The sequence below is a fragment of the Bufo gargarizans genome, chromosome 3 (genome assembly GCF_014858855.1).
Source record: "Bufo gargarizans isolate SCDJY-AF-19 chromosome 3, ASM1485885v1, whole genome shotgun sequence".
Taxonomy (NCBI): Eukaryota; Metazoa; Chordata; class Amphibia; order Anura; family Bufonidae; genus Bufo; species Bufo gargarizans.
In genome coordinates, this window is record NC_058082.1 from 303,145,219 (window position 1) to 303,209,149 (window position 63,931).

Here is a 63,931-nt window from a genome sequence, read left to right on the forward strand (position 1 = left end):
CAAAATATCTGTGTATGCTGCTTACTTATGACATTTTTATGTCTATGGCCAGCTCTAGTCCAGTCCACACTCTTGTCTACAGATAATCTGTCATGCTTCAGTGCATCCAACCTATTGCATGAAGACCCTGTGAAAGTGATATGTCCTTGTATCGTCAAAATGGGTCAGTGTCCGGTTGTGTCTGTGGGTTTCACTTACAACAGAGTAAAGATATGCAGTAACACTAATCTCACTACTATGTGATTGACTCTATGTAGCTTTATGTACTTAGCGGGAGATTTATTAAGGAGTGGCATTTTACACCAGTCCATGATATCCCTGCGCAGCCGGAGGATCCGCTTAATTCATGACGAGGCCCGTGTTTCATCATAAATTAGGCTTATCCTCCATCAATCCATGCGCCAGAATGAAATCCCCAGCAGCTCAGAGCTACTGTAGATGTCTTCATTTGTGCCAAAAAACTAGTGCAAATGGAAATAAATGTGACGGGCCAGCTACCCCACCCTCTCCCTGCCCCCTTTTTAGGAAAGTGGTGAGGGTAGGCACTTGTGAGAGAATTTGTTACAAGTGGCATTTAAAAAGTTGGCATTAAAGGGAACCTGTCACCTGGATTTTGGGTATAGAGCTGAGGACATGGGTTGCTAGATGGCCGCTAGCACATCCGCAATACCCAGTCCCGATAGCTCTGTGTGCTTTTATTGTGTAAAAAAAAAAAAAGATTTGATACATATGCAAATTAACATAAAAGAGTCATATCTTGCTTGTGTGACCAGAGAAGAGTCATATTTTCAAGCTCTGATTCATCTCAGGTTAATTTGCATATGTATCAAATCGTTTTTTTTTACACAATAAAAGCACAAAGAGCTATGGGGACTGGGTATTGTGGATGTGCTAGTGGCCATCTTGCAACCCATGTCCTCAGCTCTATACCCAAAATCCCGGTGACAGGTTCCCTTTAAAAGGTGGTGTGGTGGGTGGAGGGATAATAAATTCCGCCCTTAAAGGGAACCCGTCAGTTGCACTATGCTGCCCTTACTGTAATGACAGACCCACCGATTTCAGCGCTTCTGTGATGGCAGTCAGTACCTTTAGAGTACTTCGATATCAAAGCCCTCCGCACACACCAGCGCTGTGAGTGAGAGGAGTTCGATGAGGCTCGCTGCCCCCGCCAACCCCCGCCCCAGAACAATGATAATGACAACATAGTGTAGATTATGATGTGGGACCGAGCTACTGGTGAAATCATTATGAATTGGCAGGAGCATTTATTAATGTGGACTGTACTTAAATGTATGAGATGAAAGATAATTGGTTGGTTGGATGGTAGGGTTACAACAAGTGTGCACTTTAATACTAAATAGTCCTCTTCATGTTATAAAGCTGGACATGGAAATAGTAACGAGCAAAAAATAGACTATTACTCATATAGGCAAAAAACATGTATTTATAACATCAGTAAAGACTTTACCTACTGTACACAGTTATAAATACCGTAACTCCATTTTTTATGCACATATGCATTATTCTGTGTATCGGATCTAAACATTATATATTCACCCCAATGTAATATAATGTGCCACACAGGCCTTGCATATTCCCAGGGTCAAAGGTTGATTCATTTTTCATTACGTCATTAGCTACTGTATGCACTATTAGAATGGTTATAGTAGATGTATTACTTAAGGTACTATGCTTTTTAATACAGAGTCCCCCAAGTGTAGGCACCATTACTGGGGTTGACTGGGAACTTGAAGTGGCCCTGGAAAAAAAGCTAAAAGTGACCCCATATTGTAGGCAGATCCAAATTGAAAGAAGGTGTGTCAATAGAAGTAGGCGGGACCAGCAATACCATAATGCAGAACAAAATACCGCCCTAGCAGAACCAAATAACACAGTGCAGCACAAGATACCACCCTAGCAGAACCATATACCACAGTGCAGCACAAAATACTGCCGCCCATGACACACTATGAAAATATATATAACATTGTCCCAAGGATGGCATTCCAGGTGAATTCAGGAGGGCACCTGCGTCCGCTGGCCAGGTGCAAAAGTGCCAAATGCTCCTACATTAATGCTGAGAGCATCAGATCTTTATTTACCTGGCTGACGGCAAAGAGAAGGGCTTGGGAGGCCCTCTGGGCATCGGTCCACCGGGAAATTTCCCTGTAGGGTCTATGGCCAGTCCGCCCATGCACCATTGTAAATGAACATACACATGCTGCATGCAGCAGTCCTTGAGAGCTGCTACTCCAAAAAAGCTTTATTAGTTACTTATGAGTAGAGATGAGCGAATCGACTTCGGATGAAATATCCAAAGTCGATTCGCAAAAAACTTTGTTTTAATACTGTACGGAGCAGGGGCTTCGTACAGTATTAGAATGTATTGGCTCTGATGAGCCGAAGTTATTACTTTGCGAAGTCTCGCGAGATTTCGTATAATAACTTCAAAAATGTATTTATACTGTAAAAAAACATTTCCCGAACTCAGTTTCGGTTCCAAGTGGTACCTTGAAACCAAACCCGAGTTCGGGAAATGTTTTTTTACCAGTATAAATTCAATTCAGAAGTTATTACGCAAAGTCTCGGGTGACTTTGTGAAGTAATAACTTCGGCTCATCAGAGCCAATACATTCTAATACTGTACGAAGCTCCTGCTCCCTACAGTATTAGAACTAAGTTTTATGCAAATCAACTTCGGATGTTTCATCCGAAGTCGATTCGCTCATCTCTACTTATGAGCTTAGAACCTCTTCAGGCTGGAATCACACCATCAGTTTTTTGTCAATTGCTGATGCCGTGTGGATCCAAATTGAAAGGAAGTGTATAAAGAAAAGACTCTCTTATGTATACACTTCTGTATTTGGCTCAAAAACTACCAAAAACTGCACACCTCATTCCAGCCTTAGATTGCACAGCATTTTGTAGCATTTCTATTTCACTATAGAGTTTAAAGAAAAAAACTAATAACAAAAAGAAAAAAAATGACAATAAAAACATTATAAAACACCATATTTATCAAAACTGTTGTTAAGGAAAACTGCCTTAGTTACCCATAGCAACCAGGCAAGCTAGTTTTCCTTCATCTCCTTTAACTGTGTAAAATGCCATAAATTCTTAATTCCTATGACGCGTGGTTATTGTGTCAGAACTCAAAGGCAGATCATTTACAAAAGCAGATCTACTCCTGTGTTTAGCTTAAAAGAAAAAAAAATCAGATAAAAACACTGATCGAATACTGATGTGTGAATAAGGCGTAAATGTTGTAACAGTTTACAGAAAAATAGGCTTTATAAAAATGCAATATTGCATCTTTACCGAATTTACACGAACAGAAACTACATAAAAAATAGTCTAACAAGAAAACTGTAACATAGCAACTAATCAGAGCTCATATTTCATTTTCTAATGGGCTCTGAAAAAATGAAAACGAGCTCTGATTGGTTGCTATAGGCAATTAAGACGGTTTTGATAAATGAGGCCCAATGAGTTTTCAGTTGTGTTAGTACATGACCAGAAGCTAGCATTAAATGGGTTATCCAACCCCTGGAACCCATGTAGCTTCTGATCCCGCTGCTGACGCAATCATGCTGACAAGAATAGGCATTTCTATCATAGGGCCGGCCATGTGCGGTTTCCGGTTGTCTGAATATAGCCTAATTCATAATTTATGCTTTCTGTTTCATAGACAGACATAAATATCTCAAAATCAAAAAAAGTTTAATTAGTAATACTTTCTTAAATAGTAAAACAGAAAACTGAGGGGCACTCTGTAACAAGAAACACATGGACCTTTGCAAATATTGGCAATGTAAAACCCTTTAAAGATTTTACTATTTACGGCTTGTTTACGGTATTGGGGGTACCGTGAGGTGTGCACCAGTCTACTTTAGGTAGAGCTGCCGTTCTTTTAATATTTTGTCTATTAATACCTTCTTGTAGCTCTGTTGTAGCTGATGAGTCTGACTCCTTGTAATTGTGCTGTCTGTATTAAGGTGTCCATTCACCTTCAATAGTTGCTGACTTGACGCTTGTTCAGAAAAGAGTTATCTCTCCCGATTCCTTTATAGACATACTATACATGCTTGGCCAGGTGTTTTCAGTGGGGATAGAGGTGAAAGGCGCTGTCAAACACCTCTGGTGGTAGCTTATCTCCTAGGTGAACAAAAGGATCGGGTGTTGAAATTCAGTGTGTCCAATAATTCTCTCCCCCAACATCACCTGTCGGGGCTCCCAATACAATTAGTTAGTCATCTGGTCTTACCAAAATCGGCTGCTGTTTTGGCCAATAATAGTCTTATGTGAATAAGGGCCTTTAGACCATGCTCACACATGGTTGATAATGAAATATAAATATGCAACAAAAACACATAATGAGATTAAATGGAGTATTAGAAAACCAAATTCACACAGTACAGAAAAAAATGGACAACAAACCTATTACAGTATAGAGATGTCATAGAGGGTTACCCCTGCTCAGAACCTCTTCTAATATTAGCCAGGTTCATAGAATCCATGAATTTTACACTTGCCCATTCGTTTAAACCCCACATTCCTCTCAGTAAAAAAAAAAAACATATCAAACTTCATAACTTGCAAGTAAATGGGTAGACCAAAGCAACACTAATGAGAAACCAACTCGCTAGTTCACCTGCACCTAGTCACCTTAGGTAGGCTTGAGATATCTTGTGCCTCAGGTCTCAAAACATCAATCCCTAATGTTGTTTCTAGGCAATAACTACATAAACTGTTTGTATTAATAATTTAGCCTCATTAGTCATTCCTCCTCACAGTTCCTTTGCCTATTCAAGTCTTAACTGATTGGAGGCACATCAGGTCCCACCATATTTACGTCGCTACAGCCTTATATGACCTTTTTTAAGAGTCAAAGCCCACTAATCTTAATGTCCTTTGCCGTCAGTTGTAGTGGGACCACCTCCAGCTAAATTAAGGTATTACAGGTGCGTCTAAGAAGGTCGGTCACTATAACAGCAGGAGCCCAGCTGAATTTACAAGCACATATTGTTTTAGATCCTCATTAAAGTCTCCATATGGAATTTAAAACTTATGTTTTGAAACTAAATTGAATCCGGGGAATAGAAAAAGTAACAAAGACCATCACTTTTCACAGGTGCCTAGTAAAATCTCTGTTATTCAGCAAAAAAGGCTACTTAAACAGTATGTTTTTTCACTTTGTCAGCAAAAGATGTAGACGTTGCATGAAAATTTGGAGGGGGTAGATGCTATAGAGGAATGAGAGAGATCTGAAATCCGGCATAATTTACTAGAACAGGTAGCAAGCTCAACATATAATAGAAGTTTTGTAAGAAATTTCTTTCCACTGATTTCCTTCCTTAAAACAGACAAGACCAGTCATTACAGAATGTAAAATTATTAAAACGTCTAGTTAAGAGTTTACATACAGTGAGGAACAGAAGTATTTGAACACCCTGCGATTTTGCAAGTTCTCCGACTTAGAAATCATGGAGGGGTCTGAAATTCACATTGTAGGTGCATTGCCACTCTGAGACAGAATAAAATAAAATAAAAATCAGGAAATCACATTGTATGATTTTTTTTAATAATTTATTTGTCTTGCACTGCTAAACATAAGTATTTGAACACCTAAGAAAATCAGTGTTAATATTTGGTACAGAAGCCTTTGTTTGCAATTACAGAGGTCAAAACGTTTCCTGTAGTTCTTGACCAGGTTTGCACATACTGCAACAGGGATTTTGGCCCACTCCTCCACACAGATCTCCTCTAGATCTGTCAGGTTTCGGGGCTGTAGCTGAGCAACACGGAGTTTCAGCTCACTCCAAAGATGTTCTATTGGATTTAGGCCTGGAGACTGGCTAGGCCACTCCAGAAGCCTGATATGCTTCTTACGGAGCCACTCCGTGGTTATCCTGGCTGTGTTTTTCGGGTCGTTGTCGTGTTGGAAGACCCAGCCATGACCCATCTTCAATGCTCTGACTGAGGGAAGGAGGTTGTTCCTCAAAATCTCACAATAAATGGCCCCATTCATCCTCTCCTTAATACAGTGCAGTCGTCCTGTCCCCTTCGCAGAAAAGCACCCCCAAAGCATGATGTTACCACCCCCCATACTTCACAGTAGGGATGGTGTTCTTGGGATGCAACTCAACCTTCTTTTTACTCTAAACACAACAAGTGAAGTTTAGACCAAAAAGTTCTACTTTGGTCTCATCTGACCTCATGACTTTCTTCCATGCCTCCTCTGGATCATCCAGATGGTCATTGGCAAACTTTAGATGTTCCTGGACATGTGATGACTTGAGCAGAGGAATCTTCTGTGTAATGCATGATTTGAAACCATGATGGCGTAGTGTTCTACCGACAGTGGCCTTTGAAATTGTGGTCCCAACTCTCTTCATGTCATTGACCAGCTCCTCCCTTGTAGTTCTGGGCTGATTTCTCACCTTTCTTATCATCAGTGATACCCCACGAGGTGAGATCTTTCATGGAGCCCCAGTCCGAGGGAGACTGACAGTCGTCTTTAGCCTTTTCCATTTTCTAACAATTGCCCCAACAGTTGATCTATTTTCACCAAGCTGCTTGGAAATTGCCCCGTAGCCCTTTCTAGCCTTGGGGAGGTCCACAATTTTGTCTCTGGTGTCTTTTGACAGCTCTTTGGTCTTGCCCATGGTAGCAGTTCACGTCTGACTGACTGTGGGGTAGACAGGTGTCTTTAAAGAGTTCAGACAGGTTCTACTAAGTTAGATTAATGAATGGAGTAGTGGTGGACTTTTTAAAGGCACAGTAACAGGTCTTGGAGAGCCAGAATTCTTGCTGTTTCTCAGGTGTTCAAATACTTATGTTCAGCAGTGCTAGACAAATACATTTTAAAAAAATCATACAATGTGATTTCCTGATTTTTTATTTTTATTCTTTCTCTCAGAGTGGGAATGCACCTACAATATGAATTTCAGACCCCTCCATTAATTAAAGTGGGAGAACTTTGCAGGGTGTTCAAATACTTCTGTTCCTCACTCTATTTACAGATTGTTGTATTTATTCCTTCTCTAGTATATAAGATTTCCTCCTAAAATCAAATAATTACTAGGAAATCGAAGTCCCTGATTTATTCTCTTGTGTGAAATCTTAAAGGGGCTGTCTTATCATGAAAACTGCATTTTATACTGATTCGAGGCCTGGTAAGCAACTTTAGGCATAATGAGATTTCAGGGACTATACTTCCAGCTGGGCAGAAACATTTACTGTTAGTAACTGGAGCACAGACATGACTATCATTACCAGACACACCCTGCTGCCTTACAAAATTGACAATGTATAAACCATTTAATATATAAAAAAAAACCACAGCTTTAGAAAAAAAAATGTTATTGTTGCCAAAAACACAACTTAGTACAGCAACTTTGGGGTAAGACTATGGTACAAAACTTATTTTCATACAGTGCACCAGCAGTTTGTAAGAGCAGTATATAGGGTAGACAGCACAAGCAGTCCTGGCTGCCAAACAGACAAAAAGTGGTCTCACCAATTCCATAGACCAGCACCTTAACAGCAGGAATAGCCATGAAGCAGCAGGAATTTGGCTAGCTGATTAATCCCGTCAATGAGGCCATGTGACAATCCTGGTATCAGAATAGAGAACTGTTCACATAGCTCTGGCTAAAACAGACTGCCTCTTCTTCGCACAGAAGTGCCCTCCTTTCTGGCTCACTGTTGAATGTTTGTAACGCTTTAATGCTCTGAATGTGGTGTCACATAGTTTGATACCTGCTTTTATTTGTAAAGCTTTGTGTATGGCAAAATAAAAAAAAATACAGAAAAAAAATACAAATATTATAGAAATATATATATATACTCAAACTAAAGGCCAAGTACGTGATGGATAATGTTTGTAATACAGCAAATGAGAAATATGATAAAAAGGGAAACCTGCATTTTCTACCTGTGCTCTGTAATGTTTTATAGACGTGGTCTTTACTGTCAAATCCTAGTATTTTTGTGGTTTTCATGCAGCAGGACTGATGACTAATAAAAACAAAATGCACGATTCTTCTTTTTTTAAAATATTCTTGGCAATTTTTGAAAAAGGAGATAAAAATGTGAGCACATTTGGATGGTCAGCTTGTAACGCATGTATTCTGGCAACCAGAGATTAATAAATCCAATTAAAAATGTGTACTGCAGCATCTTTCTTTTGTAAGATTTGGTGTCCTCTTGGTCAAAAAGCTTTAAAGGGGTTTTCTGGGATTACTGTGGTTTTTAATTGATATGCATGTAGTTGCTTACCTCATGTACATCTTCTGCGTGTTCTTAAATTTGGACTCTCCTGACTCGTTTTTCCATATAAATACATCACCCTGGATTGTTTCCATCCTGTATGTAGCACTTCCTCCTGCTATATCCAACCAAACCCATGATGAACTTCTCCTTATTTTGCCACAGATTTAGAACAGCCCCCTAACAGCGCCCTGCTAGTTAATAGCACCTACCACCCACCGAGTTATATACACTCTACTATCTCTGTCCCTAAAAACACCCAGCTAGTTACAGTGGATATAAAAAGTCTACACACCCCTGTTAAAATGTCAGGTTTCTGTGATGTAAAAAAAATGAGACAAAGATAAATCATTTCAGAACTTGTTCCACCTTTAATGGGACCTATAAACTGTACACCTCAATTGAAAAACAAACTGAAATCTTTTAGGTAGAGGGAAGAAAAAATAAAAAAAATAAAAAAATATGGTTACATAAGTGTGCACACTCTTAAACTAATACTTTGTTGCAGCCCTTTTGATTTTATTACAGCACTCAGTCTTTTTGGGTATGAGTCTATCAGCATGGCACATTTTGACTTGGCAAGATTTGCCCACTCTTCTTTGCAGAAACACTCCATATCTGTCAGATTGCGAGGGCATCTCCTGTACACAGCCCTCTTCAGATCACCCCACAAATTTTCAATCGCATTCAGGTCTGGGCTCTGGCTGGGCCATTCCAAAACTTTAATCTTCTTCTGGTGAAGCCATTCATTTGTTGATTTGGATGTATGCTTTGGGTCGTTGTCATGCTGAAAGATGAAGTTCCTCTTCATGTTCAGCATTCTAGCAGAAGCCTGAAGGTTTTGTGCCAATATTGACTGGTATTTGGAACAGTTCATAATTCCCTCTAGCTTAACTAAGGCCCCAGTTCCAGCTGAATAAAAACAGCCCCACAGCATGATGCTGCCTCCACCATGCTTCACTGTTGGTATGGTGTTGTTCTTGGGCCAAACATATCTTTTGGAATTATGGCCAAAAGGTTCAACCTTGGTTTCATCAGACCATAATATCGGTATTTAACTGAATGTGTCTAGTAGGCTAACAACCCAAAAATTCAATATGGCCAGGTATAGTTATAGAATATATTAATGTACTGTCAGTGTACGTCATCGTGACTAAACACTCATTATAGCTAAATTCTTATAAAACGAAATGAGTGTTTATGAGCTGTCAGGAATTCAGAGATAAAAGGTTTTACATCCAGCCATCAGAGCAGCAACATGGCGGTTCAGTATAAAATTGAAACTAGGAAACACTGCAGCAAGGGTGAAGTTTAATCACGCAGGACATAAACTGTCGAACTTTTTTAACTAGGATATATATATATATATATATATACACAAACTGGATTCCAAAAAAGTTGGGACACTATACAAATCGTGAATAAAAACTGAATGCAATGATGTGGAGGTGCCAACTTCTAATATTTTATTCAGAATAGAACATAAATCACGGAACAAAAGTTTAAACTGAGAAAATGTACCATTTTAAGGGAAAAATATGTTAAATCAGAATTTCATGGTGTCAACAAATTCCCAAAAAGTTGGGACAATGCCATTTTCACCACTGTGTGGCATCTCCCCATCTTCTTACAACACTCAACAGACGTCTGGGGACCGAGGAGACCAGTTTCTCAAGTTTAGAAATAGGAATGCTCTCCCATTCTTGTCTAATACAGGCCTCTAACTGTTCAATCGTCTTGGGCCTTGTTTGCTGCACCTTCCTCTTTATGATGCGCCAAATGTTCTCTATAGGTGAAAGATCTGGACTGCAGACTGGCCATTTCAGTACCCGGATCCTTCTCCTACGCAGCCATGATGTTGTGATTGATGCAGAATGTGATTGATGCAGAATGTGGTCTGGCATTATCTTGTTGAAAAATGCAGGGTCTTCCCTGAAAGAGATGACGTCTGGATGGGAGCATATGTTGTTCTAGAACCTGAATATTTTTTTCTGCATTGATGGTGCCTTTCCAGACATGCAAGCTGCCCATGCCACACGCACTCATGCAACCCTATACCATCAGAGATGCAGGCTTCTGAACTGAGCGTTGATAACAACTTGGGTTGTCCTTGTCCTCTTTGGTCCGGATGACATGGCGTCCCAGATTTCCAAAAAGAACTTTGAATCGTGACTCGTCTGACCACAGAACAGTCTTCCATTTTGCCACACTCCATTTTAAATGATCCCTGGCCCAGTGAAAACGCCTGAGCTTGTGGATCTTGCTTAGAAATGGCTTCTTCTTTGCACTGTAGAGTTTCAGCTGGCAACGACGGATGGCACGGTGGATTATGTTCACTGACAATGGATTCTGGAAGTATTCCTGAGCCCATTCTGTGATTTCCTTTACAGTAGCATTCCTGTTTATGCTGCAGTGTCGTTTAAGGGCCCGGAGATCACGGGCATCCAGTATGGTTTTACGGCCTTGACCCTTACGCACAGAGATTGTTCCAGATTCTCTGAATCTTCGGATGATGTTATGCACAGTTGATGATGATAGATGCAAAGTCTTTGCAATTTTTCGCTGGGTAACACCTTTCTGATATTGCTCCACTATCTTTCTGCGCAACATTGTGGGAATTGGTGATCCTCTACCCATCTTGGCTTCTGAGAGACACTGCCACTCTGAGAAGCTCTTTTTATACCCAATCATGTTGCCAATTGACCTAATTAGTTCGTTATGCTCAAATTTACTTTTTCCAGCCTCTTATTGCTACTTGCCCCAATTTTTGGGGGATTTGTTGACACCGTGAAAATTTAAATCAACGTATTTTTCCTTTAAAATGATACATTTACTCAAATTAAACGTTTGATCTGTCATCTACGTTCTATTACAAATAAAATATTGGCATTTGCCATCTCCACACAGCATTGCATTCAGTTTTTATTCACAATTTGTTTAGTGTCCCAACTTTTGGGGAATCCGGTTTGTATATTCTTAGCCCAAAAGTAGTAAAATGCGATTACTGGGGCTACAGCGCTTTCACAGTTATCCCTGCACACTGGTGCTTCCAAGTCACCTGGCCACTTTAGGCTTGTTTCACACTTCTGTTCGTAGTTCCAGCAGAGAACCTCCTGCCGAAGCTCTCTGGATTTGGCATTGCCGGCTGTTATTGAAATGCTCCCAGGCACCATTGACCATAATGGGGTCTGGCAGAGATCTGGCCACTACCCAGCAAGTATGCCAGGATTCAGCAATACGAAAACCGCTGCAATATTACCTACATTCCCTTGATTTCTGTCATGTCCCCAGCAGCATCCTCCTGCACTGGACAACAGCTGAACCAGTCACGTAACGGCGCAGAAGAGGATGTGACCAGATTTTACACTGTAGTAAATGGAGTTTTGCAAATTCTTAATACAGTCCAATTAAAAACAGTGCTGTTTTAAGGGCATCTTATGGCTAAGATATTCCATTACCTTATGATGGGTGGGGGTCCGACATCTGGGGCCCGCACCAATCCTGAGAATGAAGTGGCCACAGTGCTAGTTTAACACTGCATCCCTTTCACACAGATGCACCCCACCTGTGCTGAAAGTAACTTAAGCACACCCTAATTTATGTAGGGCCGTGCTACCTGTCCCTGCAGACCTTGACCCTGCTTGTCCCGCAGCTTGCCATTGTGCAGCATAAAGGTATTGTCCAGGATTTCAAAAACAAAGTTTCTTCCTTCCAAATACAGGACCATCGCTGTCCATGGGTTGTGTCTGGTATTGCAGCAGAAAAGCTGTGGACATGAGTAATGCCATTTTTGGATCAAAGCAGCCATGTTTTTCCAATTCTCAACAACCCGTGTCCCCTTAATTCTTGGGATTGGTATGTGTCCCAGAGGTTGGACCGCCACTGATCATAAAATGATGGCATATCCTCGCGTTATGCCATCAATAAGTCAATAAATTATGAAAAATAACCCTCTAAAATATAACCAAATATATAAAAAAAAAATGTTAGGGAAGAAATACCCCCAAAGACACAAAATGATGAAACAAAAATAAAGTATAAATGCCCACAAAAATGTATGACTGATATAATTAAGATACTGGAGCCTTCCCCAGGTATACATATACAATAACATGCAGAAAGACAATGGGCAATGTCCCATTTACTCAAGATTCCTGTAGTTTCTCGGGAAAGATGCCCACAGGGCTTGTCACCGTAAGGTATGGTGTCAGGAGATTGTCCCTGGGTCTCCCTTTGGCTGTCTATCCCTGCCTAAAAGCGGAGAACCCGCCCCGACCCCACTTATCGGTGGCCAGACCCAGGCGTATTCCCTGGAAGGCCCCAGATTTTTTTCCAGAAGCTTGAAGTAATAGGTCCCTATGGGCAAGCCCGTGGGCATCTTTTCCGAGAAACTACAAGAATCGTGAGTAAATGAGTATTACACTCACCGGTAATCCGGTTTCCTGGAAGTCTCCATGACACCAAGTCCTGAGATTGACTTCCTTCTGATTGGACAGGAAAAACACAGAGAGGTTAAAAACCCCACCCCCTCCCTACAGTGTATTTTAACGAAGAACCTCAGGATGAAAGGATATATAGCTAATAGCAGGAAAAAAAAAGGGTGGGATGTATGTGGTGTCATGGAGACTTCCAGGAAACTGGATTACCGGTGAGTGTAATACTCATTTCCCCAGTCGTCTCCATGACACCAAGTCCTGAGAAAATATAAAAAGATACTATTAGGGGACGACGACAGCAGAAAGGACTTACGTCCAAATCTTAGGTCATCATTGGCAAATATATCTAATCTGTAGTGTTTAGTAAAGGTATGCACTCTTTTCCAGGTTGCTCCTCATTTGATGTAAAGAGGCTGAAGCTTTTTCCGCCCAGGAGGCTGCCATGCCTCTTGTTGAATGTGCTCTTAATGAAGCAGGGGTATCTTTTAGTAACATAGTACATAAGGCCGAAAAAAGACATTTGTCCATCCAGTTCAGCCTGTTATCCTGCAAGTTGATCCAGAGGAAGGCAAAAAAAAACAAAAAAAAAACTTTTCCTTGGACTTTATATGCTTCGGAGATAGCCAGTCTTATCCATCTAGAGATGGAACTTTTTGCCGCTTTTTTCCCCTTATCGGGACCTGAAAACTGGACAAAAAGATTTTTGTCTACTCTCGATTGTCTGGTAGCTTCCAGGTATTTTAGGACCGCTCTCCGACCATCTAATGTGTGGTAGGGTAGGAGATTTCTTGTTCATTTTTTGGATTGTCACAAAACGAAGGAAGAACAATGTCTTGTGACCTATGGAAGGTCGAAACCACCTTTGGGAGAAACGTTGGATCTAATTGGAGAACTAATTTGTCCTGGAACACTGAATAAAACGGCTCTTGGATGGACAAGGCCTGTAGCTCACAGACTCTTCTGGCAGATGTTATTGCCACCAGGAAAATAAATTGTTTCGACAGTAAGCCATTTGATGTGGATAGTGTCCATAGGTTCAAACAGATCAGAGGTTAGGCCCGCCAGTACCGTATTGAGATTCAATGGAGCTACCATGTTTTTAATCGTAGGTCTGATCCTATCCGCTGCCTTAAGGAATCTAGTTATCCAAGGATGTTCTGTTAGCTTGGTATTATATAGGGCCCCTAGAGCTAATACCTGAACCCTAAGGGTATTAGGGGATAGTCCTAAAACTAGGTCTTCCTGAAGGAAATCCAGGATTAGTGGGATATTGGCCCTGAACCGGTCGAAGGAGTTTCCTGACCATTCCGCAAATTTCCCCCATCTTTTTAAGTATTTGTCATTCGTGGTTTGTTTCCTACTCAGGAGTAAGGTGTTCACTACTTTCCTGGATAACCCTAACTTTAATAAATTGCATTCTTCAGAATCCAGGCTGTTAACTTTAGCATTTTTAGCTCTGGGTGAGTAATAGGTCCCTGACTTAGAAGGTCCGGCCTCAGAGGTAGAAGGAGAGGGGCTTCTATGCTGAGGGCTTTTAACAGCGAGAACCAACTTCTCTTGGGCCAAAAGGGAGTTATTAGAATTAGCGTACAATTCTCCTTCAGAAATTTCTGCAGCACTCTGGGGATAAGTGGAAACGGAGGGAATGCGTAAACTAAATTTGTTGTCCAATTTTGGATGAAGGCGTCTACTGCCAGTGGATTTAACTGATGATTCTTCCTGGATGCAAACAGGTCCACTGTCGGTCTGCCCCATTTCTTTGTGATTAGATGGAAGGTTTCCAGGGATAACATCCATTCTCCAGGGTCTAACGTGTGGCCTGAATGTGTGGCGTAATCGGCCTGAATGTTTAAAGATCCTTTCAGGTGTACCGCTGAAAGAGACTGTATGTTCTCCTCTGCCCATGAGAAAATTTTGTTTGCTAGGCCCTGTAGTAGATGATGTCTTTTGCCTCCCCGGTGTTGGATGAAGGCCACTGCTGTAGCATTGTCCGAATATATTAGGACGTGACGTCCCGCTGACAACCGACTTGTGTGTTTTAGTGCTTCCCAAATTGCCCTGAATTCTTTGAAATTTGAGGATTGACGTTTTACATAATTCTTCCATCTTCCTTGGTAGGAGTTTCCGTGGACTAATGCTCCCCAACCTTGGAGGCTCGCGTCCGTTGTGATTACTAGGGGTAGTTCTTGTGTCCAAAATATCCCATTCTTTAGGTTGGTTTCATTGAGCCACCAATTCAGTGACTTTTTCACTTTTGGATCTAAGAATATTCATTTCTCTAGAGTCAATTGTGATCTATTCCACTTGGCTAGGATGAATTTTTGGAGTGGCCTTAGATGAAACTGTGCCCAGGCCACTGCTGGGATGCATGCTGAAAGACTTCCTAACACTTTCATGGGCTGCCGGATGGAACTGAATTTTTCTTTCTTGAAATTTCTTAAAGTTGTTTGAAGTTTCTTTATTTTTTGAGGTGGAACAAAAAGGATCTTTGGGAAACTGTGTTTAAAGTTATACCCAAAAATATCTTCTGTCTGTCCGGGATTAAATCAGATTTTTCCCAATTGATTATCCAACCTAGGCTCTGTAGATGGTCCAGGACTAACCGGAGATGGATTTCTAGGGTAGCTATGTTGTCTGCAACTACTAACAGGTCGTCCAGATAAGGAATCACACAGATTGCCTTTTCTCTCAGGATTGCTATGGCTTCCACTATTACCTTTGTAAAAACTCTTGGGGCTGAAGAGATTCCAAAGGGAAGACACTTGAACTGAAAGTGTTGAATGCGTCCCTTTAATTCTATCGCAAACCTTAGGAACTTTCTTGATGACGTGTATTGGGACATGATAGTAGGCATCCCTTAAGTCTATTGTGGCCATCACTGCATCCTTTTTTATAAGCTTCACTGCCGACTTTAGAGTTTCCATTTAGAATTTTTGGTATCTCACATATTTGTTTAGGTATTTTAAATTTATTATCACTCTGGATTTCCCGTTTATTATTAAAAAAAACTAAGACGGGAATAGAATCCCACTCCTATCTGATTTTCTGGGACGGGTTCTATTGCGGCCAAGGTTAACAAGTTTTTTATGTTGTTTTTTAAGGTACCAACTTGACATGGGGGAAGGGTAGGGACTACAAATTTCTGTGGAGGGGGAGAGAGTAGTTCTATTATGTAGCCCTCTTCTATAATATTTAGTACCCATGCACTGGTTGTTATGTGCTCCCAAGATTTTTGGAAGGAGCTGAGCCTTCCCCCCCACTGGTATGGCGTCATTGCTTAGTATTGGAGGTTTCTGCTCGATTTGGGTTGAAGAGGAAATTTCTTCCCCTGCCTCCCTTCGCACAGCTCCACCTACCGGTCTTTCCTTTATCTTTCTTATTTTCAGGCTGAAAATGTCGGTCACGAAAGGGCTACCTTTTTTGTTTGTACAATTCCTCTGGGAAACCCCTTTTTTTATTGGTCGCATTTTCTAGGATTTTATATCTAGGTCTTCTCCAAAGACATACTGACCGTGGAAAGGATTAATTTATTTTTAGAAGTGATGTCTCCGGACCACGCTTTAAGCCATAACGCCCGTCTCGCTGTATTGGATAGAACAGCCGTTCGGGCAGACAGTTTAACTGATTCTGCTGCTGCGTCTGCTAGAAAAGAGGTTGCCATCTTTAACAGGGGCAAGCTCTCCAATATTTGATCACGAGGTGTCTTATTGACAAGATGTATCTCCAATTGTTCCAGCCATAAATTTAGTGTTCTGGCTACACAAGTTGAGGCGACACCTGGTTTGAGAAGGGCCGCCGTCGTCTCCCGGGTCTTTATTATGAGACTCACCGCTTTCCTGTCTAGAGGATCTTTCAGCTGTGCTGAGTCCTCGAAAGGAAGAGCCGTATGTTTCGCCACCTTAGCTACTGGTGCGTCTACTTTGGGTATAGTCTCCCAGTCAGTGCAGTCCTCTGGACTAAATGGGTAGAGTCTTTTAATTCCCCTTGGAAGAAAGGATCCCTTGTCTGGCTTCTCCCACTCAGAGCGTATCAATTTCTGGACACTATCTGGTACTGGAAAAACCGCTTTTTTCATTTCTCCTAGACCTCCAAAAATTTCTTGTTGGGTTGATTTAGGTGTCTTTGGCATTTCCATCTGAATGGTAGCCCTAATAGCCCTGATAAGCTCGTCGATGTCTTCTGAATTAAACAAAAAACGTTTGTATTTACCCTCTTCGTCTGAGGATGTGGGGTGTTTTTGTACCGACTCGGAGTCCGAAAGCGCCAGACCCTTAGAATCCAAGTTAATTGACCGATTACTGCAGGTGTCCTGAGGAGGAGTAATTTTTTTTTTTGAAGGGGGGGGTTGGTTCCTTTGCCGTTAAGGGCAGCTGAACTTCCTCTTTAACTACTTTCCTAATATCTTCAAGCAGGCTGGAAGATTCGGATTTAACAACACTGGATGTACATTATTTACACAGGGGTTTAGATCCTGTGTTAGACAGTCGTTTACAGCAGATACCACATTTCCTAGTTTTTTTTGTAATAGTAGCCAAATCCTTTTCTCCCTGAAAAGGTAAGGGAGGAACGGATGAGCAGACCAAACCAGCAATACATAACATGTGCCTGAGAGCAGGCTACTCACAGTCCCTGGGTTTGATGCAGGCTCGGTTTCAGAGCCCGGCCTGAGGGGGGTACTCAGCTTGACCCCCGACTGCTTCCAGGGGCGCACCTCGAAAAGAGGAAGTCGCGCTATGCAGGGTGCCATTCTACAGGACCTGTGGCACATGTTTATGATGTCAGGACGCTTGCTCCGCCTCCGGCATCTGACGTCACCAGCCTGCCGGAAGGAACGTGTCTTCTTTTCCCCTCTGCATTAAGCCCTCCTAGGTCGCCGCAGAGGGAATCTTCGCAGGGGGGCATACCGCTTATGCGCCCGAGCCCAGGCCTAACCGGAGGGAGAGCTGCCCTGCAGATCCAACCTCGGCCTGAAGGAAGAAGATCCAGGTGAGCCCGTTAGAGCTCCATGTACCTCTCCAGCTTCCTATCCTGATGGGACAGGAAAAACACTGGCGATGTAGGGAGGGGGTGGGGTTTTTAACCTCTGTTTTTCCTGTCCAATCAGAAGAAAGTCAATCTCAGGACTTGGTGTCATGGAGACGACAGGGGAAATGGGACATACATTGCCCATTGTCTTTCGGCATATTATTGTATATGTATACTTACCTGGGGAAGGCTCCAGTACCTTAATTATATCATAGAACATCCTGCCGAAGCGCTCTGGATTTGGCATTGCCGGTTATTTAAATGCTCCCCGGCAGCATTGACTATGATGGGGTCTGGCAGAGATCTGGCCACTACCAAGCAAATATGCCAGGATTCGGCAATACGATAACCGCTGCAATATTACCTACATTCCCTTGATTTCTGTCATGTCCCCAGCGGCATCCTCCTGCACTGGACAACAGCTGAACCAGTCACGTAACGGCGCAGAAGACGATGTGACCAGATTTTACACTGTAGTAAATGTCACACATTTTTGTGGGCATTTATAATTTATTTTTGTTTTAAGCACAGAAAAAGCAGAGGTTAATGAATAGATGGCACATTTTACAGAATCTTTTTCCATGTTCAGCTCCTTCTGCTCTATAACATGCTACCTGCAGATTGCACTGCATTTTCATGTTGACAGGTTCTCTCTAAAGTGAATTTGTCTCCGGATTCATGCTACCCTAAGGGCGGCATAAACTGGTGACAAATACCCTCAGCAAAATGCTGAGCCACTTGTATGAACGCTCCAACCACTTTGAAAAAAAAATCTGCATTGAATAGCTGCAGCACAAGCTGAGCACTGGAGCTGTTCAAATACAGAATCCTCATATTCATGAGCTCCCAGCTCCCTCTGGAGATATTCAATACAGATTGGTCAATTTACGTAAGTGACCCAGCATATGCTGTCCTTATTCAGGGCACCATAAACCTGGTCACAGATTCCCTCTGAAATTAATGCAAAAACAAAAAAAAACATAAAAAACAAAAAACACACAACCGCCATTTCAATGTTTAATGACCATTTTTTTTATTTGGAATGTACATATACACAGATGTGTAGCTGCCTCTGTATATGATATCCTCCTTCAAATGAACAAGAATCAAATACACAAGAAACAAATTTCCTTTACAATCAGTTACAAAAAAAAAAATTATAATAGAAACATTTGTAAAGTATAAATTCAGACTGATAGAAAATAATGTTCTATACCTTCAAGACTATCTGCATTAGATATGTTTATAACTTAAATGCTCATTGTAAGATAGGTTAAATTAAAATTTCCTTTAACTCATTGCCAGAAGAAAACAACTCTGACAAGTTACACACACAAACAAAACAAAAAAAAAAAAAAACACAAAGTTAGCAAAATATAAACATGTTAAAGCTACAGAAAAAAAACAATATAAACATATGTTAAAGCTACAGAAAGTGCAAATATTTCACATTCGTAATATGGAATTTTTTTCCCAGCACATATGGTAAATGGAGACCTTTTGTTTGAAGAATTTGGTTCAGCTGATTAGCGAAAAATACACTACAAAAACGGTAATCATCTAGAGGCCTGACATGCTAAAAACCCTGCTTTTCCTGGGAAACCAACATGCAAACAGCCAACTATCAGTCTATCCTACAAGGACATAACGCCTGCAAGTCTTGTAGTCCGCTTCAAAAAAGAAAAGAAAAAAAAAAAAGTCACATATGCACCATGTGGTTTTGGAACAAGTTACAGGACAAGGTGTGCCAGGGACCTTTGGGCCACGTAATGGCTCATACAAATCGACCCTAGGTGTGTCTAGCCCCAGTTACATTCACTGCTAGTTTTGTTCAAGACGACCAGTTCTGCACATAGGGGTTCACTAAAAAATATAAAAACCTTGTATTTCTAACAACCTACGCAGGTACTCAAGGGTGCAACTTTACCAAGCTGTCATACACTTCTGCTCTTCGAAATCGCACAGAGGTATTGTATAGGAGTGTCTTTGTGCTGCCCATCTATGGATATTGGCAAAAATCCCATTGATTTAAGAGGGTTTTTCTGGAAACAGGCAGAAACTGAAGTATCCCATTGATTTAAAAGGGTTCTCCGGGATTCCTATATTAATGACCTATCCTCAAGAACGGTTATCAATATCTGATCGGTGGGGGTTCAACACCCAGCATCCCTGCAGATCAGCTGTTTGAAGAACCCTTGGTGTTCAAAGGAACACTACAGCCTCTTTAAGCAGCCGATTGTGCCTGGAGTCGGACCCCTACCGATCAGTTATTGATGACCTGTCCTCAGGAAAGCCCCTTCAATAATTAGGGAGTCCTTCAGTATTCTTAGATGGGAACCTGTCCACTTGTTAGTCGTGTACAGGTGGACGTGTTTTCGTTTTATAGAACTTTCTCCTTTATTTGTTGCTGCGTGTAGCCAGTCCATGAGCCAGAAATCCGGCATATTCATGAGCTGTTGGCCCCTGCCGCTGATTTACAGATTTGTCCCAAATACTGTGCATAGGGAGAGATCTGTCAATCAGGTAGCACAGCATCGGATAAACTGTAAATTGTACAAGATTAAAAAGCATGTGTGTCACTAAGAAAGGGGTTGACAGGCTCCATTTGAGAATGGATTCACACAGGTTTTCAAAAGAGAAAAGTACAAGTCCTTCATATACACTTTTTTTCTTTTCTTTTTTTATACCAATTTGGGTAAAAAAAAAAAGAAAAGCAGCATCAAAAACTGCATGTGTGAAGGTAGCCTAACAATATTTCTTCTCCTTAAAGGGTTCAAAGCAGTGTCTCAAATGTTTGGGTCACAGTAATAGCATTTCCCAACATATCTGAGCACAAAGTACTAAATTCTTCAAGAAACATTTAGGGTACACGCACACGTTAAGGATTCATGTGCGGAGAATCTGCACTGAAATCTGCAGGTGTTCACAGGGAAATCTGTGCGGTCAATCCGCATCAATTGGTGCGGATTTTCCGCATGCAGATTTTACTAAGTGAATGAAGAAAATCCGGTCAGGAAAAATAAAATAAATTGACATGCTGCATCCGCATCGTGTGCATTGAGAATATCAAATTCTCATTGCATTTAGCCTAAGGACGTTTTCCGGTAATACAAACGTATCCCGTATGCACAAGCTAGGGGATAAATATCTCATCAGTGAAGGTCCAAAAACTGTGACACCCATTGAACATGGGTCCTGCTCACCCGAATGGATTGGCAAGTCGAGCATGCGAGCTGCCACTCTCTATGAGACTGCCAGAGATAGCCGATTACACCTATTTTCAGAAGTCCCATAGACACTGTGGATAGGAGTTAAGTATGTATTGTTGGAAAACCTCTTTAAATATAGGAGAGGTTTAGATGTGTGTATGAAGAAGGGAACATATGCAATATGAGCACACACGTCAAATCAACTAAAGCCAGTTTTACACTGCCTTTTGTAGTCTGGGAAAAACAGTCCATGTGATGGCGGCATTTCCAGAACAGACGAGGGATAGTGATCTGTAATGCCCTGGGTTCCAGCCCGATTACAGCTCCACTGTCCTGTACTCAAATGATGCTGTGAGAGTGGCACAGTAGACCCAGGGTCAGGCTGGAACTCATAGCGCCATAGATCACTAGAATGCAGCGAGGTTAGGTCTGCAAGGCTGTTGCATGGACTATTATTCTCAGACTGCACAAGGCCATCTGAAACCAGCCTAAAGCTTTACAGGTCTACAAGGATAATCTCTAAAGCAGAATAAAAGAATAAAAAAGCCAGCCCATGCACACACCCTTTCAGTTCAATGACAGTGTGCTGGAATGTGCAGATTCAGGGGTTAACCAGGATTACAAATGTATGACTGCTTTTATGCAAAAACAGTGCCACCCCTGTCCACAGGCTGTGTCGGATACTGCCCCTCAGATCTACTGAAGTAAATAGAGCTGACATGCAATACCCCATACAGCCTGTGGGCAGGGGTGGTGCAGTTTCTGGAAATAGCCATGTTTTCTTTTTCTTTTTTTAACCTCGAAAACCCCTTTAAGCCATCAGAAAGGAGGAAAATATGCTAGTGCACGGCAGCCCACATAGCCTTAAAACATAAGTGTATGACATCACTCTAGAATATATAAAAGAATATAAAAACTAAATAAAACAAGATGTCAGTGCATATGGCTATAAAATGTTCTGAACATAGAGAATGGCTGTGTGCAAACAGATTATGTGTCGCAAGCTAATGTATCATTTTCCTAAGCAGGCAAACCATCACGTCATTTGCGAATACATATTCTTAAGGCAGACATTTCTCTTCGTAAATATAATCATGTCAACACATCCATAAAACATATGGCAAGTAATGTGCAAGTATGATGTGTAAAATGTGACAAGGTTTGCCATTAGGGGACAAACATGAAAGCTTCCCGAAGGAATGGATATGAACAGCACCAGATTCCATTAAAACACTACAAACAGAGAAACACAATGGCAATAAAAGTCTAAAGGCTAGTTTCACACTAGCGCCAGGGGAGTCCATCAAGCTGTTCTGGCGGATGAACAGCCTGTCGGATCCATCCTGCCGCTAGTTCACGTGCACCCCCGGACTACCGCTCCGTCCCCATTGACTATAATGGGAGCGAAGTTTCGGTGGCAGAACGGCAGTGCACGGCGAGAGGCAGCCGGACTAAAAGTACTGCATGTCGTAGTTTTAGTCTGGCTGCATCTTGCCGTGCGCTACCAAGCTGCCTCCGGAACTCCGCCCCCATTATAGTCAATGGAGACAGAGCTGCAGTTCGGGGGCACATGTGAACTAGCGGCAGGATGGATCAGAGAGGCTGTTCACCCGACGGAACAGCCTGCCGGACTCCCCTGCCGCTAATGTGAAAGTACCCTAACAATTAGGCCTGACCCGTAGAGGATACAAACCTACATAACAATTTCTCCCACATGTTCTTATAATCTGATAAAACATGGCCCATGCACTAATGGATGCACTGTGAAGGTCTACAAGTACTAGTCAAGTGTACGCCAATATGAGATTTTGACACTCCAGTCCCTGCCATCAAAGAAATCATCCTTGTACACTGCACACCAGCAGAATGGTTAAAATAATTTTAGGGAATGTAGCACAATGGGGGTAGTTATAAAAGTGGAGCAAGTTTCTGTATGTCCTTATAAGACTATTCAGCAAACTATATCAATGCCATGTGCTAAGGGGGGTATAACAGGTATTCCACACTGGATATATATTGTAACATTACAGGAAATAAATGACACATAATATAAAATATACAACTTTTAAAGCGGTTATACAATTCTAAAAAAAAGCCCTCCACCAGAGTCCCCACTTCTCCCCGTGCACGGATTAAAACATCCAGCTTGGGGGGAGGGGAGATTGGGGGAGCAGCCAATGGCGAGCCTCCCTAGCATTGCAGGTGACACTAGGGAGGCTCATCCCAGTCTTACATTGGCTGCTCCCCTCCGAAACCGGGTGTTTTCATCCATGCACGAGGAGAAACCGCAGTGGTGGTGCGGGGACCAGGAGTGGCGCAGGGACCCGGGTAAATATATTCAGCGTGGGGGCCCAGCATATGGGGCAGGGGGCATTTTTGGGGGATTGGATAACCCCTTTAAATCTATTTTCCAAGCAATGTTATCTATATAATTGGCGACGGTAACATTGGCGTCAGCAGATTTATACTTATGAAGTTGGCTGACCTGTTACATGTGCACTTGGCAGCTGAAGGCATCTGTGCTGGTCCCATGTCCATATGTGTCCACATTACTGAGATATATGATTTTTTAATATATGCAAGTGAGCCTCTAGGATCAACGGGGGCATTACTGTTACACCTAGGGCCTCTCGGCAACTGCTGCGCGCTTTGCACTTTGATAGACAAGGTCAGGCCTGATACTTTCACTGCCTGGTCTTGTCAAAGTGCAGAGGGCACGGCAGTTGCCGAGAGAGCAGAGCCTCGAGGTGTAATGGCAATGCTCTTGTTGCTCCTAGATGCTCACTTGTATATATTAAAATTGAATCTCTTAGCAATGTGGGCACGTATGAACAGATGTCTTCTGCTGTCAAATGCACATGTAACAGCCAGTTTCATCCATACAAATCTGCTGACAGATGCCTTTTAAAAAGAAGTTGTCCCATATGGCATACCCTGTGCATATACCAAAAATGTCCAGATGGGACAAGCCCCTTAACTAGGTTAAATTTAGATTAGGGCGAGCCTACGCCGCCACTATATATTCCAAAAATGTAAATGCAGGATTCGGCACATAACTGAGATGAGCAGCACTGAACAAACTCCACCGAGTATAATGGAGTCTGCAGAGTTTCCTTTTGGGATCCTGTTTTTCTGGAGGTCAAAAAAAATATTCTGCATGCAGGACTTTTTTTGTCCTGTCTTTTTGATGAAACTTGTAACGGAGCCACCAATGCAGGTGTGAACAAGCCTTAAATTTGCATTTACCTACTTTCATTACTCCACTTTCAAAGAAACCCTCACTTATGAAACAGTTAAAAGTTAGATATGGAGAAAAGAATAAGCCTTCCCACCCATTTCACAACTATGGCTACCATGCTATTCCAGTTGCTGCACAGAGGTGAGATACATAGTGGCTGCAGACCTGAAGAGGCTTGCTGGTGTGGATTGGAACACAGGTCTCTCCAGTCATGTGCCCATTTGTATTTAGCTGGTAGCAGCACACATAACTGGACCCATCTCTTGTTGCCGGAATAACCATATCCTTGATGTGGTTCTTCACGTTATGAAGCTCATCTACAAGTCTAACTGTAGACAATTCTCAGAAATTCTAAAATATACCGGTAACAGTAGCTTTAAAGGACCAGGGTGTCCCTGTAAAAGTATGGGAAAGACTGACTGCAATATAAGTAGGATGAACCTTAGAAAGACTTAGGTGAAAGAAGATGCTCATTTACCACCCGAAAAAGACCAGCTTGGCTGGAAAAGTGAGGGGAGCAAGAGTTCACTGGGAAATGAGTTTCTTTATTTTCATTTCCACATTGGTGTGCTGAGGCTCTGGTTAGGTCCCTGGTTAGCTGTAGGCTGTCCATATCCCGCCATGCCTCCTACACCAAAAAAGGTCATCCCTGCCATCTGTTGGGACACCTAAAAAAAAAAAATATGAAATAATATTATTAATAATAATATGGAGACAATAATAAAATACTTTGAGACAGCGCACAAGAAAGTTATATTATACAGAACATGTCCCATAAATTTTACCTGAGTGACATTCCACTGTAATTGCTGTCCGGGTTGCATGCCATACATTGGTTGAGCAACAGCACCCATGCCAGTTACGTAGCCTGCATGTTGCCCCATCATTCCATTTGGGACACCCATGACTGCTGCTTGCATTCCACCGACATATCCTGCTGGAACAGCCATAGGGGCAACTACACCTGGGTGTGCTGGTTGAGTCATGATTCCTAATGGTGACGCCATCATACCACCCATAACACCACTAGAAGACGGAACTGCTGGAAAGCCAGTGTAAGCACTTGGGTATGGCATCTGAGCTGGTGCCATGAAAAGAGCTCCTGCAGAGTAAATAAAAAGAAAGGTCTAAACTAATTAAGGGAAATAAGAATTATGACAGTTTTGTCAAGTACAAGCGTTCTTAAGGTAGTGCTCACTCTCAATAATGGGCGAGCCTGCACCAGTGAACAAGTAGGGAACAATCAGAACCCTACTGATTAGAAAAGCATCACAAAGAGTGCTTAACTTCTCAAATTCAGACCTTGAGCTGGAATCTGGGGATTCTGAGGCCCATACAGAGAAAGGATTGAGTCCTTTGAGAGTTGCTTCTTTGTTCCTTCTTCTGCTTTCCCACCAGATTCTGGAAACAAGTTAAGGTTCTCTGGGACAGATCCTGAGCCAGTGACTGGCATGGAGCTGACAGTCTGTTGGAACAACAACCAGAAAAGCAGGGCTCAGATTTTGCTCCATAAAGGGAGTCTGTCAGCAGATTTGACCATGCAGAACTGCTGACTGCACTAGGAAGAGGGCGAGGAGAGCAGTACAAATATACCTTTGGTGGAGCTTTTATCATCAGGAGTAGTGTGAATATGAACTTTTATTATGCAGGTGCACTGGAGGCAGGACTTGACTAAAGTGCTGCCTGCCATGAGATTCTTAACCCCCCCCCTGCTCTGAGTGACATCTGTAGTGGTCTCCTGGTTGGATGCATCAGTTGTGACTCAAAGCAGAGGGGCTATGAAGCAGCTCAATGAAGAGAGCACTTCGCATAAAGCTCCACTGCCAAGACACTTACAGGAGCAGTACTCCGGATGATAAAAGCTCCACAAAAGCTACATTTGCACTCCCCAGTCCCTACCCACTGCTGTCAGCAGGCTTACATGATCAGAACTGCTTACAGACCCCCTTTAAAATAACGCATGCTGAAAACAGTATGTTTAAAATCATAAGAGGCGGCCTGTGGACTTCATATATCCACATACAGAGCCAGTTGCCCAAATACACTCAAACTTGGACGTCATTGTCTTTCGACCATTTAGCTGGGCTCTGCTAACACAACATATAAGCCACCTACATTAGACAATACATCACATGACTTTGTTTACCTGGTTGGTCTTTGAGCTGGTCAAGCAAGTGGAGCCAAAAAGATCTAGTTCTTTTTCCAAGCTGGTATTTGACTTTCCATTGGGAACAGTAGTGGCCACTGGTGCATCTGAAGATAATAAGAAAAGCTAAGTACAGGAGTCTAGTTGTGCTAAAATACACAGTAACAACCACCTAGCACATGCAGTCCTTTTCCTGGTGGCCCATTAATAGATATGACTGGAACCGATCATAAAGAAAAGAGCCAACTGTCAGCTATTATCCTAATACTTCAGATTTTACACACTCAGTGTGACAATGGATAATTATATTACAGGCTACACAAATGTTCAAAACTAAAAAACATTAGCATTAAAGAAATATTATATATATATATATATATATATATATATATATATATATATATATATATATATATAGAAAAGGTTAGGCAGCACTCCTTCACATGCAGAGATGGTTGTGCGGTGCCCGCGGTGGTCCCTCGATACAGGACGGATAAATAATAAAGAAAGTCCGCAGCACTCCTTGAAGTAAAAAATGTGCAGTTTATTCACACATGTCAAAAAATAGACTGAGTAGTCTATTTTTTGACGTGTGAATAAACTGCACATTTTTTTACTTCAAGGAGTGCTGCGGAATTATATATACACACACAACTATGAGCCAGATGACTGATAACCCCTGTTACTTCTGCAAAGGGAAAATTGAGACCTTTTTGGTCTGCTTGGCCCAGAAGGACTTTTGTATATGGCCAGTAGAAGGATCTCAATTGGAAGAGCCTCCTCTATTATATCCATATGGCCCAACAGATATAAGGAAAGGAGTTGTCTATAGCAAAACAAAGCAAATAAAAAGCAGTCTTACCAAGGCCTAGGAGGTCCATGACAGGCTCTGCTGTTCTTTGTGGAGAGCTTTTAGCAAGATGAGAGTCATCTTTTTTAGGAGGCTGAAGAAAACAAAGTTCGTTTTTTTATTTTTAAGTCAGGTGTATTGACCTATATAGATAGCTGACATACCACTGTCACATAATTTCACAATAGTAAATTATAGACAAAACTGCAAATGTTTCAAAGACAAAGGTGAAATTTCTAAGGTCACGGAGACATATCAAACGTTTTGACCAGTGGGGGTCTGAATGCTGAGAAACCCCACCGATTTCTAGAACGAGAAGAGAGAAGCGCTCACATAGCTTGTCTCTCCTTCCTGCAGAAAACGTGCTAAAAGAAGGCAATGACAGAGCCTTTTTTTCCTTGTTCTAGTGATCAGTGGGGGTCTCAGCATTCAGACCCCCCCCCCCCACCAATCAAAACCTATGATATGTCGTTATGACACATCAAAAGTTTTTTCAAAGCGCAGGTAAACTTTAAAAAAGTCTAGTTACTGGACATGTGTATCCTAAAAGGGTTGGCCCACCTGGGACATTGATGGCCTATCGCTAGGATAAGCCATCAATCTCAGATAGGTGTTGGTACCACCTCAGGGACATGGACCTATATCCAAAATGGGGCCCTTCAAGTGAATGGAGAGCAGCTGAACATGTGCGACCACCCTTTGTTCACTTGGCTATTTCTGGCAGTCCCAGAGCAGCAAATGGAGCAGCGGCTGCACTTGCGTGGTGTGTTCTCCCTTCACTGCTATTGGACGTCCAAAAACAGCCGAGCGTGCTAAGTTAGCTATTTTCAGAACTTCTATAGTGATGAATGGAGAGCACACTGTGCAGGCACAGGAGAACCATTCAATAGAGATACAAGCAGGTGCCAGAATGGGAACCCACACCTTTATTACACTAATGGCATATCCTAGCGATATGCCATCACTGTCCCAGATGGGCCAACTCCTTTAATGTTCTGCAAACAATTTTAGGAGAGAATGGGAATTTTGAACAACTTTCCAACTTTGACCATTCAAGTCAATCTGCCAGTGGTGAAAGGTGATTCCAAGAAATATGACACATGACTGCTGAGGTCAGTGATCGGCTGCAGCAGTCATTCACTGGCAGCTTATAAACAAAGACTGGCTGGCGGTCACTGGAGCATCTGCAATTCAACGGGGCGGGGGGGGGGGGGGAGCATGAAGATGCAAGTAAAAAAAAATCGTAAAAAAATAAAAAAAATTATAAATCAGACAACCCCTTTATTCTAGGCAATAAATAATTCACAATAAAAGTCTCAGAAGCAAAACAGTGTGATTTGTACTGCTGTGGAACTAATGACTGACCACTATCTAACCTAGACCTTTTCGTATACTGAATTATTACCTGTGTGAGATGAGGACCAATTGTACAATCATAACAGCTCCTCTTGGAATGAAGTGACATCCCTCCCTGGACCGCCCTTTTAATATAACATGGCTGATAGGCTGTTATTACAGATTTAATTATAGGTCATTAACAGATAACTTACCAACTTTACCTTCTCAAATATGACCGGCTCCGATTTGATTTCTGGTGCAGATTCAGATTTCTTCCACTTAGTTTCTCTCTCTTTCTGTTAAAGACAAAGGGAGATTTGTCATGAGGGAAGATTTGCAGAAGTCTGTGTTATGTCATTTGAGCCAAATTTGTGAAATATCAGACTTCTGTCTTGAGAGGTCTAAGCTTAGCTTGTTATTGGGGCAAAATTGCGACAATATTTGCAACTTTTTAAAACGTTGCAGTTGATTGAGACTTTCCAAAACTGGAGTGGTGAAAAATGCTAATGCAAATAAGCCCAAAAATTCACAAAGCCCTATATTGTGACTTTTTGAAGCCAGAGGTCTGGAGTGCAGGACTTGATAAATTTCCCCCAAAGACCCAAAGTTTTATCAGCTAATGTCTATAATGTACAAGGAGAAGAAATCACTTTCATGCAAACAGATACACACACAATATAATCTTTACAATGTTATTTCAACCTGTCCACGTACATGTGGCAGTGTACGCAGCCATTGTCATGAGGGCGGCAGCTATCGACTATTTTTGTAATCGAGTAATCTATTGATTAATCCAACAATTAATTGAGTACTCTAATTTAAAAAAAATCCAGTTAAAAGAACGTTTTTCTTTATAAAAACTCAGCAGCACCCCCAGTGCCATCAGCTTGCCCCCGCAGTGCCAACAGCTCTCCCTCCTAGCCATGCTCCCAGCGCCAGTACTTAGCTTTGCTGTAGGGGGCGCCGCTCCACAGCTCCTCCATCCACTGCCGTCACACAGCGTCGGGTCATAGTGTGCGCTTATGTGCACTATGACCTGATGATGCGTCAGGATACAGTGCAGCGCGGTACGGGCCGGCGGTTGACCACTGATGCAAAAAATTTGCAGAGGATTTTTGTTTGGTCGAATTACTCGATTCAATCGAGTAATCGTTTCAGTCCTAATTGTCATTCTTAAAGGGGGTGTCTGAAGATGAAAGACGCCGTTTGTTGCCACTTCCTTGCTCTAACAGATAAGGATGGAGGGTTCTGGAGCACATTTCACTATGCTCTCACAGGGCATTGGAGAACAGGTTTTGTAACAGACAGTCCTTTAAAGGGGCTGTCCACTTTCTGGTTACTGTTGATCAAAGTGTTTGTAAGAGGATTATATGGCAGTCAATATTGAAATTGTGCCATTTTCTATATTTCATAAGGTCTGTCTAATTGTCCATAAAATGGCTACTGATGGAGGGCCATGTGACCATGCAAATCACCTCCATGTGATGTCTCTCCTCCACCCAAATACACTGTACTTGCACTGTTGGGAGTTTGGTGAAGAAGCACAGCGAAATCTGCACAAAAGCAGCAAATAGAAAATCTATGAACATAAAATACTCACTCTAAACGCACTGATGTCTACACTGCGATCCATGTACTTCTTCTTTTCATATTTGTCTCTGATAAATGTTTCGACTGCTCTGTAGAAGCAAAATTAAGGAAGGAGGAAACTGCAACATGCTGAAAAGGTCTATAGATTAGCTCAATCAAGAAAACCCCCAATGCTAACTATGAACTATACAAACCACACCACTGGTAATATACCTTAGCTCCTTTTATTAGATGCTTCTCCTAGACTACAAATATATGCTTGTGGGTAAAAGGAAAAGTCACAGATCAACTATTATGGCCTTAATTTTATTCCTATTTTTTTACTGTGCTTTTAAAGGGGTCACCCCATTAAGATAAGTGTTTAACTCAGTCTTAGGCCTCCTGCACACGAACGTTGTGTGCATCCGTGGCCGTTGTGCCGTTTTCCGTTTTTTTTCACGGACCCATTGACTTTCAATGGGTCCGTGGAAAAATCGGAAAATGCACCGTTTGGCAGCCGCATCCGTGAGCCGTGTTTCCTGGCCGTGAAAAAAATATGACCTGTCCTATTTTTTTCACGGCCAACGGTTCACGGGCCCATTCAAGTCAATGGGTCCGTGAAAGAACACGGATGCACACAAGATTGGCATCCGTGTCCGTGATCCGTGGCCGTAGGTTAGTTTCATACAGACGGATCCGAAGATCCGTCTGCATAAAAGCTTTTTCAGAGCTGAGTTTTCACTTCGTGAAAACTCAGATCCGACAGTATATTCTAACACAGAAGCGTTCCCATGGTGATGGGACGCTTCTAGTTAGAATACACTACAAACTGTGTACAAGACTGCCCCCTGCTGCCTGGCAGCACCCGATCTCTTACAGGGGGATATGATAGTACAATTAACCCCTTCAGGTGCCGCACTATCATATCCCCCTGTAAGAGATCAGGGCTGCCAGGCAGCAGGGGGCAGACCCCCCCCCCCCCCCTCCCCAGTTTGAATATCATTGTGCGGCCCCCCCCCTCCCCTGTTGTTAACTCGTTGGTGGCCAGTGTGCGCACCCCCCTCCCTCCCTCCCTCTATTGTTTTAATACATTGGGGCCAGTGTGCGCGCGCCCCCAACCCCCCCCCTCCCTCCCTCTATTGTTTTAATACATTGGGGCCAGTGTGCGCACCCCCCAACCCCCCCCCCCCCCCCCCCTCCCTCCCTCTATTGTAATAATAGCATTGGGGCCAGTGTGAGCAGGGGGCAGTCATGTACACAGTTTTTTTGTATATTCTAACCTGAAGCGTCTCCATCACCATGGGAACGCCTCTGTGTTAGAATATACTGTCGGAAATGAGTTTCACGATGTAGCTCATATCCGACAGTATATTCTAACATAGAGGCGTTCCCATGGTGATGGGGACGCTACAAGTTAAAATATACCATCGGATTGGAGAAAACTCCAATCCGATGGTATAACAGAACTCCAGACTTTACATTGAAAGTCAATGGGGACGGATCCGTTTGAAATGGCACCATATTGTGTCAACATCAAACGGATCCGTCCCCATTGACTTGCATTGTAATTCAGGACGGATCCGTTTGGCTCCGCACGGCCAGGCGGACACCAAAATGACTTTTTTTTCATGTCCGTGGATCCTCCAAAAATCAAGGAAGACCCACGGACGGAAAAACGGTCACGGATCACGGACCTACGGACCCCGTTTTTGCGGACCGTGTAAAAAAACGTTCGTGTGCAGGAGGCCTTAATGGAATGGCAGTCATGCATGCTGCCGCTACATCCATGTGGCTGCGGGAGGTAGCTGTACTCGGCTATCTTCATCAGTTTTATAGAGATGAATGGAGTGGTGAACAAGTTGTCGTAACCAGACAACCACTGAATAGCTAATCCCGGGTTTGGCTCTGCTCTTGTTAAGTTTATGCATTGCCATCAGTGGTGGAAAAAAAAACACTCCTGACGACTAAGGCTACTTTCACTATAGCGTTTTCAATTCCGCTATTGAGATCCGTCATAGGATCCCAATAGCGGAAGAAAATGCTCCCGGTTTGCCCCCATTCATTGTCAATGGGGACAAAACGAAATGCACCAGAATGTATTCTGTCCGCGATAGGCACGCAACCAAACTGAACGGAATAACGCTGAAAGCAGTGTTTTTCTGTCCGTGATGTGGTGCCGAGCAAGACAGATCCGTCATGACACACAATGTAAGTCAATGGGGATGGATCAGTTTTCTCTGACACAATAGAAAACGGATGTGTCCCCTATTGACTTTCAATGGTGTTCATGCCGGATCTGTCTTAGCGTTTTTTTGCGGATCGGTCATGGATCGCCAAAAATGCTTCCGTTACAATACAACCGCATGCATCCGTCATGAACGGATCTGGTTGGATTATGTCTTATATAGCCATGACGGCTCCGTCATGAACACCATTGAAAGTCATTGTGTCAGAGAAAACGGATCCATCCCCATTGACTTACATTGTGTGTCAGGACGGATCTGCCTTGCTCCGCACCACATCGCGATAGGGACGCAACCAAACGGAATGGAATTCATTTTGGTGCATTCTGTTTCATTCAGTTCAGTTTTGTCAGATCTCAATAGCGGAATTGAAAACGCTAGTGTGAAAGTAGCCTAAAACATGAAAAAATAAAATGTGTCTCTTTTTTCGTCCCAATTAGAAAGGGTATTTCAATACACCAATGTGGAATAAAAAGTTTGGGTTTCCCCAAAAACAGGCTCATGCTGAAAGGATACTGGTCTGTTTGTGGTCGGATAAAACTATCCGGTAAGAATGCTTCGTACAGTCGTTTTGCTTTCCCATTTCCCATCTCTTCCATACACTGGAAAGAAAAAAAGGTTAACATATACAAAATGCCATTCAAGGGCCTGAGATTCCTCAAGACAAAAGAATCCCCCTGTACCTGTATCTGTTCCTGAGTCCACTGGTCCAGATTCACAGATTTCACACGTGAGATGTGGACTCCAAGGTTCCTGTGGACACCTGCACAGCGGATGCACACAAATACCCCAATATTCCAAGAGGCCCATCTTGGTCCTGGTGAGAGAAAAACATAAAAAAAAAAAAACAGAACGGATTATGCGACATGCACCATGCTCCAGAATGTCCCTTCATTTGACCAATTCCTCATTTGTCCCCATTTACATTGCATTTCATGCAGGAAGTGAGACATTGTGTGAGGACAGCACCGATAGCGGCTCCGGAAACTAAAGGGAAGGAAAGGAAGAGAAAGAAAAGCATCCACTTCAGCATAAATGATGTGCAGACGTATCACATTTCTAAAGCAGTCTGTCCTGGGGCTAGGTGTCAGGAAAGAGTCAATATTCCTGAGGCATATCCTGCATGTCCATCAGAATACATGGCTTGCAAAGGAAAGGTCACAGCTCTCAGTGGTGAGCTTCACATGACTTTCCAATTCTTGAGCACGCTTACTGCAATGACAGGCCAGATGTTAGAAGCACCGTCAATGACCGCTAGGTCTACAAAACGAAGAGGATCAGTTCTGAAATCAGATCCATAAGTTACAAAACGTATCATAGACCTGACTGAGCAAAAAAACCTGAATAGAGAGATCAGAGAGACTGGTTATCAGTGACATGCTGCTTGATAACCAAAGGCTTGTCCTTGGGGTTAACAGGTAGTCCATGCCCAGCATCCAGGCTGTCAGACATGGCCCAGCCGTTGTGCTCAAAGCTGGCCCAGCCTAGCTTGTGCTCAATAGCCGCCTGGCTGCAGTTCACAGACACTAGTTGAGGCTATAGTATTGGGGTCCAATCAGACGTCAACACTTTGGGTCCCGATCCATTCCGCAATGCATCCGCATTTCTGGTCTGGGGCTCCGCAAAAAAATAGAACATGTCCTATTCTTGTCCGCAGCGGCGGACAAGAATAGCGGACAAGAATAGGCATTTCTATTGGGGTGCCGTCCCCGTGTTTTGTGGATCCGCAAAACACTGCGGAGGTGTGAATGGACCCTTAAAGCGTTGTCCTATTAGGGGACACGGACATCACAGAGAGGACCCATCCCTCTAGGTGCTATGTCCAGCAGCTGTCCTGTCGATATCTGTCCATATTAGGGAGAGTTCACATCACTGATTCATATTCTGTTCTTCTGATCCGTCAGAAGAACTGAAAAATAAATATTGGATTACACTAACCGGTAATCGTTTTTCTTTAAGCCTATGACAGCACCCCTGGAGAGACCGCCTCCTCCTCCGGACAGGAACAAGAACTGCCTTTTAAAAGAGGGATCCTCCCCTCTACCACCAGCAGTCCTATCTCAAGAACTAAGAAACATAACATTCTCTAATCTATGTATACATAAATCCTTTTTTGGGAGGGGGGGGGGGGGGGGGGGGGGAAATGGGACTTAACCGGGTGCTGTCATAGGCTCAAAGAAAAACAATTACCGGTTAGTGTAAGCCAATATTTATTTTTCAGTTCTTCTGACGGATCAGAAGATCGGAATATGAATCGGTAAGTGTAATCTAATATTTCTCTTTCGCCTATGACAGCCCCCCTGGAGAATAGGCAAGAATCCTATCTAGGGCGGGACCACAGCCTGCAGCACCTTACGGCCAAAGGAAAGACCTTCATTAGAAGGTAGCCGTAGTCTATAGTGCCGAAAACAAGTATGAGGAGAACTCCAGGTAGCTGTCCTACAAGTCTGTTCTATAGAAGCTGAAGCTCTCTCTGCCCATGATGTGGAGACTGATCTTGTAGAGAGCCCCAAACCCCGAGGGCAGAACTACTCCCTTAGAAGAGTAAGCTAAGGACCCACCTAGCAATAGTCTGAGAAGAGGCAGCCAAACCCAAGGCAGCCAAGGAAGAAGCGGCCTCTCCTGGGGTGCTGTCATAGGCGAAAGAGAAAATGGATCTGGTGCATCAGTTGTGCACATTTGGCATCTGTTTGAGCCATGGTTGAACCAATGGAATACGCAAGGATGATATGTCCGGAATACACTGGTGTGAATAGCCCCTAAGAACATTCCTTATGCTCCCCTGCTGGATGTTAGAGAAGCTAGCTACTTCATAAAAGCGGGTTCTCTTCATGAATGCTCTACTAATAAATTTAGGTGCAGAACCTTCCGCCATAAGTGTGACCAAGAACTGCAGTAATGTAAATGCTATTCCTTCATCCTGGCTGGACATGTATGACGAGACAGACCACATGCTGAGAGTTTGCACTACAAGTTGTGCAGGAACTATACTAGAACTAGTAGTCCTTCCATGGATGAAGAAGACAACACCTAACTTGTTCATAGATAAGACAGCACTGCCCTGGGATCATTTCTCCACTACACCACAGTACTTTTAAGGCCACTTTGACCAGAGGGAGTTTTCCGTCCAGATGCGATGCGTGTACTGAACGCCTTGCATCCGTAAGAAATCCTGACCCATTCATTTCAACGGGTCTGTGCACATGAGCGTCGTTCATCACCGATCAATTCTGCATTCAGGTAACATCGCAGCATGTTCTATATTGTGCGTTTTTCATGCAGCCCTGGCTCTATAGAAGTCAATGGAGCTTGTGTGAAAAACAGAAGGCATCCGGATGTAATGCTTTTTTTCACTGATGATGATTTCTAGGAAATGTTGAGTGTTATTCTTCAGGTATTTTTCACGCACATGTAAAAACACATAAAAAACTGGTCGCGTACATGCAGAAAAAAACCCCAAAAAAAACAACCTAATTGCAGACAAAACCAATTCAACCCGTCTGCCAAACCATACGTTTTCCCCCTGAACATACCCTGTCTCCTTCCATATCGCTCATGTGAAATAAGCCTTAAAGGGGGTTTCTGGTTTCCTATACTGATGACCTATCCAGTATAGGGTATCAGATTGGAGGGGGTCCAACTCCTGGCAGGGATCAGCAGGGATCAGCTGTTTGAAGAGAAAGTAGTGCTAATGTGAGAGCTGTGTTCTCTTCACCATTTATCTGCTGGTCGTTCACAACAGCTCCTCCATCTGCTCCTTCGCACTGAAGTAAATGGGACGGAGGAGCTGTAATTGCATCTGCTTGCCGCTGCCATGTGAACGGTGAAGAGAACACAGCGCTCACATTAGCCCTGCGTTCTCTTCAATGCCCCATGACACACACGGCAGCAGCACTGACGCTAAGAAGTGAGTGCAGAAAAGATAGATTTTATATAGTTTGTACTCCACACCTACTGGTATGAAAAAGGTGGCACGGGTCAGAAGGAAGTTCCATATAATACTGTATGTACAGTACGGCAGTCATCTTCCTCTATTTCTTCCGTACAAGTGACGATATTACACAACATACTATACTTGCATCACTTGTTTTGAAAATCTAGAAATTGCATAACCACCCCGCAAAATAGATTTAAGTATGGAAATGAATTTAAGGGGTTTATACTGTATGTTGGGCCGGACAAATCTCATGAAAGCTATGCCATACCTGTGCGATTGAGCTCTGCTACATCTTAAAGGCACAGACCTATACCCAGTCTTACTTGCACAAGCCAGCTTCTGTGTATCGAAGCTGCTTCCTCATATTACAAGACTCCATTCACGCGTCCACAAAATTGGTCCACAATCGCAGACAAGAATAGGCATTTGTATGGGGTGCCGGCCGGGTGTATTGCGGATCCGCAATACACTACGGGCGTATGAATGGACCCTTATTTGCAGCCTGTCAGCGGTTGCTATTAGAAACTGCTCTGAGGATGGGCAGTCCCTGCACAAAATACATACCCCCAGGAGGGCAGTTTCAAAGGGGTATTCCCATCTTGTAAAGTGGTGGCTAAACGCTAGGATGTGCCATCACTTTATGATCCTCTGGGAAACCCCTCCAATCCTGTAGGTTGTAGCGCTGATTTAGCACCGCACCCCCTTCTACGGTTTCCCAGCACAAGCGGTGCTCCCGCTCATCCACTGTGTAGCGCTGCACAGAGCAGAGCACCATGTGCACAGTGAGGGGCCCGCAGAACTACAGTCCCTTTATGCTCTTTATCAGTGGGGGTCTCAGAGGTAGGATCCCCATCAATCAGAAAAAGATGGCATATCCTAGCAATATGCGTTCTGTTATGCCCTATCATTTTTGTATCACACACTTAATGATTGCTAGCTCCATGGCCAATTTTAGCCGGCTTGTATATTTTTATGTTTATTGTTCCTATTTCAAGGGGGCAGTCCATGCTCCAAGTGGCCTGACTGAATTTAAAGGTGCTGTCTAGCCTTTACCAAGTCATGCCCGACCCTCAGGATAGGTCATCACTAGCTGATTGGCAGGGGTCAAGCACCCCACACTGCTCGGTTGTAGCTCAGTCGCCGGAAGTCAGCGCCGGAACTACACAGCTCCGTCAGCCTTGTAGTGGAGGAAGCGCATTACAGCGCGGCTCCCATTTAAAGACAACCCCTTTAAAGTGGACCTACAGACATGTATAACCTCTGTAAAGGAGGATTCCTCAAATACAGATTTATTTTAACCTCTAAGCAGGTGAATATTATTAGATGACAGTATTAGAAGACGTAGCGTGCGTACAGAATAAATCTAGAAAGTGTCCAATATACTGAGCCGAAGGCAACTGCAACAAACAAGGACTGAAGCGTGTAAACATAGCTAGACAGTGAAATGGTTAATAAATTGTGCCCCGGAGTGCTTGCTGCCTGCAGCCGTGATACACAAGTTGTGTACAGCGTCAACACATCTCGCCCGACACTGTGGAGTCCGAGCTAATGACATCCGTGACTGAGGTTTTCTGAAGGACACTGCATGATCAAGGACTTCTCCTCCAATCCACGGGCGGTGAATCACCGGATGTATCATTTCCCAGCAAATGTGCTCCCTGTGGGATAATGCTGGTAAACCACGCTCTGATCTCTATGTTCTGTAAAGATCGTGACTGAGAGAACCATTTACCAGGGAGATATGGATTTTGTGTCACTCTCTATGTACAGAGGTGAGGACAAGGTGCCAGTCTAGATGGATCAAGTAGAGAGATCTGACAATATGGAAAACCCTAAAGGGTGTTTTAATGGAGTCACTGGTGATGCTGGGAGACGGGAAGCATAATCCTATCACAGTGAGAAGGAAGACATTAATTAGCATCCTTCATGGGTGGCACTGCTGGATCTCAGGAGGAGAATGGACATCTGACAATGTCACCAGCTGGGTGCAGTGCCAAAAGCCAAGCCGCTGCTAAGGGGCAAGGATCGATCAATGACTTTAGGTAGAGGGCAACAGGAGCTGCCATAGTCAATAAAATCCATGCCTGGCGCAGAGAGGATGAGGTTACGGAATCTGTTCAGCCTGGAGTGTGTATTCCAATGGTCTCCCACCTTTTCCAACAAAGGATGCTGGGATTTGTAGTTCTGCAGCAGCTGGAGAACCATAGGTAGGAAACCCCTGCTCTATACAGCATTACTAAGAGGTGTCCTGCTTCATCCTTTCTTCCACGCGCACCTCCACTGATGCCAAAATAAAGAAGCTCCTCCATCTCCATAGTTTCTGCTCATTACACCTTAAAGGGACACTGAAAGGCCAATAAGCATAATTAGCTGTACATATCCATGCACGGGTCTTTTAATGTGCATTAAAAACATATAAGTATAACCCCTGTCCACATTATGAATACAGCAAAATGATGTTTTATAACCTGAAGTAATCGCTTTTCTTTCTGCCCAAGGGGCGGCGTTTCAGCTTCTCTTGCGCCCAGCCAGCATCAGCCCAACAGCCGTTTTGAAGCGCTGCCCAGCTCATCAATATTCACTTAGCTGGGCGGCTTCTGCTGTCACAGACGTTCCGAGATCCGGCGCATGCCCAATAGAAAGCTATGGGTGCCGGGGGCATGCGCAGAAGCTGAAAGGGAGTCAGATGCCCATAGCTTTCTATTGGGCATGCGCCGGATCTCAGAAGGTCGGGGACAGCAGAAGCCGTCCAGCTAAGTGAATATTGATGAGCTGGGCGGCACTTCAAAATGGCGGTTGGGCTGAGCGCAAGTGAAGCTGAAACGCCGCCCCTTGGGCAGAAAGAAAAGCGATTACTTCATGTTATAAAACATCATTTTGCTGTATTCATAAGGTGGACAGGGGTTAGACTTACATGTTTTTAATGCACATTAGAAGACCTGTGCATACATATATACAGCTAATTATGCTTATTCGGCCTGTCAGTGTCCCTTTAAATATGCATGTGTGAATGGGCACTGAGATTAGTGTCACCTATAGGCAGGTGCCTCCCCCCATGACCACCAGACATAGTCCAGGTGGACACATGGACCAATGCATCACACTCCATAAAAAATCATGTCATGTCTTCTACATCTACAACCAACTCCCTCAACTTTCTCTGTCATTGGAAGAATCTAGTGGTACTACTCCTTGAGCCTGGACAAGAACCTTGAGATGTTCAGGGGTCTTCAGACCACTCACCCAATATGAGCTTTCAGTGGCCTGATGATCAGACTGCTTCATAGACAACAGATCCATCAGCCTCCCCTCTGGGCACAACGGAATACTGACTCCTAAATGGGTCACCAGACCTGACCGCAGAATGGAGATATATAGGTCCCCATCAGTGCCAGCACCTAGACCACACTGACGGGGCTCTAACCTGTCCGGGGCACACACTCCTGCTGGCCACCTGGGGTACATGAGGCAGTGACCGGTATTCGAAGCCATACCTTTAGAATGGCAGTCCGCGCAGAACTTGTTCTCTTCCCTCAGCAGCAGCTCAGAAAGCACGGCCTGGTACCGCTCCACGTCCCGAACAGACTTCCCGGTCATCTTCCCGGGAGACAGTAAGATGGCTTCCCCGTGCTGCGGCTCTCAGTTCCTGTTTCCGGGTCGCCTCCTACCGTCGCTTACGTCAATAGTTACGTCATTTAACCGCGCCCACTCTGTGCAAAAACCCTCCGCAGACAGCCAATCAGAGGGAGGGATGTTTACACCCACAAGGGAAAAAATTATGAATGGGCATTGACGTCACTTAGCAACCTGAGCGCAGGGTTGCAGCAGCGAGAACTGGGATGCTCCCTCACTGGCAGTAGCGCTGCTGTAGCTGGCGCAATGTCTGCTCTAGTGGGACGACGGGGGCCACAGTGAGGTTCACTGTGTGTCATTATCTAGAAGAGCTTATTATTACGTAATACGGCTCTTATATAACAGCGTCATATTGTACACACATCCCGGAATACGCCCACGCGGTAACTAGGTCCAGGCTCCACCCAGTATGGAGAAGGGCCTGCCTCTAGTCATGATCGTTTGCAGGGGCGCAGCTATAGGGGGTGCAGAGGTAGCAGTCGCTTCCCGGGCCCAGGAGCCTGAGGGGCCCAAAGACCCTTGTGCCACATAAGACACTGGTATTATAGAAAGTGCATGCTGGTCAATTTACACCTCTGGCTGGAGGGAAGGGGTTAGGTCAAGAGTTTGGCATGAGGGGGCGCCCTTTCAATGTTTGCCTCAGGCAGCAGCAAGGTTATGTGCTCCCCTGCCAACAAGCACTGAGGGACGGGGGCCCAAGCTGAACTCTTGCACTAGGGCCCATGAGCCTTTAGCTACGCCTCTGATCCTTTGTCTCAGCTCACCGGCTCTCAAATGTCCGTCTGGCCCCTCTCATTTATCATTTTCTACCCCCGTTTGTGGTGTAGAAAACGACTTAAACAGGACCTTTCACTAGTTTAAAAACTAACTATACCAGTGGGCAGAGCGGCGCCCAGGGGTCCCCCTGCACTTACTAGTATGTCTGGGCGCCACTCCGTTCGCCGGGATAGGCTCCGGTGTCTCCAGCTCCCTCTGTTGTACTGTTGTACTGTGCGCTACGATTGGCCAGCGCTGCAGCAAGGGACACGCCTAATACAAAAACTCTGCCCAGTACAACAGACGGAGCTGCAGACACCGGAGCCTATACCGGGCGAACGGAGCGGCGCCCAGGCATACTAGTAAGTGCAGGGGGACCCCTGGGCACCGCTCTGCCCACTGATATAGTTAGTTTTTCGTTTTTAAACTAGTGAAAGGTCCTCTTTAAATCTACACCATTCCACACCTCCAGTTATTGTATAATGTAATCTAATGCTTCTTGTTTAATGGGGTATTCTGGTTGGTAAAAGTTATCCAGTATCCACAGTCTAGGGGATAACAGATCAGTGGGGTCCTACCGCTGGGACCCCCACCGATCACGAGAATGGTGGCCCACACCCCATGCAGGTCCCATGCTACACCCCTGAAATGACCGGAGCATTAATTTCTACTGGAGTTCCTGAGACTATCTCTAATAATTATCCCCTATCTTGTGGCTAGGGAATACCCCATTAATCATCACGAGACTAATAGGGCTTGACCACTGATACTTCCCCCAAAACACTGCCTTTCCTGCCCATTTATTCTCTGCAGCTCGCCACTCTGCCTGTCCTCTGCCATGTGTGTGTTTTCCGCTCACTCTCGCTTGGGTTTCGGCTCCCATGATTCAGGTAAATGAGTCAGCTCTTTGTACCAAATCAGTTGCGATCGACCCATCACTTGGCGCCTCATGATTTAGGTGGGAAGTGGCGAAGCTGCAATGGTGATGAGGGTCATGGGTGAAGAACGGAAGAGCCAAGCTATAAGGCATTGTTAATGTATAGAAATGTGCTGTTTTACACACCATTCACATGGTCCATAAAAAATCGAAAGTTTATTAAAACTGCCATTCCAGATGGTAAAGCCATGGATTAGATCTATTGGATTACAGTGGGCAGGCTAATCTGCATGTGGTCAGATGACCAATCTGTTTCAGTTTCAGATTTTTTGAACAACCCACAGCTGATCTGCCCTTGGCAAATCCGAGCCATGTGAACATGGACTAATGGTACAACTTGTGTCGCTCATCAGGTCTTAGTCATATGTCCCTGTCTCTACATGATAAAAGTCGAATTTCTAAAGTGAGACACCCCCTTTAGGGCTCGTTCACACGACCGTTGGTGTCCCGTGCCCTTGCTGTGAACCGCAAATTGCGGTCCGCAATGCATGGGCACCTTCTGTGGGGCAGGTGCAACGGGATCGAAAAACCCACTTGAATGGGTCCACGGTCCCTCCGTTCCGCAAAAAGATAGAGCAAGTTCTATCTTTTTGCGGTGCGGAGGCATCAAACGGAACCCCAGGAAGCAATCCGTAGTGTTCCGTTCTGTGCTTCCGTTCCGTATCTCCGGATTTGCGGATCCATTGAAATGAATATGTCCCCATCCGTGATGTGGAATGACAACGGAACGGTGCCCGTGTATTGCGGATCCGCAAATGCGGTTGTGTGAACGAGCCCTTAAAGGGAGTCTGTCATCAGCATTTCACTTTTTTAACCCTTCCCATAGCTCCCTAGCATGCTTACAGTTCCTTGTACGGCATCACAGTAATTAATGCGCATGCCTCCTTTGTTGTGTTTTCGCGTCGTTAGCCGGCGCATGCGCAATAGTTACTGTGATGCCATACAAGGAATGGGCATCGCAGTGCGCATGCGCCGGCCAAAGGAATGAATGTGCAGGCGCGGGATCTCGGCGGAATAACAAGTTGGTAGATAGGCGGTCAGAGGGAAAGGATGGGCGGGCGGAGGGTAGGAAGGGGCGGGGGGAAGCAATGAAAAGGCTGAGCTAGCAGGGCACCTACGAGGGTAACGCCGCCCCTGGGCACTTGCGAGCCCTCATTTGCATATGTTATAAAGATCGTTTTTGATGGTTTTATAAGTCCAGGATTGATGCCAGAGGTAAAGTTTTTATTAACTGTAAGCATGCTAGGGAGCTATGGGAAGGGTTAAAAAAGTGAAATGCTGATGACAGACTCCCTTTAACAACAGGCAGTGGACAACAAATTTGGTGGAAGTGAGACCCCTAGTGGCCATGACTTTACAGCTTCTGCATTCAGATGAATGCAGACATATTTTTTTAAATAAAGCGTTTTAGAAATTTGCCAGTTACACCATTCTCTATTAAATGATTTGAAATTCTATGAAAATATTGTGACTTTTTAAAGACCAGGATAATTTTTTTTCACCTTTCTTCCCTCCAAGAGCAATAACATTTTAAATTATCCATTCACATAGCCATATGAAGACTTATTCTTTTGTGGGACAAGTTATATTTTTTAATGCCAGCTTTAATTTACAATTTTTATAATGCCCCCTTGTAGTTCCAATATATATTTATATCTATAATGCCCTCCCATAGTTCCAATGTAAAATTCTCCTCCGTCCATAATGCCCTCCCATAGTTCCAATGTAAAATGCTCCTCCGTCCATAATGCCCTCCCATAGTTCCAATGTAAAATGCTCCTCCGTCCCCCCATAGTGCCCATATATATAATGCCCCCCTGTAATGCCTGTAGATAATGATCCCGGTAGTACCAGTATAAAATGCCCCCTGTAGTGCCAGTATATATATAATGATTCCCCTGTAATGCCAGTAGATAATGACCCCCCGGTAGTGCCAATATATAATGCTCCTCCATGCTCCCTGTAGTGCCTATATATATAATGCCCCCTCTAGTGCCAGTATGTAATGCTTCCCCTAATACCAGTATATAATGCTCCTCTGTAGTGCCAGGTATATATAATGATCACCCTTCCTTGGTGTCACTAGTAAATAATGCCCCTTTTTGTAGTGCCAATTATATATCATGCTCCCCCCATGGTGAACCCAGTAGATAATGGTCCCCTCTGTAGTGCCAGGTATATATAATGCCCCCCCTTTGGTGCTCCAGTAGATGATGCCCACTTCTTTAGTTCCAGTTATATACAGTATAATGCTCCCCACCTGGGTGGCCCCAGTAGATGATGCCCCCCCTTTAGTGCCAGGTATATATAATGCCCCCCCTTTGGTGCTTCAGTAGATGATGCGCACTTCTTTTGTTCCAGTTATATACAGTATAATGCTTCCCACCTGGGTGGCCCCAGTAGATGATGCCCCCCCCCCCTTTAGTGCCAGGTATATATAATGCCCCCCCCCCCCCCCCCCCGGTGCTCCAGTAGATGATGTCCACTTCTTTAGTTCCAGTTATATACAGTATAATGCCCCCCACCTGGGTGGCCCCAGTATATGATGCCCCCCCTTTAGTGCCAGGTATATATAATGCCCCCCCCCCCCCTTTGGTACTCCAGTAGATGATGCCCACTTCTTTAGTTCCAGTTATATACAGTATAATGTTCCCCACCTGGGTGGCCCCAGTAGATGATGCCCCCCCCTTAGTGCCAGGTATATATAATGCCCCCCCCCCCCTTTGGTACTCCAGTAGATGATGCCCACTTCTTTAGTTCCAGTTATATACAGTATAATGTTCCCCACCTGGGTGGCCCCAATAGATGATGCCCCCCCCCTTTAGTGCCAGGTATATATAATGCCCCCCCCCCCCCCCCCCTTGGTGCTCCAGTAGATGATGCCCACTTCTTTAGTTCCAGTTATATACAGTATAATGCTCCCCATCTGGGTGGCCCCAATAGATGATGCCCCCCCTTTAGTGTCAGGTATATATAATGCTTCCTCTTCTTATTGCCCCGCTCTGTAGTGCCTCTGTAGTATGTACAATGAAATGTATATACAATACTGTGGCCCGTGTTGCCACGGCCCGGCGCAGAGGGGTCTCGCACAAACGCCATAATTAAACATCTTAGACTTCCCTGAGCCTCCAGCCTCATTATCTTCCTCACTCAAAGTGTTTACATTTTCCCAGCTTCCTTAGAGGGAATCTGTCGCTGCCAAAAATGCCCCCTAAACCGCCCAGAGTAGCTCACAGCCTAAGTCATCATGTCCTTACCTTATTCGTCCGATGGGCAAGATTGCAGGAAAACAACTTTTATTCTGCTGCATGCTGTATACAAATGAGGAGCTTGAAGTACACTACAGCGGGCTTTCTGTGCAGGTGCAGAAAACAAGACCGTGCGGCGCAGCAAACATATGCCATATTCATAAGCAAATTATTCCCCATTGAGACATTAACATTGAAATGAATGGGTCCGCATCCAGTCCACAAAAATGCAGATCAGACCATGGCTCCTCTCCAGTGTGTAAACTTTATTACTTATATAGCGATTACATATTCTGCAGAGGCTGACAGACATTGTCAGTGGGGCTCACTATCAAAGCTCCTTATCAGTATGTCTGGAGCATGGGAGGAAACCGTAGTACCTAGAGGAAACCCACACAAACATGGTGAGAACATACAAACTCCAGATGTTGTCCTTGGTCGGATTCAAACCTAGGACCCCAGTGCTACCCACTGAGCCACCCTGCTAGGGGAAGAAAGGGTGTGCCTTCCTGTCACTGCTCAGCCTCCAGGGAGAGACAGTGGGGAAGATTGCCACTGTGAACTGTGAGGACTATGACCGCCGCCGTCAGGGCCATAGCTACCTCCGCATGGGTCGCTGCACTTTGTAAAATGTAAATAAATTAGAAATCAGTAAATTGATTGTAAACTAATTCGATTCATTAAAAATTTCATAAAAAATTATCTGCCAAAGGAATCCAAAGTTTTTTTATTTAGTTTCGGAGAAATGACATAAAAACAGCGCCTAGCTCCATTTTTCTGTAAACACTGGTGGGGAAAATAAGAGCGAGGAATTCGATAAAGGAACACATGGCACTTGGAGGAAGTGGGGGGGGGGGGGGGGGAGCTTGTACTGATTGGCTCAGAGGCTGACAGCCTGATCAACCAATTGGAGACACCATTCTGTTCCCAGCTAAGTTTGTGAAAGGAGGTGTTGTGGCAGTGTCTGACAAAAAACAAGCCAGTTAGCAGGGACACTATAGGGGAACTATAACAAGAGAATATGGAGGCATAATTGGGTAGATTTATGGGTTTTATCAGATCAAGAAAAGCCTAGCATAGAGAGTGAGTGAAAGACTGGTCAGTTGTTTTATACAGCTTGCAAGCTGACAAGTGCTGCTTTACAACATCCTGCAAGAAAAAAAAAAGTCCCTACAGTTCCTAGGCTTATTTCCAGAACCCCTAAAGCATATATTCTGCTGCAAACTCTGAATTGCCCCTCCACCCATTTTTTTTAAAAGAAGCACAGTTTCTATTCATTATTTGTAACTGGGCATTTCACCACATTATACCCGTGTTATTGAACGCATTGTATATTACTGTAGGATACGGTTTAGTGTTATAGCAAAAGCATTTTACTGCAATAACACCATTATTATAACTGTGTTATTGAACGCATTGTATATTACTGTAGGATACTGTTTAGTGTTATAGCAAAAGCATTTTACTGCAATAACGCCATTATTATACCCGTGTTATTGAACGCATTGTATATTACTAAAATATTACAGGTTTTTTGCATTTTACTGCAATGACGCAATTACACAGTGGTGTCACATTATTATGGCCGCTTCCTACTTTCGACATCAGCAGTGTGTAGCTCATGAAGAAGTCAGCTGGCTTGGTCGGTATATAAGATGTGTGATAGGCTGTCTGCACACATATCCCTCGTTGCTGTCATGGGTAAAAAGGGCGATTTATCAGAGTTGCAAAAAGAGATGATTATTGGATTTCGGGCCAAGGGTGACAATATTTCTGGACCTGTGCAGTTTGTGACCATTATGTTCTGCTGTGGTGAAAGTGTATAGTAAGTGGACAAATAACACTATTATGAATAAGTGATATGGAGACTGCAGAGCACCACGTGCCACTGATGTGAGAAGAGAACGTAGGAAGGTGCGTGAGGGTGGACCAACACACTACAATGGAGCAGCTCACTGCAAAAAATGAACCGGGACTACCAGGTGTTTGTCTAAAACAAGCAGATGGATGGTCACTGCATCTCTGCTAACAAAGTTGCATCAGTAGAAAAGGTTTCAATTGCTGTTACATTGTTGGTTGAAAAAAGCACACTTTTTGTGCTAGATAGTACATTTGCGGCCTGCACTGCATTTCTGACAGTCCAATAAAACCGTTAAATACTGCTGTTACATTGTTGGTTCAAAAAAGCACACTTTTTGTGCTAAATAGTACATTTGCGGCCTGCGCTACATTTCTGACAGTCCAATAAAACCGTTAATTACTGCTGTTACATTGCTGGTTGATAAAAGCACACTTGTTGTGCTAGATAGTACATTTGCGGCCTGTGCTGCATTTCTGACAGTCCAATAAAACCGTTAAATACTGCTGTTACATTGTTGTTGAAAAAAAAAAATGTTTGTGCTATATAGTACATTTGCTGCCTGCGCTGCATTTCTGACAGTCCAATAAAACTGTTATATATTGCTGTTACATTATTGGTTGAAAAAAGCACACTTTTTGTGCTAGATAGTACATTTGCAGCCTGCGCTGCATTTTTGATAGTCCAATAAAACCGTTAAATACTGGTGTTACATTGTTGGTTGAAAAAAGCACACTTTTTGTGCTAAATAGTACATTTGCGGCCTGCGCTACATTTCTGACAGTCCAATAAAACCGTTAAATACTGCTGTTATATTGTTGGTTGAAAAAAAAACCCACACTTTTTGTGTTAGATAGTATATTTGCGACCTGTGCTGCATTTCTGACAGTCCAATAAAACCGTTAAATACTGGTGTTACATTGTTGGTTGATAAAAGAACACTTGTTGTGCTAGATAGTACATTTGTGGCCTGTGCTGCATTTCTGACAGTCCAATAAAACCGTTAAATACTGCTGTTACATTGTTGGTTGAAAAAAAAAAAAGTTTGTGCTAGATAGTACATTTGTGGCCTGTGCTGCATTTCTGACAGTCCAATAAAACCGTTAAATACTGCTGTTACATTGTTGGTTGAAAAAAAAAAAGTTTGTGCTAGATAGTACATTTGTGGCCTGTGCTGCATTTCTGACAGTCCAATAAAACCGTTAATTACTGCTGTTACATTGTTGGTTGATAAAAGAACACTTGTTGTGCTAGATAGTACATTTGTGGCCTGTGCTGCATTTCTGACAGTCCAATAAAACCGTTAAATACTGCTGTTACATTGTTGGTTGAAAAAAAGCACACTTTTTGTGCTAAATAGTACATTTGCGGCCTGCGCTACATTTCTGACATTCCAATAAAACTGTTAAATACTGCAGTTACATTGTTGGTTGAAAAAAAAACACTTTTTGCGCTAGATAGTACATTTGCGGCCTACGCTGCATTTCTGACAGTCCAATAAAACCGTTAAATACTGCTATTACATTGTTGGTTGAAAAAAGCACACTTTTTGTGCTAGATAGTACATTTGCGGCCTGCACTGCATTTCTGAGAGTCCAATAAAACCGTTAAATACTGCTGTTACATTGTTGGTTGAAAAAAAGCACACTTTTTGTGCTAAATAGTACATTTGCAGCCTGCGCTACATTTCTGACAGTCCAATAAAACCGTTACAAAACTGCTGTTACAGTGTAGGTAGAAAAAAAAAACTTTTTGTGCTAGATAGTACATTTGCAGCCTGCGCTGCATTTCTGACAGACCAATAAAGCCGTTAAATACTACTGTTACATTGTTGTTTGAAAAAAAGCACACTTTTTGTGCTAAATAGTACATTTGCAGCCTGCGCTACATTTCTGACAGTCCAATAAAACCGTTAATTACTGCTGTTACATTGTTGGTTGAAAAAAAACACACTTTTTTGCTAGATAGTACATTTTCAGCCTGCGCTGCATTTTTGATAGTCCAATAAAACCGTTAAATACTGCTGTTACATTGTTGTTTGAAAAACAAACCCACACTTTTTGTGCTAGATAGTACATTTGCGGCCTGCGCTGCATTTCTGACAGTCCAATAAAACCGTTAAATACTGCTGTTACATTGCTGGTTGAAAAAAGCACACTTTTTGTGTTAAATAGTATATTTGCGACCTGCGCTGCATTTCTGACAGTCCAATAAAACCGTTAAATACTGCTGTTACATTGTTGGTTGAAAAAAAATATATGTTTGTGCTAGATAGTACATTTGCAGCCTGCACTGCATTTCTGACAGTCCAATAAAACTGTTATATACTGCTGTTACATTATTGGTTGAAAAAAGCACACTTTTTGTGCTAAATAGTAAATTTGCAGCCTGAGCTGCATTTCTGACAGTCCTATAAAACCGTTAAATACTGCTGTTACATTGTTGGTTGAAAAAAGCACACGTTTTGTGCTAGATAGTACATTTGCAGCCTGCGCTGCATTTCTGACAGTCCAATAAAACCGTTAAATACTGCTGATACATTGTTGGTTGAAAAAAAAGCACACTTTTTGTGCTAGATAGTACATTTGCGGCCTGCGCTACATTTCTGACAATCCAATAAAACCATTAAATACTGCTGTTACATTGCTGGTTGAAAAAACACACTTTTTGTGCTAGATAGTACATTTGCGGCCTGAGCTGCTAAAACTGTTAAATACTGCTGTTATATTGTTGGTTGAAAAAAGCACACTTTTTGTGCTAGATAGTACATTTGTAGCCTGCACTGCATTTCTGACAGTCCAATAAAATGGCTAAATACTGCTGTTACATAGTTGGTTGACAAAAGCACACTTTTTGTGCTAGATAGTACATTTGCAGCCTGCGCTGCATTTCTGACAGTCCAATAAAACCGTTAAATACGCTGTTACATTGTTGTTTGAAAAAAATGCACTTTTAGTGCTAGATAGTACATTTGCGGCCTGCACTGCATTTCTGACAGTCCAATAAAACCTTTAAATACTGCTGTTACATTGTTTGAAAAAATTACACTTTTTGTGCTAGATATTACATTTGCTGCCTGCGCTGCATTTTTGACAGTCCAATAAAACCAGTCAATACTGCTGTTACATTGTTGTTTGACAAATTCTAATTTTTTGTGCCAGTGAAGTAATTGTATTAAATTCGACTATCACATTGTTGTGTGACCTCAAGAAATGTTTTCTCTTTATGACACTGGCACAGCCTTACTGTCAGTAAACTTTATTGTTGACTATTGGCGGTTACATTGTCACCTGACATAAACCATCTGTTAGTTTGGTGGTTGAACGCAAAGAATGAGGAGAGCGTCAAATAAGGGATGTGGCCCTGGTTGTGGTGCTGCTGGTGTTGGTGGAGCTCCAGTTGCAGAGAGAGGACGTGGTAGATCTGTGCCAGCTACACGCACAAGTGAAACACCTTCCTCAGGTGCGAGTAGGCGACAGAACCTTCAGCGTTATTTGGTAGGCCCGAATGCCACTCTACGAATGGTAAGGCCAGAACAAGTACAGGTGATAGATTGGGTGGCTGACAGTGCCTCCAGTTCCTTTACATTGTCTCCCACCCAGTCCCCCGCTGAAAGCTCAGAGTTGGCACCTGCAGCTCATGGCCATCTGTCTTTCAACGCACCACCTTGCAAATCAGCCAAGAAGTCTGAGCCCCAAGTCATGCATCAGTCTCTTATGCTTATTGATGACTCTGCTGGCAGGGTTTCCGTGGGCCATCCACATAGCCCTGCCCCAGAAGTGGAAGAGATTGAGGTCACTAATGCCTAACCACTTATGTTTCAGGATGAGGACATGGGAAGACCACCGCAGCACGTCTCTGATGATGACGAAACACAGGTGCCAACTGCTGTGGTTTTCTGCATTGTGCAGACCGACAAGGAGGGCAGGGGTAAAGAGTGGGTGGAAGATGATGTGGAGGATGATGAGGTCCTAGACCCCACATGGAATCAATGTCATGTGAGTGACGTGTGCAGTTCTGAGGAAGAGGCGGTGGGCGCACAGAGGCACCAGCACAGCAAAAGAGGGAGCAGGGGGCAAAAGCGGAGCGGCCGTCCCCTAGACAGTACGCCTGCTACTGCCCACCGCATCCAGGGACAGAGCATACCAAAGCCAGCTCCAAGGAGTTCCCTGGCGTGGCAGTTCTTCAGACAATGTGCTGACGACGAGACACGAGTGGTTTGCACGCTGTGCAATCAGAGCCTGAAGCGAAGCATAAACGTTCTAAACCTGAGCACCACCTGCATGACCAGGCATCTAATTGCACAGCACAAGCTGCAGTGGAGTAAGCACCTCAAAAACCAAGAAAGGTCTCAGGCTCCTCCTGCTTCCTCACCTCTTACTCCACTTCTGAAGTGAGAGTGGCACTTGCCACCCTGCAAACAGAGGATGTGGCAGCAACACCACCACCTCCGTCACCAAGCATCTCCACACTGTCCCATGGAAGCGTTCAGCTGTCCATCTCCCAAACACTGGAGAGAAAGAGGAAGTACCCCCCTAACCACCCGCTATCCCTGGCCCTGAATGCCAGCATTTCAAAATTACTGGCCTTTTAAATGCTGTCATTCTGTCTGGTGGAGACAGACAGTTTAAAAAAACTTATGGCGGTGGCTGTCCCACAGTATGTGGTTCCCAGCCGCCACTACTTTTTCAGGCAAGCCATCCCTTCCCTGCACAACCAAGTGGCGGACAAAATCAGGTGTGCACTGCGCAATGCCATCTGTGGCAAGGTCCACATAACCACTGATACATAGACCAGTAAGCACGGGCAGGGGCACTATATCTCCCTAACTGCACACTGCGCAAATTCAGTGGCGGCTGGGCCTGAGGCGGATAGTAGTTTGGCGCATGTCCTTCCGCCACCAAGGATTGCAGGGCATTTCTCTTTGCTTCCTGCTGCCTCCTCCTCCTACTCCGCTTCCTCCTCCTCTACCACCTCCTCATCCGGTCAGTGTAACACCTTCACTACTAACTTCAGCACAGCCAGGGGTAAACGACAGTAGGCTGTTTTGAAACTCATGTGTTTGGGGGAAAAAACCCACACCGCGCAGGAGCTGTAGACGGGCATGGAACAACAGACCGATGAGTGATTGGTGCCACTGAGCCTCAAGCCCGGCCTGGTGGTGTGCGATAATGGTCAAAATCTCGTAGCAGCTCTGGGCCTAGCCTGTTAGACACACATCCCTTGCCTGGAGCATGTGCTGAATTTGGTGGTGCAGAAATTCCTGAAAAACTACCAAAATATGTCAGAGCTGCTGCAGAAAGTGTGGGCCGTCTGTGCACAGTTTCGGCGTTCTCACTCTGCTGCGTAACTTCGACCTTCCCGCTCACCACCTCATATGCGACGTGCGCACAAGCTGGAACTCCACCCTGCACACGCTGGAGAGACTGTGCAAGCAGCAGCAGGCGATAGTGGAGTTTCAGCTGCACCACACACAGGTCAGTCGCTCTGCGGAACAGCACCACTTAACCACCAATGAGTGGGCCTCCATGCGAGATACCTGTGTGCCATATTGCACTGTTTCTAGTACTCCACCAACATGGCCAGTGCCAATGACGCCATTCTCAGCGTTACTATCCCACTTCTATGTCTCCTTGAAAAAACGCTTCGGGTGATGATGGAAGAGTATTTGACACAGGAAGAAGAGTAGGAGGAAGAGGGGTAATTTCCACGGTTATCAGGCCATTCATTCACTAGTGGCTCGGAGGGTGGGTTCCTGCACCAGCATAGGCCAGGTACACAATTGTCCAGCCAGGGCACAGTTCTGGAGGATGAGGAGAAGGAGGAGGAACCGTGTTCACAGCAGGGTGGCACCCAACGCAGCTCGTGGGCATCACTGCAGCATGGCTGGGGGGATACGGAGGGCACATACGATACACCTCCCACAGAGGACAGCTTGTCCTTGCCTCTGGGCAGCCTGGCACAGATGAGCGACTACATGCTGCAGTGCCTGCGCTACGACTGCCGAGTTACCCACATTCTAACTTGTGCTGATTTCTGGGTGGCCATCCTGCTGGATCCTCTTTACAAGGACAACGTGCCGTCCTTAATTCCCTCACTGGAGCGTGATCGGAAGATGCGCGACTACAAGCACACGCTCGTAGACGGATGGCAGGAGGATGAGGCAGATGATGATTATTCTGGCTATGATTACTAATCATCCCATTGGGAGGTGGAGCTGGAAAGAACTGGGTCTTTCGGCATGCTGGTGAGTATAGCAAACCTACTGACCATCAAGCAATCTAATGATTACTGCATAGCCATGCTTTTAGACCCTTTCTATCAAAGCAAAATGGAGAAATGTTTTCTTGTTGCCAAAAGGGAGACCACATTTTCTTATTTCCAGGATGCACTGTATACATAGCTTACCGCAGTTTTGAGCAAGCACACACCTGCCACCAGCATGTCTGACCAGGAGGCCCCTCTCCCCCCCCCCTTGGAGAGTCAGGGCTGTTTCACACGAGCGAGTCCATTGCGGGAATCACGCTTCGTGTGTGAGTGTGATCCTCCGCTCTGGACTTGCAGGAGCGCCCAACATTATCATAATTTATAATTCTATGTGCCTCTGCTTGACCTTATTTCTGCAGAATCATACTGACAGATTTATGACACTATGATTCTGTGGAAAAAAGGCCATGCAGAGACACATAGCATTATAAATCATGATAATGCCGTGCGCTCCTGCAAAGCCAGAGCGGAGGATCACACTCACACACGGAGCGTGATTCCCGCAATGGACTCGCTCGTGTGAAACAGCCCTTACTCACTGTCTCATAACCATGATGGAGCATCCTGCCTGGTTTTTGAAAATAGTGCTTTTGCTCCCTGTTATTGCCCCCCGCAAATTTTGCGCTCAGTGTGCTAATACTGAGCATCGGAGCAATGGGGAGGAGACGCAGTCTTTCTCTGTGGGCGTCTCCTTCTCCCCTGTCCAATCGCAGCTGTGACGCAGCTGTGACGCTCTGCGCTGCGATTGGACAGCACTTCAGCCAGGGGAGAAGGAGACGCTACAGAGAAAGACTGCGTCTCCTCCCCATTGCTCCGATGCTCAGTATTAGCATACTTAGTTTGAAATTTGCAGGGGGCTATAATGGGGTGCAGGAGTGCTATTTAAAAAAAAAACAGGCAGGGTGGCAGCACAGCAGGAGGTATCCCACAGGTACAGATATTTATATCACACACTACAAACTAATAAAAGGTCATCTTTAAGTGTTTCATGATTCATATGCCATGTAAATAATTTTATTTCAGTGCTCTACTGCATGTAGAGAAATTGTGGACAATCTGATTGTTCTGCTGGCATAATTCACTTAATCTTCTTGGTTGTCTCGTCACCATCACACTTCATGAAAATGAGCTACAACAGAACTTGTAAAAATTTGCATTTTCCATATACAGGTCCTTCTAAAAAAATTAGCATATTGTGATAAAGTTCATTATTTTCTGTAATGTACTGATAAACATTAGACTTTCATATATTTTAGATTCATTACACACCAACTGAAGTAGTTCAAGCCTTTTATTGTTTTAATATTGATGATTTTGGCATACAGCTCATGAAAACCCAAAATTCCTATCTAAAAAAAATAGCATATCATGAAAAGGTTCTCTAAACGAGCTATTAACCTAATCATCTGAATCAACTAATTAACTCTAAACACCTGCAAAAGATTCCTGAGGCTTTTAAAAACTCCCAGCCTGGTTCATTACTCAAAACCGCAATCATGGGTAAGACTGCCAACCTGACTGCTGTCCAGAAGGCCATCATTGACACCCTCAAGCAAGAGGGTAAGACACAGAAAGAAATTTCTGAACGAATAGGCTGTTCCCAGAGTGCTGTATCAAGGCACCTCAGTGGGAAGTCTGTGGGAAGGAAAAAGTGTGGCAGAAAACGCTGCACAACGAGAAGAGGTGACCGGACCCTGAGGAAGATTGTGGAGAAGGACCGATTCCAGACCTTGGGGGACCTGCAGAAGCAGTGGACTGAGTCTGGAGTAGAAACATCCAGAGCCACCGTGTACAGGCGTGTGCAGGAAATGGGCTACAGGTGCCGCATTCCCCAGAAACAGCGGCAGAAGCGCCTGACCTGGGCTACAGAGAAGCAGCACTGAACTGTTGCTCAGTGGTCCAAAGTACTTTTTTCGGATGAAAGCAAATTTTGCATGTTATTCGGAAATCAAGGTGCCAGAGTCTGGAGGAAGACTGGGGAGAGGGAAATGCCAAAATGCCTGAAGTCCAGTGTCAAGTACCCACAGTCAGTGATGGTCTGGGGTGCCATGTCAGCTGCTGGTGTTGGTCCACTGTGTTTTATTAAGGGCAGGGTCAATGCAGCTAGCTATCAGGAGATTTTGGAGCACTTCATGCTTCCATCTGCTGAAAAGCTTTATGGAGATGAAGATTTCATTTTTCAGCACGACCTGGCACCTGCTCACAGTGCCAAAACCACTGGTAAATGGTTTACTGACCATGGTATTACTGTGCTCAATTGGCCTGCCAACTCTCCTGACCTGAACCCCATAGAGAATCTGTGGGATATTGGGAAGAGAAAGTTGAGAGACGCAAGACCTAACACTCTGAGTGAGCTTAAGGCTGCTATCGAAGCATCCTGGGCCTCCATAACACCTCAGCAGTGCCACAGGCTGATTGCCTCCATGCCACGCCGCATTGAAGCAGTCATTTCTGCAAAAGGATTCCCGACCAAGTATTGAGTGCATAATAAGTATTGAGACGGCTGTCAATGGTTTGGCTAAAAGAATGATCTCATATCTGAAGTGACCAACACATCTTCAAACTGCCCTCTTCTTGCAGGTGCGGTAGGATTGGTACCCGCACCTGTTTCGCTGTGGGTGGAAATTCCTCTGTCAGCGCCCACAACAGAAGAATGCAGCATCTCTCGCAGCAAGGCCTGGAAATGCTGCATTCTGCCAGCCCTCTGTGATGCTGGCAACTTGTCTGCCATTTTGTGTTTGTACCGGGAGTCTAAGTATGTTGCCACCCAGTACTGGTCCTTGCCCTTTATGCTTTTTATACGGGGGTCCCTCTTCAAACACTAAAGCATAAAGGCCTCCATTTGCACTGAATTGGAAGTGGTGGAGTGCCCTGGCTCCTGCTCATTGCCTAGGAGAATATTGTCTTCGGTCTCCTCCCCCCAGCCACGGACAACACCAGGGATCCACAAAAAGTGTAAAATCCCCCTCAAAGCCTGCTCTTCTTGCTCCTCCTCCTCCTCCCCCCAGCCACCATCCTCCTCTGACTCCTCTTCAGACTCCTGCTGACTTGTCTCAGATGGAGTAGCCCCCCCATGGAATTAATTCAGCATTGCGACTTCCTCATCTTCCAGCTCCTGTTCCTCTTTGGCTTGATCAATGACACGACGCAATGCATGCTCCAGAAAGAAGGTGTAAGGTACGATGTCACGGATGGTGCTCTGGCTGCGACTGACCAGTCTAGTGATCTCAACAAATGGCTGCAGAAGTCTGCATGCGTCTTGCATGAGCAGCCACTGGTGCGGTGAAAAGAAACCAAGCTCCCCAGAACCTGTCCTGCTGCAGAGTTCATACAGGTAGTCAAGCATATACAAGGTGGATAAATATCTTCAAACGAAGGAGAAAAAGAAAACGAGCGGCACTCACCGATTGTAGAAAGGTACACTTTATTCCATGGCAGGAGGGGGGTGCCATGGAATAAAGTGTACCTTTCTACAATCGGTGAGTGCCGCTCATTTTGTTTTTCTCCTTCATTTAAAGATATTTTGCATACTCACTGCTGCTACAGGCTGAGCACCACCGTGAGGCATCACTCCTCGGTATCGGCATCCAGAATAACTATAGGCTCGGTGTAGTGCCACTGGTTTACCTTCTCTACATTTTGATATACAAGGTGGAGTTCCAGCGTGTCGGGCTGTCACAAATCAGACATCTGATGGGCAAATGGTGTTGCCGCTGAACATCAGCAAGGAGAGGCATGGCCGTGTAAGATTTTCTAAAATGGCCAGAGATTTTCCTGGCCTGCCGCAAGACGTCCTGGACCCCGGGGTATTTAGCAACGAATCTCTGCATGACTAAGTTCAGGACGTGTGCCTTGGACGGCATGTGTGTTATTATGCCCTGTTTCAGCACGCTCAGCAGATTGGCACCGTTGTCACACACCACTTTACCAACTGTCAAATTGAGCAGGGTTAGTCACTGATCGGCTTGTGACCGCAGAGCTGAAAGGAGTGCAGGACCGGTGTGGCTCTTGGTTTCCAGGCACAACAGCCGCAGCACAGCATGGCAACATCTCACCTGGGACGTTGAATAGGTGCTGGGGAGCTTGGGGGGCAGAGCAGAAGAGGCAGTAGAAGTGGAAAAGGAGGAGTCAGCCGAGGAGGAGATGGAGGATGGAGTAGGAGGAGGAGAAGAAGAGGCAGGCCTGCATGCAATCCATGGTGTTAACACCAAATCCACACGGGAGCCACATGCTTGACAGCCGTCAGAAGGTTCACCCAGTAGGCAATAAAAGTTATGTGCAGTAGTGGAGAAATGAAAAAATGCAGCGGCACTCACCAGTGTGATGAAAATCAAGCGGGTGCTTTATTCCAACAGGCAGGGGGCAGACAATTCTAGACACGCATGAGAAGAGCGACGGCCGTTTCGCGCTAGCAAGCGCTTCCTCAGGCTCTGCGTCGGCGCATGTGTTGCGCGTCACCCTTTTATAGCGGCACCAATGATCGTCAGTGCTAATTGACAAAGCAGCTGTGCCTTCATTAAAAGTCAGCATAAATGTATCAAAACAAGCAATCAAAAAACCAACAAATAACAGGCAATATAATATAGTGACACAAACAATCAGTGTTTGCAACAATGTATAATTACAGAAAGGAACTTAAATCGTTCCTGTCATTTAAACCCAGTTCACCCAGAGCCTGGGTGCGCAGAATCCACCTTGCTTCTCTCTGCAGGAGGAGACGTGTCTGTCTCCCCCCTGCAGAGGGGTAGGCACAGTCTCAAGCCCCATGAAGGAAATACAATCAGTTCTGCCTCCATGTGTGTTCCTTACATGTTCTATGAACCTGGGGCAGCCTTTACCAGTTTTCACAGAATTAAAATGTTCTCTGACTCTCTCAAAGAGGCACCTGATCGTTTTCCCAACTTAGAATCAGCCGCAATCACACTGCAGCAAGTACACTACATAGGTACTCCTGCAGTTAATAAAGCTTTTGACCCTGTGTTGGGTGCCACCAAACTCAACATATTTCTTTTGAGAGTAGTTTGCACAAAATTAGCAGGTGCCGCAACGAAAGTTGCCAACTGGGATACTGCTCCTAAGCCAGTTACCCCTTTTACTGGTCTGGAACCTGCTCCTTACAAGCCTATCCTTGATTGTGTGACTTCTTCTGAAGGGTATGATAGGTTTGTGATCTGTTAATTTGGCCAAGGTTGCATCTCTCCTCAAAATGTCCCAATTTTTATGTATCACTGAGCGTATACGTTCGGCTTAAAGGAGAATGCAAACCTAGGATCCCCTCTAACCTCCCCCTTCTGTTTTATTCCTTTCTTCTCTCCACATGTACCACTCCTTAATAAATCCTCCTGGGAAAAGGACTGCACTCTTTTCATATCTTTGTTGAGCAAATCCTCTGGATAGCCTCTGGCCAATAGATGCTGCCTTAAATCAAGTGCTTGTTTTTGGTACCCACTATTCCGGCTGTTAATGCGCCTGAGTCTAATGAACTGGCCGTATGGCGCGGCCTTCTTAACATTCCATGGATGAAAGCTGTCGTAGTGGAGCAAGGAGTTGTTCGCCGTGGGCTTGCGGAAGCCCTCCGTGACCAACTCATCGCTCTCAACCACGACAGCCACATCCAGGAATTGTAGACTCCTCCCCCCAAAATTGAGGGTAAATGTCATTCCCATGTCATTAGTATTGAGATACTTGACAAAATCTTTGCATTGAATTTCTGTACCCTCCCACACTATGAAAACATCATCCACAAAGCGTAAATACGTCTTTAACCTGGATAAAAATGGATTAGTCATAGAGTATACATACTTGTCCTCCAACCTGGCAAGGTACATGTTAGCGAACGTGCAAGACACGGGGGTCCCCATAGCCGTACCCAGCTTTTGCCTATACCACTCATCTCCAAACTGAAACACGTTATTAGTTAGAATAAACTCGAGTGCCTCACCAATGAAATCACAAAAAATTGGACTTTTTCCAAGGTTGGTAACGATGTCAAGGACCGCCTCCACACCCGCATCATGTGGGATGCGGGTGTAGAGGCTCTCCACATCGAGAGATACCAACTGGTACCCTTCCTGCCAATGTAAATCCTTGAGGGCCAGTAAAAAGTCGTTGGTGTCTCTAAGATACGCGGGGGCGCCTACCAGGGCTGGCCTGAGAAGCCAGTCAACATATTTAGACAACGGTTCAGTCACTGAGCCAATCCCTGCGACAATGGGACGTCCTGGGCGGTGACTCAGTGACTTGTGAACCTTTGGTAGGAAATACCAAGATGGTTTTGCTGGAGATGAGGGGATGAGCTTATCCAACATATTCTTGGGAAGGAAATCTACCTCTACATATTTAGTTACAAGGGATCTGAGCAACTGCTGGGTACTGGGTATGGGGTCCCCCCGTATCCTCTCATAAGTACGGGGATCCCCCAATTGTCTTAGGGCCTCCCCTATATAATAATCTCTGGACATGAGAGCATTGTCCCATTGTCGTGGGGATTGGCTAAATATGTTGACTGGCTTCTCAGGCCAGCCCTGGTAGGCCCCCCACGTATCTTAGAGACACCAATGACTTTTTACTGGCCCTCAAGGATTTACATTGGCAGGAAGGGTACCAGTTGGTATCTCTCGATGTAGAGAGCCTCTACACCCGCATCCCACATGATGCGGGTGTGGAGGCAGTCCTTGACATCGTTACCAACCTTGGAAAAAGTCCAATTTTTTGTGATTTCATTGGTGAGGCACTCGAGTTTATTCTAACTAATAATGTGTTTCAGTTTGGAGATGAGTGGTATAGGCAAAAGCTGGGTACGGCTATGGGGACCCCCGTGTCTTGCACGTTCGCTAACATGTACCTTGCCAGGTTGGAGGACAAGTATGTATACTCTATGACTAATCAATTTTTATCCAAGTTAAAGACATATTTACGCTTTGTGAATGATGTTTTCATAGTGTGGGAGGGTACAGAAATTCAATGCGAAGATTTTGTCAAGTATCTCAATACTAATGACATGGAAATGACATTTACCCTCAATTTTGGGGGGAGGAGTCTACAATTCCTGGATGTGGCTGTCGTGGTTGAGGGCGATGAGTTGGTCACGGAGGACTTCTGCAAGCCCACGGCGACCAACTCCTTGCTCCACTATGACAGCTTTCATCCATGGAATGTTAAGAAGGCCGCGCCATACGGCCAGTTCATTAGACTCAGGCGCATTAACAGCAGGAATAGTGGGTACCAAAAACAAGCACTTGATTTAAGGCAGCGTCACAAACCTAAGAGATCACAAACCTATCATATCCTTCAGAAGAAGTCACACAATCAAGGATAGGCTTGTAAGGAGAAGGTTCCAGACCAGTAAAAGGGGTAAGTGGCTTAGAAGCAGTATCCCAGTTGGCAACTTTTGTTGCGGCACCTGCTAATTTTGTGCAAACAACTCTCAAAAGAAATATGTCGAGTTCAGTGGCACCCAACACAGGGTCAAAAGCTTTATTAACTGCAGGAGTACCTATGTAGTGTACTTGCTGCAGTGTGATTGCGGCCGATTCTATGTTGGGAAAACGATCAGGTGCCTCTTTGAGAGAGTCAGAGAACATTTTAATTCTGTGAAAACTGGTAAAGGCTGCCCCAGGTTCATAGAACATGTAAGGAACACACATGGAGGCAGAACTGATTGTATTTCCTTCATGGGGCTTGAGACTGTGCCTACCCCTCTGCAGGGGGGAGACAGACACCGTCTCCTCCTGCAGAGAGAAGCGAGGTGGATCCTGCGCACCCAGGCTCTGGGTGAACTGGGTTTAAATGACAGGAACGATTTAAGTTCCTTTCTGTAATTATACATTGTTGCAAACACTGATTATTTGTGTCACTATATTATATTGCCTGTTATTTGTTGGTTTTTTGATTGCTTGTTTTGATACATTTATACTGACCTTTAATGAAGGCACAGCTACTTTGTCAATTAGCACTGATGATCATTGGTGCCGCTATAAGAGGGTGACGCGCAACACATGCGCCGACGCAGAGCCTGAGGAAGCGCTTGCTAGCGCGAAACGACCGTCGCTCTTCTCATGCGTGTCTAGAATTGTCTGCCCCCTGCCTGGTGGAATAAAGTACCTGCTTGATTTTCATCACACTGGTGAGTGCCGCTGCATTTTTTCATTTCTCCACTACTGCAATTATTAGAATCTCTCTGCTATCAGCAGCTGAGCACCGCCGTCAGTGTGGAGTCTCTGAGCAGCTTGTTACCTGCTGATTTAAGTTGGACTGTGTGTGTGACTGTGCTGTCCCTGTCTCTCTTTCTTGCAATAAAAGTTATGTGCCTTCCCTGCCCGTGTTTGCTAGACCACGTGTTTGTGGTCAGATGTACCTTGGCACTGACACTGTGTGCCAGAGGTATATTCACTTTCCGCTGAATGTAGCCATTTAGCTCTGGGATGCCCTTCTGGGAGAAATATTTCCTTCTGGGGACCTTCCATTGTGGTGTCCCAATGGCCACAAATTTTCTAAAGGCCTCCGAGTCCACCAATTTACAGACGTGGACAAAATTGTTGGTACCCTTTGGTCAATGAAAGAAAAAGTCACAATGGTCACAGAAATAACTTTAATCTGACAAAAGTAATAATAAATTAAAATTCTATAAATGTTAACCAATGAAAGTCAGACATTGTTTTTCAACCATGCTTCAACAGAATTATGTAAAAAAATAAACTCATGAAACAGGCATGGACAAAAATGATGGTACCCCTAACTTAATATTTTGTTGCGCAACCTTTTGAGGCAATCACTGCAATCAAACGCTTCCTGTAACTGTCAATGAGACATCTGCACCTCTCAGCAGGTATTTTGGCCCACTCCTCATGAGCAAACTGCTCCAGTTGTGTCCGGTTTGAAGGGTGCCTTTTCCAGACTGCATGTTTCAGCTCCTTCCAAAGATGCTCAATAGGATTGAGGTCAGGGCTCATAGAAGGCCACTTTAGAATAGTCCAATTTTTTCCTCTTAGCCATTCTTGGGTGTTTTTAGCGGTGTGTTTTGGGTCATTGTCCTGTTGCAAGACCCATGACCTGCGACTGAGACCAAGCTTTCTGACACTGGCTAGTACATTTCTCTCTAGAATTCCTTGATAGTCTTGAGATTTCATTGTACCCTGCACAGATTCAAGACACCCTGTGCCAGACGCAGCAAAGCAGCCCCAGAACATAACAGAGCCTCCTCCATGTTTCACAGTAGGGACAGTGTTCTTTTCTTGATATGCTTCATTTTTTCGTCTGTGAACATACAGCTGATGTGCCTTGGCAAAAACTTCGATTTTTGTCTCATCTGTCCACAGGACATTCTCCCAGAAGCTTTGTGGCTTGTCAACATGTAGTTTGGCATATTCCAGTCTTGCTTTTTTATGATTCGTTTTCAACAATGGTGTCCTCCTTGGTCGTCTCCCATGTAGTCCACTTTGGCTCAAACAACGACGGATGGTGCGATCTGACACTGATGTTCCTTGAGCATGAAGTTCACCTTGAATCTCTTTAGAAGTCTTTCTAGGCTCTTTTGTTACCATTCGGATTATCCGTCTCTTAGATTTGTCATCAATTTTCCTCCTGCGGCCACGTCCAGGGAGGTTGGCTACAGTCCCATGGATCTTAAACTTATGAATAATATGTGCAACTGTACTCACAGGAACATCTAGTTGCTTGGAGATGGTCTTATAGCCTTTACCTTTAACATGCTTGTCTATAATTTTCTTTCTGATCTCTTGAGACAGCTCTTTCCTTTGCTTCCTCTGGTCCATGTCGAGTGTGGTACACACCATATCACCAAACAACACAGTGATTACCTGGAGCCATATATATAGGCCCAATGGCTGATTACAAGGTTGTAGACACCTGTGATGCTAATTAGTGGACACACCTTGAATTAACATGTCCCTTTGGTCACATTATGTTCTGTGTTTTCTAGGGGTACCATCATTTTTGTCCATGCCTGTTTCATGAGTTTATTTTTTTACATAATTCTGTTGAAGCATGGTTGAAAAACAATGTCTGACTTTCATTGGTTAACATTTATAGAATTTTAATTTATTATTACTTTTGTCAGATTAAAGTTATTTCTGTGACCATTGTGACTTTTTCTTTCATTGACCAAAGGGTACCAACAATTTTGTCCACGTCTGTATATGGCAGTAGTTGGCGGGCTAGCAGTGCCGACCAGCCAGCGGTCAGCCGATGGGCAAGAGGGTTATCTGGCATCATCAACTTTTTACGCTCAAACATTTGGGCCACGGAAGCCTCCCTTCTGCCAGATGAACGCGACAACGGTGGAAGGTGGAGTGGAGGACAAATGGGAGGAGAGAGGAGAAGGAGAAGAGGCAGGACGTGGATCGCCGGGAGTGTGGCTTTGTGGGTTCTGACGGCGTTGCTCCCACTGGACTCGGTGATGAAAGGCCAGGTGCCTTCTTAAGGCGGTCGTCCCTAGGTGAGAGTTGGGCTTACCATGACTTATGCTGCAGATGGCAACACTATTGTCAGCAGATGACACGTTAAAAAAAGCCCACACTGCGGAGCCATGTGCCGGCATCCTGGGAGAATCAGAAGTGACTGTGCATGGTGGATGGCTCGCTCCAGATACATTTGCAGTCTGCTTTTTGCCTACTGTGCCCTGCAAGCTCTGCCTGATTCTTCTCCTCCCTCTCTGCTGCTCCGTCTCTCCCTCTGAACTCCCCTCCTCTTCCTCTCTTGTGGGCACCCTTGTGACGTCCATCGACACGTCATAATCGTCACTTTCACCACTGACATTTGAGATCTTGAAGTAGGCAGCAACAGCGGGGACCTCCCTCCTTAGGCCGATCTGGGTACTGTTGTCAGACGGTTGGGTGGCGACCGTTGATACCTCCTCTTCCTGATCCGATGCCAAGAATGGCTGTGCATCGGTAAGGTCTTGGAATAGATGGCAAAATAAAGACTCGAGCGGAGGGGATATGGTGGTGGTG

General features: G+C 44.3%; 1 protein-coding gene across 2 annotated transcripts; it reads right to left on the minus strand.

Moving 5' to 3' along the window:
- Positions 1–18,736: 18,736 nt before the first annotated feature.
- SMAP2 (small ArfGAP2) lies at positions 18,737–39,899 on the minus strand. Of its 2 annotated transcripts, none has more exons than XM_044286693.1 (10): positions 39,757–39,899; positions 33,009–33,142; positions 32,842–32,927; positions 30,114–30,192; positions 28,735–28,809; positions 27,188–27,269; positions 26,326–26,432; positions 25,482–25,644; positions 24,965–25,281; positions 18,737–24,847 (listed from the first exon to the last, which is right to left on the minus strand). In XM_044286693.1, exons 1-10 carry the CDS (start codon positions 39,857–39,859, stop codon positions 24,731–24,733), a joined length of 1,263 nt encoding a protein of 420 aa, XP_044142628.1. In that variant the 5' UTR covers positions 39,860–39,899; the 3' UTR covers positions 18,737–24,730. The 2 variants fall into 2 exon arrangements, with proteins under 2 accessions (XP_044142628.1, XP_044142627.1); XM_044286692.1 differs by having other exon boundaries at positions 28,726–28,809.
- Between the last annotated feature and the right edge of the window lie 24,032 nt (positions 39,900–63,931).

Coding starts and splice junctions, on each gene's coding strand:
- SMAP2 (XM_044286692.1), bottom strand. CDS start 39,859: ATGACCGGGAAGTCTGTTCGGGACGTGGAGCGGTACCAGGCCGTGCTT. Junction 30,193..32,841: donor ATCCGACCACAAACAGACCA/GTATCCTTTCAG, acceptor TTGCTTCTACAG/AGCAGTCGAAACATTTATCA. Junction 26,433..27,187: donor CATGGACCTCCTAGGCCTTG/GTAAGACTGCTT, acceptor TATTATCTTCAG/ATGCACCAGTGGCCACTACT.